Source organism: Corylus avellana, chromosome 10 (assembly GCF_965113065.1).
Source record: "Corylus avellana chromosome 10, dhCorAvel1.hap1.2, whole genome shotgun sequence".
Lineage (NCBI taxonomy): Eukaryota > Viridiplantae > Streptophyta > Magnoliopsida > Fagales > Betulaceae > Corylus > Corylus avellana.
Window position 1 is genome coordinate 2,461,476 of NC_142499.1, and position 71,423 is coordinate 2,532,898.

At 34.3% G+C, this 71,423-nt stretch overlaps 7 protein-coding genes across 9 annotated transcripts; 4 read left to right on the forward strand and 3 right to left on the reverse strand.

Moving 5' to 3' along the window:
* The first annotated feature begins 13,762 nt into the window (after positions 1-13,762).
* LOC148583242 (protein GL2-INTERACTING REPRESSOR 1-like) lies at positions 13,763-14,852 on the forward strand. Its single transcript, XM_088511258.1, has 2 exons — positions 13,763-14,012; positions 14,113-14,852. Exon 2 carries the CDS (start codon positions 14,136-14,138, stop codon positions 14,472-14,474), a length of 339 nt encoding a protein of 112 aa, XP_088367384.1. The 5' UTR covers positions 13,763-14,012; positions 14,113-14,135; the 3' UTR covers positions 14,475-14,852.
* A 5,449-nt stretch (positions 14,853-20,301) lies between these two features.
* On the reverse strand, positions 20,302-23,979 carry LOC132161880 (uncharacterized). 3 transcript variants are annotated; one of them, XM_059572094.2, is made up of 3 exons: positions 23,718-23,979; positions 23,450-23,608; positions 20,302-22,759 (listed from the first exon to the last, which is right to left on the reverse strand). In XM_059572094.2, the coding sequence occupies exon 3, from the start codon at positions 22,757-22,759 to the stop codon at positions 20,696-20,698; it is 2,064 nt and encodes a 687-aa protein (XP_059428077.2). In that variant the 5' UTR covers positions 23,450-23,608; positions 23,718-23,979; the 3' UTR covers positions 20,302-20,695. The 3 variants fall into 3 exon arrangements, with proteins under 3 accessions (XP_059428077.2, XP_059428078.2, XP_059428076.2); XM_059572095.2 differs by having other exon boundaries at positions 23,450-23,492; positions 23,667-23,979; XM_059572093.2 differs by lacking the exon at positions 23,450-23,608 and having other exon boundaries at positions 23,667-23,979.
* Positions 23,980-27,485: 3,506 nt separating this feature from the next.
* LOC132191927 (ubiquitin-conjugating enzyme E2 variant 1D) lies at positions 27,486-31,490 on the forward strand. Its single transcript, XM_059607061.2, has 4 exons — positions 27,486-27,688; positions 29,727-29,866; positions 30,546-30,671; positions 31,101-31,490. Exons 1-4 carry the CDS (start codon positions 27,655-27,657, stop codon positions 31,239-31,241), a joined length of 441 nt encoding a protein of 146 aa, XP_059463044.1. The 5' UTR covers positions 27,486-27,654; the 3' UTR covers positions 31,242-31,490.
* A 1,150-nt stretch (positions 31,491-32,640) lies between these two features.
* Positions 32,641-33,845, forward strand: LOC132191811 (putative CCR4-associated factor 1 homolog 11). Its single transcript, XM_059606914.2, has one exon. The coding sequence runs from the start codon at positions 32,902-32,904 to the stop codon at positions 33,763-33,765; it is 864 nt and encodes a 287-aa protein (XP_059462897.2). The 5' UTR covers positions 32,641-32,901; the 3' UTR covers positions 33,766-33,845.
* A 10,789-nt stretch (positions 33,846-44,634) lies between these two features.
* Positions 44,635-45,655, forward strand: LOC132161613 (transcription repressor OFP13). The gene has a single exon (XM_059571772.2). The coding sequence runs from the start codon at positions 44,742-44,744 to the stop codon at positions 45,555-45,557; it is 816 nt and encodes a 271-aa protein (XP_059427755.2). The 5' UTR covers positions 44,635-44,741; the 3' UTR covers positions 45,558-45,655.
* An 8,618-nt stretch (positions 45,656-54,273) lies between these two features.
* On the reverse strand, positions 54,274-55,467 carry LOC132161751 (Ovate family protein). Its single transcript, XM_059571933.2, has one exon. The coding sequence runs from the start codon at positions 55,354-55,356 to the stop codon at positions 54,790-54,792; it is 567 nt and encodes a 188-aa protein (XP_059427916.1). The 5' UTR covers positions 55,357-55,467; the 3' UTR covers positions 54,274-54,789.
* A 2,956-nt stretch (positions 55,468-58,423) lies between these two features.
* Positions 58,424-66,597, reverse strand: LOC132191540 (alpha/beta-Hydrolases superfamily protein). The gene is made up of 14 exons (XM_059606618.2): positions 66,539-66,597; positions 66,307-66,411; positions 66,138-66,211; positions 65,980-66,051; positions 65,857-65,885; positions 64,151-64,201; positions 63,698-63,748; positions 62,570-62,629; positions 62,376-62,458; positions 61,910-62,057; positions 61,525-61,575; positions 60,802-60,906; positions 59,912-60,056; positions 58,424-59,198 (listed from the first exon to the last, which is right to left on the reverse strand). The coding sequence occupies exons 1-13, from the start codon at positions 66,595-66,597 to the stop codon at positions 59,913-59,915; spliced, it is 1,032 nt and encodes a 343-aa protein (XP_059462601.2). The 3' UTR covers positions 58,424-59,198; position 59,912.
* Positions 66,598-71,423: the final 4,826 nt, after the last annotated feature.

Sequence of the window (71,423 nt, forward strand, 5' to 3'; positions counted from 1 at the left end):
TTTGTTAAATGTAGGTTATTTATTTTGTTAAATGTTTATTTTGATATGTATTTTTTTTCTTTCTAAATGTTCAGAATTTATAAATTTTATTTGTATTAAGATATAATAGGTATCACACCATGTGTTCTCGATCTCTTTCCCTGGTCGATAGATATTAAGGATCGATTTTAATCATTGTTAATTTGCAATTAGTTTATTTGATGAAATATGTGTTTTTTTTTTTTAAAATGTTTGGGTTATGAAATTTGCATTTGAAGGGGGTGTGTTCAGAGAGAATGATAAATGATGTAGCAAAGAAGTAAATAGTCTACTTATTTTTATTTTTTATTTTTTTGGGTTATGTGCTTTTGATTCCATTTTTTTGTCTCTATTTTTTGTTTAAATTTTTATAATATTTTTTACTTTTATTGTAAAAGTAGTTTTTCTTAACGTTATTTATACGAACGATTGTTGAAAAAAAAAATCTAATTGACAGGACTGCTTTCTATACCTATGAAAGAAAAGTATATGGAAAAAGTTGGTTATATTTTATTGTATTAGTATTAATTTTGATTCGGCTTTGGAAATTGTGTTTGCAATTCAAGAAAAAATGGTAAATAATGTAGCAGAGAATGCTAAATGTACATTTATTTGTCTTTTTTTTAAAAAAAAAAAAAATTATGTAGTTTTGTGCTTCATATTCTATTTTTGGTCTTTAATTGTTGTTATAATTTTTATAAAGAAAAATGATAGAATTTATTATATTTTTAACTATCTTTTAACCATCTCCATAGTGAATGGATGAATCCATCATTGAATTTGTGTAGAGTTTACATTAGTCTACAAATTTAATGATTGATATATTAAATTTGTAGGATGAGATAAGAAAAAGATGAAAAAAATATGGTTGGAAGAAAAAAAGCTCTATTTGATTGGACTTCTTCCTATACCTTATGAATTTCATTGGTTATGTTTTTGTTTATGCTTTTGAGTAAATTAAGAAGAAAGAGAAATGATATAATTCATTTATTTTTTAACCATGATTTAATGAAAGGTTTTTTTTTTTTTTTTTTTGGATAGCCAATTAGTTAATTGAATGAGAAGGAAATTAGTTAGTGTAATTTCTCAAACTTCTCTCTTTGAAAGTATTTTAAATAAAGTTATTTTGGAAATGCAAAGATAAGGGCATGGAAAAATGACTTGAGCATTTGTGTTGTTGTAAATGGTCTCTCAATGCTTTTTTTTTTTTTTTTTTAAACCTTTATAGAAGTTTTTTTTCATATTTTATATTTTTTTTTTGCTTCATGCTTGAAACTTTTTTTTTTTTTTTCTTCTATCATTTATACATCCACTAATTATTATTATTATTATTATTTTCCGTCTTGTCATTTTTAAAAACAACCCGTGCATTGCACGGGGTACAAGCTCGTTATATATAATATAGTTATATTCAACCATCAAGAACAAAAGTAGTGATTACAAAGTCAAATTCAGTTCATTCATTTACGGAATCGATGATCGATCTTCTTCCTTTATGATCTTCATCTTAAATCGTGGCATATCTTGTCCATGTTTCACCCATGATGCATTATTTATTTATTTATTCTTTGTTTAAATTGGAAAATGTCAACCAAATTATCTTTTATATGCATCCCAATCCAATGTACATGAATTATTACGATCATCATCCCGTTTATTCCTCCTTAAGGCAGGGACGTGGAATCGCCACGATCATTAATGTACCAACAGTGATTATGTAAAGGATTGATACTTGAGATGTTTTTTATTTATTTATTTATTTTAATAATACTATTTAGTAGATTGTGGTCCAGGCCTTTGGGTTTGGTTCAGGCCTGGACCAAACCCAAAAATTAATGATATAGTTAGTAAATATCATTAATTTTTTTATTTTTTTTTTTGGACAATAATACAATCATTATTATAGTTATAGAGGGTGCATATTAATATGAAGAGTAATTCTATACCTAGGACTTTTATTCTTTTTTTTTTATCCCCAAAGGTAACATGACATTTAAAATTATTATTAAATTTGAAATTAATTACTATTGATTAAATAGTAATTTTAAACGTCACATTACCTTTGGAGGATAAAAGTCTTACTTATTGTGTTTTTTTTTTTTTTTTTTTTTTTTGAACTTATAGCATTATTCTAATATGCAGGACAACTTATTTTTACCATGTACTTTGTATTTTGCATATGATTTTTCTCTTTTGGTTTCCCAAGCAATGGCCTTGAGATTAAAATTATAAATAACTTTAATTATAGTTCATGACTGGTGTACTATATAATAAGCTCTTAAAAATCAAGCATTTCTAGTCTACTATCGATTAAAAAGATGTGGTGTCTACTACATCCTAGTCACTGTCACCTGACATCATTTATTCTCAGTGACTCAAGAATTTGTGCCAAACAGAGTTGAGATGTTTTTTTTTTAAGCTCAAAACTATTCTTATTAAAAATAAAGTTTAAAAAAAGTTGAGATGCCTTCAAATTTGAGCTCTTCTCGCTCAACCCAGCCAAAAAAACAAAGTTTAAACTGAAAAATGACAAGTTTGGTAGTACTTTTTACTTTTTACTTTCTACTTTCTACTCGGAATCTCAGACCACTCTGCGGTTGCTCTTCATCTTTGTCTTACTCTCCCATCGTACGTAAGGTTAATAATCATTTTATTACGTGGAGGCAGTGGAGCCATGTCGGATTTCCTTGCAATGGACTAGCTTCGAGTGTGACTGGGTGCAGTGTAAATGCCTAGATGGACTGGTCATTGCCTAGTCATATTGTGGGTGTAGGCTAGCCTTCTTAATCATTGCTGCATTTGTTCCATTTCATTTAATGCTCCTGATGTTTTTTTTTCAGAGGGGTAAAATTGTTATTTTAAATTTTTAAATAATTTTTTTCATCTAAAATATATTAATTATATATTATCCATTTCAAATAAAATAAAGATGATCATTTTTTCACTAAACTGGTCATTAAGAAAAGTGTCAATATAATGGCAAATGATAATAGCACACTGATATTACAGTGTCAATTAGCTGCACTTAGTTTAATTATATGTATCATAATGTATTGACATTTTTATACATAAATTAAGGTGCTATTGAGATAAATTATTTTTATACATAAAAGTGCTACCAAGAGACATCAAAATAAATGGTCTAAACAACAAAATTTAAAGTGAAATTGCATCAATGCCCAGTTTCTCAATGACAAGTTGCCTTTTGTTATAATTTTTTTCTGTCTTAATCTGATTAGAACAGCATTGACATTTTATATAAGGTTTTGTTTGTACTTTGGGATTTTGCCAAGTGTCAACAAGTTTCAGTAAATTATTGACAATTTCAAGTGCATTATTTTAGACACTTTGTAAATTTTTTTTTTTTTTTACTAGTACCTACAATGTTAACTTACTATATATCAATTATAAACATATATTTATGAAGTATAATAGATATACTTTTTATGATACTGTTATAATTTTATTTTGATTTGTGTTTACCATAATTTTATATATTATAATAAAAATATATTATATAAAGAGAACAAAACAAGGAAAATAAAATCTTGTCATTACATTTTTTTTTTCCGCCCCTACCAATACATATTCTTGACTCAACCATTAATTATATATTATAGTAAAAAGTTGTATATCAACTTGAAAATCTCTTGAAGTAGTTGATTTATCATTTCCTATGTTTTGTTATTAGTTGGTTTGCATGAGAGAATGGTAACGTTTTCCAATAGCAAGAGATTTACTTAATTAGCCTTATCACTAGAAGATGAAGTAGGAATAGGGATTATTATCATCTTTTTTTAAAATACAGGATTTATTATTATTTATGCTAGTATAAAATTTTGAGATAAATTTAAATTTTGAGAAACCCAATTATATTGTGCCACATCAATTTGTAATTTTTTTTTTTTTTTTGTAAATTTGTTTATATTCTTATTGTAAATTTATTTAAATGACGAAATTTATTTTGTACTCGTGCTGCATTTATGCATGGTTAAAGTGCGTATAAATGTAAAATCAGAGTCCTTTGGTTGTACATATTTGTAATTAATTCCGTGTTACAAAAATTGGCTGAGGCTTACAGCTCAACGTGAAGAGCAAAATACACAAATACTTTTCTGCACTTAACTTCTATTCATTTCTCTTTTTGTTTTTTAATAAAAACAGTCAATTGAAAAGCAAAGAAGATACTGAGGGAGTGATGAAGCCACCCTTGGTTTGAAAATTATCGGTATGGCTATTGAAGTTGGTTCAATCAGCCCCTAATGGGGAGTGGTTCTAGTCAGCCCCATTTGGTTATTTGGAGGTCGCTGGCTCTACCACTCCCTTCAAGTTTTTGGTTTTTTTTTTTTTTTTTTTTTTTTTAATATACCATACTTATTCATTGATAAAATTTGCGAGCCTAAAGCTTTTACAAACAGAGCAAAAAGCTCTGAAGTAAATCATAGCCGAAACTAAAGATACAGTCATCAACAACAGACCAAATCAACCAAAACACAGCATCCGCTAACCTATGACTAAATATCAGGTTTAAAACTCAGATCTGCATCAAACAGACACCATCTAATGCATAGGTTGCGCTTATTCCTCGGCCTTGAGAGCAAAACTCCCAAGCCGATACTCATCTTCCTCGACTCGAAAGCCAGGATAAAGTTCACATCCACAACCCAAGGGTTTGGGCCAGTAATAACGGGCAGCAACCGGACGCAACAAAGCAAGAGGAGAGAGCCTTATTACAAGCATAAATAAACTCATACAGGAAAATAAAAGGAACAATAAAATTAATGCAAGAAAAGAAATTACAGCAAAGTAAATCAAATACAGGGGAACTCAAAGGAAATACAAAACAGAAAAACAACAATACAGGGAAATAAACGCGAAAAACACTCAAAGCGGGTCACGGCAGCCAAAGGAGGCCGATCGCGAGCTGGCTGGAAACCGCCGTGGAAGGTGGCACAAAAAGCTTGGAGCGGGAGGGGCGCGTGAAAAGATCCGACAGCGAGCGGTGAGCAGCGAAGCGGGCGCGGAGGAGATCGGCGGCACACACAAACAAACAGGGAGGGGGAGAGTTTGAGTGAAAACCCCCAAAAACAGTATCCACCGAGAGAGAATACAAGCACAACATAATAGAAAACACCAAAGACAGAAACAAGCCTAAAACAAAAACCGAGAAGCAAAGAAGGGAGGAGGGATGCAGGTAACGGGCATCCCTCCTCCCCTGAGGCGGCGACGCTCTGGAGGGGGGCTTAGAATTTCACAAGGCTTAGAAGTTTTTGTTTTTATTTTTAGGGAACTTCCACTTGTTTTGACATTATCCCCCAAAATTTAAAAACTCCCAATTAAATGCATCGAACTTTGAATTTCTTTTATTTACGTCCCCATTTCGTTCGGATTTTCCGTTAAATCTTGTTAAAATTCTCAACATACCCCTCTTTTTTATAAAAAAAATTGCAAATATTTTTAAAAAAAACGCATGAAGATTTATAATTTTTATTTTATTTTTTATAATAAAAAATGGCTATTTTGAAAATTTTGACAAAATTTAACGAAAAATCCTAACGAAATGGGATAATTGAAAGAAATTAAAAGTTCGATACTTTTAATTGAGATTTTTTGAATTTTGAGGAATAATTTTAAAATGCGTAAAAGTTCAGAGAAATTTTATGAATTTTTCCCTATTTTTTTAATTGTGGGCGACACATTTTGCAATATAATTAGTGTTGATGTAGCATTTGATGGTTTCTAAAAAAAAAAAAAAAAATACATATGAATAGAAGTTGAATGCATGAACCCATTTTTATTTTTTATTTACTACAAAGAGTTCTCAGGAAATTTTTATACTACAAATAGCTAATTGCAAAATATATGCACTTACAAGAACTGTTCGTCTGCATTATCCCTTATTAAAAAGCCATGAATGATAAACCTTTACAAGTGATATGTGATCTAACCTTGTGTTTTGAAGATTTTTGATTAGTCTCTTATTTTTTTCTTTCATTCAAATTAAGAACCCTTTTTCTTATTAAATTAAAAAAAAAAATTAAAAAATTGCGATCCAACAATTTCTTTTAGGTTAACTTTAGGCTTTCCACATGTCTTACTGCATTGATTTGAAGACACAAAAGAATCTTTTTAATTTTCCCATTCAAAAACCACCAAACTCCTCTGGCATGTGATCTATCATCTATACACCTAGTTGTGTTATAAATGTAAAATTAATTGGATCGGCCACCCCATGTGTTAAATTAATTATTATTATTATTATTATTTAATTTGGCCTCTAAGGGTGGCCAGACCAACTCCAAGGGTAATGGGGTGGCTTCGGCCTCCCCAAGGGCCAGACTGGCAGTCTGGGGTGGTCGAAGCCACCCCCAGCCCCAACTGGGGTGGCCGGCCACCCCTTAGGATTTTTTTTTCTTTTTTAATTATTTTTTAAAATATATATATATATATATATATATATATATATATATATATATATTTTTTTTTTTTTTTTTGTATTACTAGACATGTGTCTCATTTATGGCCTTAGAATCTCTCTCTAGAAAGATCCTGACCATTAACTGGATATAAATAGATTAGAGAGGATCTTGTTCCTATACTAAGGAGGTGTTTGTTAAACAACACAAACATCCCCACACAACGTTCACTTTTTTTTAAAAAATAAAAATAAAATAATAATTGGTATAGAAAAAGTGAAATATATATTTTTTTTTTTTGAAAAGTGAAAATATTTTATTTTGCAGTAATTTTTTTATTTGTATAGTCGTAAAAAGTAAATGATATGATATAAAAGTGATAATGTTTTTATGTTAATTTTTTTGAGAAATGAAATGAATAGTATTTAGAGGTTGGGTTGTTGTTTACCAACAACACCTACGAGTTGCTACTTGCTAGGAATGATGATGGATGATGAAAATTTTTCAATCCCCAAGTTTAAGGTTTGGCTTTCTCAAAATTATAATATATCCCCTCTGCTTGACTTTCCTATTTCCGTCAATTTGAAAGTTTATCCTTAAGTTCTAGGTAATATAACCCCTCCTCTGCTTGAATTACAATAAATCTCCTGTAACTATGAGTGGCTCCATCCAAAAGCAATGAACATACAATTGTAAAAAGATTCTAATCTTAAATTCTCCGCCATGAACTTTTAAGGTTTAGCGACGCGTTTAGGTTGAGCCCAAACATAGTACAATTATAAGTATCACGGAGGCAACCACTCTCCAATATTTTGAATCCAATAAGAACTTTTAATGTCATGATTAAAAATGTACCTAGCATATATATATATATATATGTCATTTGTGCCTCGTCCTCAATTTCCAGGAACATGATGTGTACGAATAAAGGAAATCCGACACTCAAACGGACCGACCAGCACCTAGAGAAAGGACCCGCCTATAAAGTCATAAACCTGATTTTGACTTGTAAAACACATGACATTGCTGACCTAAGAGTGACGCAATAATCGATGCCTCTACAATTGCGGTCCAGAGTAATTGGATGCTCCCCACACGCAGGCGATTGAGTAATTGATGTTCTCCTTTCTTCTGATTTTTCTACGATTTGCTATTTACATTGTCAAATTTTCTGACGGAAAATACGAGAGAGATTTATGAACTTTTGAGATCTGGTCAAGCAAGTTTTTAACATTTATTGTTTGAATTGATTATAATCCGACAGCGAAATTGTTAGAAATCTAAATCTTATTTACATTATATAAGAAAATCTCAATCTCATTCACATTGTATAAGAAAGTTTGAGAAATGTTTTCCCCTAGTAAGATCCAGAAAAACATGAGTTCTCTTGATTTTACGATGATATTCTTTCTTTCTTTTCTTTTTTTAGAATATCAAAAGGAAACGAATCATTTCTCTAAAATTAAAGGATTAAATGTTGGAGATACCAAAAAGAAAAGATGTTCAATAAATTAGTTTTAGCATTTTCTTTGCAAAGCAACCAGTTGGAATACCCTACAAGAGTTGAAAAGTACGGCTTTTGCACTATTAAATTACTAAGAACAGGTTTGTGATTGCGTTAAAAAATTGTATTTTTAAAACTAAAAATAACTTACAAAAAAGATGATTCATTTTAAGTTTTTTTTTTTTTTTTTTTTTTTTCAAAAGTAGTGTTTGACAAATTTTTAGAGTAAAAAAGTCACAAAATTACTTTTACAGTTTTTTTTTTTTTTTTTAATTTATTTATCATACTAGCTTTTTGTTTGAACAGTTTTATATACTAAAAATAAAAAGCTCCTTCACGCAATTACAAAGAGACTCAAACTCGTGTCTCTCTACTTACAAAGGTTGCTAGCCGATTTATTATTAAAAAAAAAAAAAAAAAGCAAGAAAGGTTGCTACCTACCAACATATTCTATCCTTGTTCTTGGTTAATTTGAGCTCTCAACCTATCTTAAACCCACAGTCCTAACACTATGGAACTATATTTTTCTTTCAAAGTTGGTTGAATTAAGTTTTTTTAAGCTAGTTTATTAAATTGATATGTGTTCTTTAAAAAAAAAATACATGTCAATTTAATAGACACATATTGTGAGTGCACTTGTGAGTGTTGTGTCACACATTAAGAAAATATAAAAGAAAAGAGTGCTTAATATATCTAAGTAGACCTTAGCCTATTAACTTAGGCTTTTTAGCTAGAGTTGTGTTCAACTATGTATATTAATGTGCTCTTGGTAAAAAAAACTCTATAACCGCTTAATCTCTCAACAAATGGTATCAAAGCCATGGTTACCTTCTTAAGACGGATGTCTGAACGCGTCAGGTTTAGAGTTGTGTCTCCACCCGCAACTCTTGACGTGAAACACTCTTAGAAATGTAAAAAGACTCACAAGCGAGGGGGGAGTTGGGTCAATGTGAAGAGACTCACAAGCGAGGAGGTGATTGTTGTGAGTGCACTTGTGGGTATTGTGTCACACATTAAGAAAATATAAAATAAAAGAATGCTTAATATACCTAAGTGGACCTTAGCCTATTAGCTTAGGCTTTTGGGCTAGAGTTATGTTCAACTTTGTATATTAATGTGCTCTTGGTAAAAAAACTCCATAACCGCTTAATCTTCCAACAATCATGTTATATAAATTTTTTCTATTCTGAGAGCTTGTTTTAGATTGCGTTTGAGGGACCTAAAAGTGCTTTTAACACTCAAAAAACCCGTTTTAAGAAAAAAATATTCGTTTGGTAAAAAAATTAAAAGCGCTTTTAAGGGTCCGAAAAGTCTAAAAATTGCCAAAACACAGTTCAAGCAAAAGGAAACTTTTGCCAAAAAACTCTTTTTGACTTAAAAGCTCTATTTCTCAAACAGACTATTAAAAAAAAAAAAACTCTCTCTCCATAGATCTCCAACATATTGTAAGTAGGTTAAAAAATTAAAAATCAAATTAAAAAAAGAAAAAAGAAAAAGGAGGAGTGAGGAGGGGACTTGAATCCAATTAATAGTTTCCGTCTCCAAGTACATCCAAATTAGTTGCAATTTTGAAGCCAAAATTTAAGACCATAATTTGAATTGAATACACGTTATTTTTTCTCACCAGCCTCTGACCAAGAGGCCTCTTATTGTGTATATACGTGCACGTACGGCCTCCACCTTTCCTGCCTACCTTCAAATTCAATGTTCAAACATTGCGCCACAAGAAAACCTGCAATCTTTTATTAGCATTTTTTAGGATTTTAAAGTAATAGTAGATTCTTAAATTAAGTAATTTTGGTCGGTTTTAGACATTGAAATGTTTAAAAAATGCCACATATTTAAAATATGGTATGTTTCAGTTGAAAGTTGAGTATATTTTCATTACATTCTTACTCTTTATGTTGTAAAAAAGCTTTCAACAAAAAATTGTCTTTTGATTTTATGAAGGAAAAAAAAGAAAAAAAACCGTCTCTACAAAAATGAAGAGGAAGCCTTTTGGTAGGAAAACTCTTTTTGGTTACCTTGATGACATGCCACTTTTTTTTTTTTTTTTCAAGCGTTTCGATGCTTGAAAACGGCTTAAATTACGTAATTTGAGAATCTACAATTTTAAAGAAATTGTAAGGAATCCTCATCCCTCATTTTTTATCCCTTTTTTTTTAATTATTGTATTGGTTTTTTTTTTTTTTTTTTTTTAAGTTCAATAATCTCAATATATAATTTGAATGAAAGTCGTCACATATTGTTATGGAATAGAGATGGGTGATATAAATACGTAGTTATCCAAGCCTGACTAAAATAAGAAGTAAAATAATGAAGGGGCTCTGCCTAATTTTCTCCTCTGGTGGCGCTCATAAAAGCCCCAAGTTTAATACCCATTAACTAAAAGCAGCTTACTATTTATTATAATAACCAAATGACCTGTTCTTCATTAATTCAAATCTATCTTTAAGTGGCACCAGACGTTTTGCTCATAATGCTTGTTTCAAAGTGATTTTACCAGACTAATTAACCTACAAATCTTTATATGATAATTAGAGGTTAATGCATGGTTGCATAAACAAGAAGAAAAGAAAAGAAAGAAAAAGAAATGCTGCATTTGACAAAATGGAAATGTTATGTGTTCTTCTAATGTTTTTCTGGTGTTCTCCCAATTATGATGTGGCTTTTAAAATTACTAATAGATAAAAAATCAATAATGATAATCTCAAATTCAACGATAATTTAAAAAGTCACATTACAGTTGAGAGAACACCAAGAGAACACTAGAAGAAGATCTAGTATTTATCTGGACAAAAATATTATTTCATTACCAAAGGGCTTCCAGATGAATCTACTAATTGAAATATTTTGATTAGGATATCCAAGGAGTGTTAGACTAGATTTGGTTTCCATAAATACCAAATTCCAAACCAATTATCCAAGCCAACGGCCAACGGGGATGATCATAAAGTTAGAACAAAATTGAAAAGGACAGCCGAGCTTGCACTAGCTAGTTTTTTTTTTCCTTGACTTTCAAAAATAAAAAGAACGGGATAGAAGGGGGGAGGGACAATTTTTTACACGACTCGTAAACTTGAAACAAATTCAACATAAAATAATGGGTATTTGTAAAATAATTAACAGGTTAAAGTTGAATAGTTTGATTCGTTTAATTAAATGAGTTGAGTTGTTATCCTATATAATCTTATATCAATATCACGACACAACTTAAATAAGGTTAATAGTATTTTACATGACCGTAAACTTAAATACAAATCAAAGTTAGGTTTGACCTTTCACTCATACACACGTTCAAATAGTTCAAGTCAAGACCATTGAACAAGGTGAACTCAAATACTTGCAATATTTATGGCCTGTTGAGTTGTTTGATTTGTCTAAGAAAAATAGACCCACCGTTATGCTACAGGAATATTACATTTTTACTATAAGTTTTTATAAATTGACATGGTAATTTATGTAATATCTAAAAAATTAAATTAATTTGTCAAATTTTGATGTTTAATTTTTTGAAAAATGTTTGATTTCGTCATCTTATATATAGGTCTCACAAATTTAACAATGAATTTTTTTTAAAAAAAAAACAAAACAAAAAATATATAAGAAAATAACACAAAACGCATATCTTTCAAATTTTTGTAAAGCATTTATGATTATTATTATTATTATTTGGATATGCTATTTGGAAAGAGAAATTTTACTAGGGTAAACTAAGTTGAGAAGAAAAAAAAAAAAAAACAAACAAAAAGTTAATTAGCAATTTTATTCTCAACTTTAACGTACGTACTTGTTATCTGTTCTTGTAATATTCAGAAAACTCGTATGCCGTATCATGAACAGTCGCAGTTAGCACAGACGACACGTAGGAATTAATAAGTCAAGTGTTCAACAATGACTGAATTAATTTCATTTGCGTATAAAAGCATCATAACCAGAAAACGACCCTGCAAATGGGATTATACCAAACTCGATCGTAGAATTCAAGGGTTGACCGCTTCTCCCCTCAACCCAACCCAACCCAATAAAATCATCTCAATTTTAAATAAAATAATTAAATTTATAAAATTAGTTAGGATTTAAATTTAGTGTATTTAATGATATATATATAAAATTAATATTAACTTGTTTTTAAAATTCAAATCATAAAATACATATTATTAATTTCGATCATTTTTCAAAATAATGAATTGACTTTTTTTTTTTTTTCTAAGAACAAATGAGGTGTTAATCTTATTAAAAACTCTAAACAAAAATCACATATTTTAATAGACTGAATTATTTATTTATTGCCCAACTAGAACCAGTTTAGGTGGCTAGTATTATATATGGTTAATTTTACATGCAAATAAATAGGATTTAAATATAATGTGGAGAAGTTTTGATTGGACGCAACCTATTTTACTTTTGCTTTTATCATAAATTAATGCGTCCATTACTTGGCTCTCTGTTCACAATTCAAAAGCCAGATGGGGAGGTCAGGTGACTTGAATTGTAGTCTCTCATTTCAACCTAACAAAGCTTTAATTAATTCAAATGGGGGTAGAAATAAATTCTTTTAATTTAATATATTAAATTAATATTTGTTATTAAAAAATAAAACGATATTATTAAATTTTAATCCAATAATAAATTAAAAGCCATCTAAAAAAAGTATGAAATTAAATGTGGGAAGGGAGGTTAATTGTTAGAAGTACCTGAAAGGCTAAAATAATAAAACCATTTTGGTTGCAAGGTACAAGAAGCCATTCATTCTCATATAATATGAAAGAAACCCAAAGCCTACAGGTCCTAATCCGACCAGAAACGAAGAGGTTCGAGTTTTAAGTTTTAACGGTTGAGTTGTTTGAAGTACAAGGGAGTGAATAAATTTGATATATCCTAACACATAGTGTACGATGGATATCACCATTAAAGTAAACCAATAAATCAGTAAATGGCTCAGAAAAATAAATAAATGGAATATATATATATACAATATGTGTTAGGTCAAAAATTTGAAAGCAAATTAATAAATATATAGGAATGATTTATTATTCACAATGAAAATAATAAATTCTGACAACAGTGGGGGAGGTGAATAATATATAAAGAACAACCCGGATCCGAAAATAATATTAGTTTAAAGACAGAGGCTCTTTCCCTCCAAAGAATCATTAAGCCATATATGTTGTTTTAAGGATAATATTCCCTCGGCCAGAAAAACAAAAAGAAAGAAACTCGATCTATCTGGCAATTCTATTTCTCCCTCTGGAAATTAAAATATTTAATTTGTTTTGTTGGGTTTTTCTATGTAATTTCAGGGTATTCACTAAATAAATTAAATAAAACCTAGAAAAATTGGATTAATTAGAAGTAGCTGATGGACTTCATTTTCCATTGAATTTTGGTGGATATAGAATTTTGTTGATGAGGTGGGATATATTTATTTAGCAGATAGAATTCAATTTCCATGGCGTTTTGGTATTTTGTAATCGTCCATTGAATTTGTAGGTGGGGTTGGGATTTTAAATAAGGGTTTAGCTTTAAAAGCCATTGGTTATTACCTGTGCGCCATAACCATTGCTCTCTCTCTCTCTCTCTCTCTCTCTCTCACACAAGTCTTAAAACACCGACTACCCTAAGCAATGAATGAAGGAAAGCTTTGCTGCATTTTGTAATTGCAATATTTACTGCAATTTCCCTCTTCCTGCATGCTTCTTGGGATTTTTTCCAGCCATTAATACATTTCCTGGCCTAAATTTACACTCTTCTTCTACCCAACACTTCAATTCAATTCCATCACTCTCATTCTCTCTCCTCTCTCTCTACCTATACCCTCCACCTCTCTCCCACAATTAAATTAAGCTTTAAAGATAACCCATCGCTCTCCCCCTTCATTTCCCTTATATATAAGGACCCCTGGAGCTCCATACCACCTACACAGACCATGTTCATGGTGCCGGAGCTAGCTCTGTTTCATATCTAGCCGCTTTCCGGTCACTCTTATTCCTCTCTCTCTCTTTCTCTATATATCAATCTATCCTCTGACTCCCTTCACTGAAATTGGCAGAGCCCTTAGTTTGTTTCTTAAGGTATGCTATGTGGCCTCCTTTTGTAACATCAACACCTTGTAGAATTCAATTACATAGAATTCAGTTTTTTGTTTTTTTCTCATGATGTTTCTTTTGGCAGGGTGCAAAAAGTAAACGGCAAAGATGAGTCGCCGGAGTGGAAGCGGCCCAAAGCTGGAATTGAAGTTGAACCTTTCGCCGCCGAGGGCAAACCCGCGAGTGGAGTCGCCAAGCCGCTCGGCCACGGTGTCGCCAACATCCCCACAAAGCTCGTGCGTGTCATCGGAGATCAACCAGGACGATCCTCTCCGATACCCCAACAGCCCTGAGGCGACGTCCATGGTGCTTGTGGGGTGTCCGCGCTGCCTCATGTACGTCATGCTCTCAGAGGACGACCCCAAATGCCCCAAATGCAAGAGCACTGTTTTGCTTGACTTTCTTCATGACACCGCTACTCCCGCCACCAAGACAAGGAAGAGTTAGAGTAGGCCCTTTTTATAAACTTCTGCTGCTGTGCTGGTGACTAGGACTTTTAGCCTTTCTATTTTTATCCTTCTTGTTTCTCTTTTTTCTTTCGGGGCGGGCAGGCAGCGTTATTTTCGGTCCATTTTTAGCACCCAAAAAAAAAAAAAAAAAAAAATAGGGTGGGGAGATGGACATGGACATGGACATGGCTCTGGCTCAAAAGTGGAGCGCCAATAGCACTACCTTTTTTTGCTAGTCATAGATAAATAGGATAATGGGCAATCTGGGCATAGTAGTAGGGGCATGAATCATGATAGGGTTGTGTCTTTTTCTCTCTGGGTTTAACTGTAACTGCCCAAATTTTTCTTTATCAAAATAGTAGGTAATATTTTCTTTTGCCTTTTTCATTTCCCCATTTCTCCCCCACCCTATATTATATACCTTTGTGCTATGTTTTTTTGTCACACAATCGACAAAATGCTACATCAAAACTTGCTGGCCAGTTAAAGTTAAAGTGAAAGTGAAAGTGAAAGTGAAAGATCTTCAAGTCTGCCTGAGAAACAGACGGGTAATTAAACTCTGTGCCACGCAGTAGATTTCCTGGCACCTCAAAGGTTCAAAGTAGTTACAACCATGACTTTGGGGCCCACCGAGTCATGATTGGCTCCAACCCAGATACTTAGGGCAGTTGCCCTCTGGGGTCATCTGTTGGCCCAATCAAATTGCCCAATTATCGGCCCAAGCGAAGATCCAACGGCACATATCAACAGCGATTTGATATAAAGATGATTTTGTTAGATTGTTATTGACATGATTTGGTCTTCCTCAGAAAGACAAAGTCTTGCTTAAAACTGCTTTCTTATTTTGTTTTTTGTTTTTGACATGTCTACACAAGGAAAGGGGGAAAGGGAAAGAGAATTCAAACTAGTGACGTCCGTTTCGTAAGTCGTAGTTCTTATTTTGTTGGTTGGTCAAATCAAAGATGCAGGCAAAATTTTGCCCAAACTCAACGGTCTCGGCAGCTAATAAACTTCTACATATAAACATGAAAACATTAAAAACATAAATATGTGGGTCAAAAAAGTGAATGTTGTAGATTGGTGAAAGCAACTTATGAAGGAAGAAGAGAAGGGCAAGTAGGTAAATTAAGTTAAAAGGGGAGAGAGAGTTGGGTTGGGGTAGTTCGAGCATTGAAAAAAAAGGGAGAGGGGGGGAGGGAGGGTTCTATATTAGATTGAAAGACCATTAAAAACACATAAATGCATGAGTAATTGAGTCGGTTGAGAATAATGAGGATACAACGTCAGATGATAAATACAAATTTAATTCCACCTTCCTCCCCTCTTTTTGATCATCTCTTCCTTCATTCCTTGGCTGCCTTCCTTTACACTAAATGCTATATTTTCTGTTGGGCATCCTCTTACTCTCTTCCATGTTCTCCCCATTCAATACAGCTTCACTCTTTAGTACTTTCTGTTTTTCCAACGCCCCTTCCCTTAACCCAAACACATGCACCTCTCTCTCTCTCTCAGCTGTATGCAATTAATATATTTGTTCACATTAAAAAGCCTAGGAAATCTAAACGGTGGCCTTAGCCAACTCTATATGTTTTTTTTTTTTTTTTTTTGGTATAGCTTATTAGACTGTTCTATAAATGCTTTCGTCTATCACTGAAACATGCTTAACAAATATCAAGGAAAATAATAGTGAGAGACAGATGTTTCGGGCTTTGAGTTAAGCAGAGTGATCAAACAATAGAACGAGCTAACTAATAGAGATCCCTAATAATTTTGTTGTTTAAATTACTAGCAATTTGGACAATAAATGTGAGAGAGCTCTTATAAGGCCACTTACCTAAACAAGTCTTTGGCAACAAACCAAACTGGTTAGATAAGTAAGCCTCATATGAACTTTCTCACATTTACTGAGAACCACCATTGGCCACTTCTCGTATAATTAATGATAGTCCTCATCTGCAGTAAAAAACTTGGGGAGCAACTTTCAGTTTTTGAGGCTAAAAGTCAGGTGGCCAATGAACTTTTCATTATAGGTTCTTACATACAGTCCATGATGTTAGGATATAAGTGCTGAAGGATAAGGTATTGGAAACTAATATTACGTTCTTCTAAAGCAATGAGCAGAAGGCATACCTTATATGAAACCTTGAACTGACCTTTAAGTTGAATGCTTAACTGACCAACAGAAGCATGGAAACTTAAACAACTACGGTGCAACAGCAACACCAACAAGAAAATGACCTGTAACTATAGATCAATGGAAGTTTTGAGGGTTGAGAATAAAAATCTTATCAGGTGGTTGTTAGCATTCTCATTACATAAAAATAAAATTAATAAATAATGAGAAATCATCCTTCAGCATACCTGCAAGGGTGCAACTGGAAACAAGTCTCACCTTATTCTCATTAATTTGAGTAAATGAACAGATAGCAAGAAGACAAAAACAAACATCATTTGCTGCTTGAGGATATCACAACAAAAGACATATCAACAAATGAACAGCCGAAATTTCAAAGACTTGCATTATAAGGGAGCTTCTCCATTAATTGCATAGGGTTAAATGACATAAATCCTGCATGTGATGACATGAACAGTACATGACAACTCCCGTTTTGACTCCAAGCACCTACTCTAGGGATCAATATTTCACTCAGGTTGATTTATACCAAAAAAAAAAAAAAACCATGGGGGAAGGGAGAAAAAAGAGGAAGATTTTGTAAGCAAATTTACTGTCAGTGATTTTGCACCCCAATTTTCGGCATCCATGTTATGCTAAATACTAAACTATCGAACAATGATAGAACTTCTAAACCTTCATTATTGTGAAAGAATCCGACACAAACAGCCAAACAAAAGAAACCCTTTTGATCATTTTTCCAATCTTAAGGCTGCAAATATTCAAACAAAAAATGTTTCTCAACTTTCTCACAAAACTTGCTTGCTGCGGATGCAACAGTCCTAATTGGAAAGCTCTAAGAAGAGATTAAGAATTCATTCTTCAAAATAAAGGAGACCTAAAGATTAATATAGAATAATAACACTCAAGTTTTTTTTTTTTTTTTTTTTTTTTTCTTCCTTCCTTGTTTTGGGGATTCAGGGAAGAAAAGGGGGGGGGGGGGGAGTGGTTTACAAATACTACCTGTTATTACTAAAAGGGTTTTACAAAATTCCATCCCTTCAGTCACAGAACAGTTCACATACTTCAACCAATATACTATAACAAAACAAGTACAATTGAAATTGATCCATGCTCATCTTAAGATTATACAAAACCAAGGCACACAGACCATGTGAAGCTGGCAAAACTATAGGTAGTGGGTCAACATTTGAGAAAAATGTTTATTTTGAAAAACCGAAACAGATGTAGTGCCCTACTTGGAAAAAAAAAATGTCAGCCGAGTGGCCACACAGTCACCCCTCCTCTATTTTTTTAAATATTTAAAAAATATTTTATATAATAAGTTAACTCTTAACTCTACAAAAGTTATGCACTTGTTTTGCCAAAATATTCCAACAAGAAGAGAAGATGACATATTATAAAAGTGTTTTGTGTTTTGAGTTGTTTGTTAATGTATTTGTTTTGAGAACAAAAAATAAAAGACATAATACAAAAATGCAAAACAAACATGGCCTATGTCTGTGTGTGCATGTGTCAGTTGATTGACTATTCAATCCACTGGACCAGGGTTCTTATTGCCCTTTATTTGTGCTTAGTTATCTTTTTTTCAGATTTGAAGATGTAGATTGAGACTGAAAGTAATAAACCAATCTCATTGAAAGTGTAAAGCGCCCCTAAATTGAGGCTGAAAGGTTGAGTTGAAGTAATCCAAGTGCAGCTCATAATTTTGCTTCCAAGTATAAAACTACTTATTTGACCAGACTACAACTGTTTCTGCTCAAGATTCTGTCTCTGGGTTCCAACCAGAATTATCAGATATGAGAGGCCACTGACCACATGATCAACTCTCTTCTTTCGAAGATGATGAGCACAGATCCTAAGAACAGCCCAAGTGGAAAGTTAGAGACTCAAGTCCAATGTGCATCTAGTTGCATAGCAGATGCCCATGTTTACCATGCATATTTGGATTCAAATAGCAAAAGATGCAACGCAGGAAAAATTAAATCTAAAAGTAAAAGTACTAGTTGCGTAGCATTTGCATCCAATGAAAATTATCCAACTCACAGAATAACGAGAATCACAGCATCTCTTCCACAAATTTAATAAACAATATTTAAGGGCATCATTTGCGCACGACACGCTTACTAGGAAATGTAAAAACTCAATAGAATATATCCTAAGGGATGCTAAAGTAATGCCAACTGTCACCGTTGATGCAAATATAAACAACATAAATGTTACATACGATGACTTTGGGATGTGACAAATCCCTTTCGAGCCACAGCATCTGGCACCACATGTCCATGTTGAAAGACAACAGTCTTGTCAATCACGTCACCCAAATCTAATAGATTTCCAAGACACATACAATCACGTCACCCAAATCTAGATTTTGGGAGTTGCAGTGTCTGACACCATATGTCCGTGTTGAAGACAACAATCAGGTTAATCACTACCAAAAGAGAGAAAGTATAAGGCAAGCATATGCAAGCCTTTAATCTATGTTCCAGAACTAGACCCTACTATCTAGATGAAAATAAATATAATAATAAAGAAAAAATAGACATCTATGATGGATTAGCTTCATCATTGACGAAAAAATTGAGGTCTCCAAACCCAATCCCCACTGCGTGTCATGCACCGATTAATTGTGATGTAATTGCTATTCTATTACATGCTATACTTGAAATAGCTTATGCCAAATATTGAGTTGTCATGTACGATCAATCTCCAAACCAAAGTACATGATAACTCCAAGTTGTCTTTGGATACATAATTAGTGCATTCACCAATCAATTGTGACAAAGGTCCCTCTTTGTCCCTCTCTTTCTCCTCTCTCTCTTTCTCACAATAGAAAGATATTGACTTCAAGCCCACAATAAATTACTAGAATTACGTTTTTGGATGTATATACCCCTAATGAGTTTCATGCTTCAGTAAACAAAAATTCCACACCAGAGCATTCTTGTACACACACATACATCGAATGAGATAATAGATGTTATAACATGCTGATTGGCACAAATACATTTGTATGACAGGAGTGTCACTCCTAAGGATCTCATGCCATTCTTGCATTAGAGTAGGCAAGATTTTTAATTCTATACAAAGAGCAACGGGGAAAGCTAAAGGGTAATGCCAATCACTCATAATTTCTAACAGTCATAGAAACAGAAAATCAAGTCTTGCTTACTATAAACGGAGGAAAACCAGCATTTCCTACAAATTTGTAAATGTTGAGACAAATTCATCAATCACAATAGCAGAGAAACATGCAAATATTGTTAAATGTATGACACACAAATGCAGCATGACACCTCAGAAGCACATCATGACATACTATATCAGAAATGGATGCAACTGCAAGACCTTTATCCATAAATATATTGTTTCACCAAGAAGTTCCACAAAGCATAAATAGGTTCAAAGTCAACAGTTTTAATCTATGAAAAATGCTATCAACCACTAAGGTACATGTTCTTGCAGCCAAATTACTCACAGCAAACAAATAATATGCAATGAGATCCAACCACCAAACACGTCTTTCTTTTTATTTGGGGGGGGGGGGGTGGGGTGGGGTGGGGTTTGGGGTTGTTTACACCAAAATGCAGGCATATCTTGGAACTTTTTTATTTTTGGAAAAAATATCAAATGCATAAACGACATTAACAAGACTGAAAGTACTGCTAATACATGCATATTGTATGTATGCGGTAAAAGAACAAGAGTGCATAATAACATTTACATGAACTGCTATGAAGCTTTGCTCAAAGCCTCAAAAAATCAGGACTAAAAAATTTCCCAATTTTTTGTCACTCCACAATTTTGTACAACTACTCAAAATCCAACATACAACCAGCATGATACACATCATTTGAAGAAGAAAACTACATCAAATTAATATGATTTCGAACATCAATATAGGACGCTACAACTATAATCATATGGAACATGTTCTGCAAATTTACCTCTTTAAAACTTCTACTTGAGATATCTGCTAGAAATATTGCATGTGAAACCGAAAATACTAGTATTAAAATGAAGATAGATCTCGGGGTCTATGAGGACAAAAAATATGTCAGCACATCTACAGACAAAACCTTTCAAGAGTTTTCTTTATCCATTTCTCCCCATCCACTACTGCTCCTGATATACTTATCGACCATACCAAACTCTTCATTCTGAACAACCCGCCTGTCATAGTTCTCAAGGGAAATAGGGCCCTTTTTCTGCCTCCTGTAGTAGATGATCTCCCAAGGCCATAAGCGAGCAGAACCAAAGTATGCCTCAACAGATAGATGTCTTTCATTTTCTTCTGAGAGTTCAAGGCCATAATGCTTCAGAACCCTGTACATCTCTTCTAAGGACATGCTTGTTGAATGGCCAGTCTGGGAATTGGCAAGTGCCTCTGAATCTGGCTTCTTGATTGATGCCTGCATATGTTCGATCTCCAATGTGCCAGAATTTTGAAATTCCATCATCTCTCCGAACATCTCAGAAGATGAATTCCCAGCAGTAAGAGTGCCTTTCTCTGACAGGAGTGTGCTTGGATTTTCTACTTCATATAATGACCCAGATGCAATATGGTTGCCATTGTCCTCCCTCACCGGAGGCTGGTCCTTTTCCATGTCATCTTCAACTTTAGAGGATGACAGTACATATTCATTATTGACAACCATCATTGTATTTTCAAGTTTAGCCTTCTCCAACCTTTTATCACTGTCTACTGGCTCTACCTGTTCAACTAGAATGTCCTTGGATTCAGGAGCAGTAGCATTATACAAGGAGCCTTTTAGATTCAACTGCACCTTATTTGGAGAGGATGGTAAAGGCCGACCAAGTGATACAGACACAGACAAAGACGCGGGTGAGCTCAACCTTGACCTAGACTTATAACTTCTGGACCCAGAATAGTGTGATTTTGAACTGGACCTTAAATTAGAAGACAAGGAATGTGCTCTGGAAAATGGGGATCTCGATCTACTGGACTTTGGCACAGTCTTTGAGGATTGGAAAGTAGGGCGTGACCTGCATGCAGCATTATCAGAATGGTCTGGCGATGCAGTTGACTTCCTCGCTTTCTTTGTGGTACTGCGTGTAGGACTTCCTATTTCCCGCCTCTTCTTTCCTCCATAGTCCTTTCTCCTGTCCCTATCAGTTTCCTGTGTTATACTATTTATCACCCTCCGATGGTTTCTAGAACCAGATGCCCACCTATCATCTCTGTGTTGCCTTACAGACATAGTATCCCTGTGTGACCGCAGTTTTCCCCAGGATTTGGATCCAAATCTACTGACCTCTCCTTTGCCTCTACCATTTTTATCAATATCATAGTCCTGCCTAAGATCAAACTTAGTGGATGTTCTCTGCGAAGCATGTTTTCTGGGACAATTACGGTTTTTGTGGCCAGAAGCCCCGCAACTGAAGCAAGTTTGCAGAGGTTTAGAATCATTAGAACAGTTCAGAGCTGCAGCGTCAATCTGCTCTCTCCCTAGATTCTCTTGAGAACTTGTGGCAGGAGAACGACCTGTATAGCCCATCCTTTGGTTTTCATTTTCACCTTTTTCATCGTAACTCTTGTAAGGTTCATAACGGTCAAATTCTATTCCATTTTCAACCCCCTTATCATATGAGCGCTCAAGAACTTGCCCAACCCATCTATCGTTGTCCAAGTTGGCTACAACACTGCGACCTTCATCATGCAAACCTTGAAGTTCTTCCTCAACATTATCTTTTAGGTTGTCTTGATGGTAGCCTGGCTCATCATCAAGCATGTCAGCAGAATTAGGCCTTCTACCATCACTATCTGGTTGTTTAATACCCATTCCGTAATCCCTCCAACCATTTGAACCCATTTTTCTACTAGCATAATCTCCTCCTCTCACAGCATTCCTTCCATGCAGCGGCTCATAGGATCTAGCACCTCTTGCAAATTTTCGAAAAGGTTGGGGCTGTTTATTAGACCATGTAAGAGTCAATGGCTCTCCACAGATGTTCCTGCCCTGTAGTGCTCTCAAAGCTTTCTCTGCATCCTGAGGGTAGTCAAATACTACGAACCCATATCCATCTTTTTTAAGCTGTACATTACAGTGCCCAAACCTTCTGAAAAAATATTCAAGTTCATCTCTTCGAGTTCGAGCTGATAGATTACCAATATACAAAGACATCTGGCCAAAAAGAAAATGTCACTTTTCCACAGGAAAGAGAAACCAATCATGCTCACCCATTAATAACTTTTTTAAAAAAAAAAAAAAAAGAAAAAACAATGTTTTTGGTATAAGGATAGAACTTCTTCATGGCACAATAAACTTGATAGTTGATTGCTGACAAATTCCACATTCCTCCAAAAGGAGGAGGTGGCCTTCTTCATTTTTCTTTTCTTAGAAGCCAGTTTCAAGTATATATAACATGTTAGCTATTCACCTACATTCATTTCATATTACTCTCAAACTTTAATCATACAACACACGAACATCAATCATAATACATCCTCAACCAAACACTAGTATAGCCTATTGGTTGATTTTATTTTCTGCCAAGAAACGTGAACCCATAACCTCAAATAAAACTTAGTTTGCAATAAACACCAAAGCACATTAATCGGTTGCTTATTTCTATGGGTATGCAAACCAATAAAGCTGTGTTGTATTGGCATAGTGGTCCAGAAAGCTTCACGTACATACAATTCACACAAGACGAAACCTGATTCCCGAGCACAATCAAATCAAGGCATTCAAGATTGGGGGAGCAAGGTGCACAAAACAATACAGAAACAATAAAAACACTGAGCTGTCATCACAGTCACTAAGCAACAAACATTAGAGCAAAAGAATTAAAAACCCATTTTCTATTCTCACCGTTTCCTTGGATTTCTAAGCAACGAAACAGATTTAAAATGTCCTGCACACAGATGAATTCCGTCAAACACCTTGCGTGCAAAAAGTAATAACCAGAACAATCACCGAACGGACACAAACTGTGCACTGACTTTAGCTTCGTTGCTCTAACCTAAAACCCTAATGGAACACAAAAACATGGAATTTATATTAGGGTTCTTGAGAAATGCAATAATACCGAGTTATAGAGCTCTGCAAAAGATTTGTTCTCAAGCTTCTGAGGTCTCACCCCGGTGCGCTTCTTTACTCACTTCTTTCTGGACCCTCCGGCTTTCCTCCTTGACTCGACCCGTAAGCGTTGGTCATGAAGATTGAAGAGCGGAGAGATGATCCAGTGGTGTTCGGACCACAGGTATCAACAAATAGAAACACAGTCTTGCGTTGATTTTGGCCGAGATCGCCGTATCATTTTTCCCTGACTCTGGGCCTGAGCGCACCTGATTTTACATCATGAAGTAATCTTAGTGGTGAAGCTAGTTTGGGACGTGGCAGACGCTGGCTGGCTTGACTGGCTTGGATAGTGGAAACGACCTGCGGAGGATATACTGAAGCTTTACCCAATTGGTCACCATCGCTTACGGTGCTCCAACTTTTAAAGGAAAAACAAGAAAATATAGTGGATGCCCCTTCACAAGATTCTAAAGCATTACATCATTGTCTAACTTTGGTATTCTTTTTTTAATTTAAAAAATATAGTGATATCTATTTGTCTTTGTCTTTGTCTTTGTCTTTTTTTTCTTTTCTTTTTTCTATATAAAAAACATATAGTATGTTTATTAATGTGTGTTGGGAGTTTAAGTAATATAAATTGTAAAATTTGTCTTGAGTATTAATTGTTTGTTGGTGCGTTTTTCAGGTCCAAGAATTTGATATTCAGTGATTTTCAATGAGGTTCCTGCAAAATAAAAACAAGGTCAGAGGATCTTCGGTTAAGGCTAAAGATTTTCCGATGCTTAAATTAACATTTTTATTTGTGGATAAGAAAATATAATAAAAATTAGCTTCTAATTATCCATAAATCAGTGTGTGTTGAGTGAAATATGCAGGAAATAGGTGGGAGAGAGACGTGGTTCTCTGTAGAGTTTTTTGGTGGAGAGGTCTTGTGTTGAGGAAGGGTAGAGCCTCGGGAGAGAGAGAGAGAGCACGTGTGAGGGAGAGAGACTCTTCTCCTTACTTTTTTTATTTAAAAGTGAGATGTATACATGTATCATTATGTGAGTAGATGGTGGCATGTTTGTTAATAAGTGTAAAATAAAATGGGGTCACTAGTAAATATTTTCTTCCCAACATTGTTCATGTAAGAATGGATGCAAGCACAATTGTTCTTGGTTTACACTGTATTTATGATATTGTAATCAGAAAGCAAGTTCTCACTTTTGTTGGTCATTGATCATTAATTTTTATCAATAAGATTTGAAATTTGTTAAAAACAATGTAGAATTTGTTTTTATTAATATTTTGCGTTGCTTGATAATATTTTTGTCATATGAAAAAAAAAAAAAAAAATATATATATATATATATATATCACAAATAGACATGGCTGACGAGAAACTACAATTACAATATTACTGAAATATGCAACAAAAGTTCGTGTCCCAATAATTCATTACAAATATAAGAATATGTGTCGGAACGCATTTCACGTATATGGTTTGAAACACAATCTTTAGCCAAAAAAAAAAAAACAAAAAAAAACAAAACAAAGTTTGAAAATGTCAATAATTTTTAATAACCTTATTGATTTTTTTATAACGTTAAAATTAGTTTTTTTGGAAGGAAAAAAATGTTCGAGTTTCGAGTGGTAGAATTTAGCTAGAAATGAATTTTGTTTGTTTTTATTTTTTATTTTTAATTCAAACATGGAAATGGGAGAAAGGAAAAGTGTAAAGGAGGATCTTTGCCGCTCCTAAAAATGAAAGAGAAAATAAAAGAAGAAGATGTGAGAATGCTTCCAAATACAATGTAGGAATCGGCTCATCTAGCTACAAGTTGTGCACAGACATTAACACATCTAGAATATTTCAAAGCTTTTCGATCTAAAAAGGAGAGCAACTGCAAACTGTATATCAGAAATAATAATTTCAGTGTTCCAATTAACAAAAAGACTTGGATCGTTGCTGTTGGAGTATCTCAAATAACACTTCTTTGAATATCTTTTATGAAGTTTCTCTAGGGTTTGTATGAGTTCCGTTTCCTATTTTGTTTAGTTTTGAGAATATAACTTTTTGAATTTTTAAGATGTTTCATTCAAGTTAAAGCAAGATTCTAAAGTCAGGATGAAACGTGAACTTTAATCAATAAAAAAGTTTTTGGTTCTTTCAATAGAAGGGTTTTGGATTTTGAGTTTAAAAGAGTCTTAAAAAAAAAAAGTAAAAGTTAATGACACTTTTGAGAAAAGATAAAAATCACTTTCACAAAATTTTGAAAGTGTTTTATTAAAAATAAAAATTGATAAATATTTTTATAAATTTAACAAAATATAACAAAAATTGTAGCACAACAATGGTGGTGTCGCCACCACTCTAATGGCCTTAATAGTGGCCGATAGGCTGCCGGAGCTTAGCGAAGGCTACCATGGGCCACTAGATCCAAAACGTAAATATGCTAGACGTGCTTTAGGTTTTGAGAATAATTTTGTAGTTTTGTTTTGAAATATATGTTAGAAATGGGGTCAAGTTGAAAATTAGTTTAGTTAGCTAGTTTTGATAAGAGTTTTCAGTTTGAGAAGTAAATAAGACTTTTATAGTAGTTTACCAAACGGAACCCATATTTTTAAAGCGGTTACTTGCCTAGTGGTCATGTTCTTTCTTCTCCGAGTGTCATATTTTTCATCGGCTATATTCTCCAACAGTCACATTTTTAGTATACATAGGACAATTTCCTCTACAATTTTCGTTCATCTCAATCCAAATTTATCTTTCATTCATTAATTGCTTTCCCTCTATAGATAATTTGTTTGAACTCGATGGCCTTTTATACGACTCTTCCTCCAAGTTATGTGAGAAAATGATAAGAGGCCTTATATTTAAAATCTTTGTAAACTTACCTGATCTATACTATTTTCCCTAAATGTTACCCCTTTGCAATCTGTTTTATCATTATGCATTCATATCCTTTTGTTGTACATTTGGGTATTTATGGACTAAAATGGGAAATTTTGTTTCTTAGTGGGGGAAATTGCTAAATTGGTCAATGTGGTTTGATATTGTAACAAATATATCCTTATAAATATATGCGGTATGCCTCAATAACAAAAATAATAATTCCGTACAAATTTTGATTATTTTTCCCTTAGAGCCCTTATGAAGTCACAATTTTACCCTAAAAAGATAATAATAATAATAATAAATAAAAATTGGGAGGGAAACACCAACATAGGTCATTGGGGGTTGGCCAATTACCCCTTTTGGTAGGGGGTTGACCATCCTAAAGGCATTTGGGATTGATTTACCAATTTTTGAGGCCAATTTATATGGGTGGTTAAGCCATTAAAAGTGGTTCGACCATTCCTAAAATCAACTAATAGAAGTAGCCAAACCAGTCTATAGTTCACAAGGGTAGTATAGTCACACTCAAATGTTTATATTGGGGATGATCCAATAGATTAGTTTAGGAGATAGTCAACCACTCTCATTTGTCACATAGAGGGTGGTCGAGGCTTACTTGAGGATGCTCCACTATCCTATTAAGCCCTTTCAAACAAAGCATTTTGTTTTTAAATAAAAAATAAAAAATATATTCCAAAACATATTAATAATAAAAGAAGCCCATTTTCCATTTTCCATTTTCACTTTTATTTTATTTTTATTTTTCAAAAGCTGTTAAAATTACCATGGGCCAAGTAAAACAATGGGCCAATCAACCCACCCACACACTATAGCAGTGGATAAGTTTTTCAGCAATGGCAAATAAAACACATTCCACTTTATTCCCAAAAAATCCTACCCATCACCCAACTCTCCCTATAACCTATCTATCCCCATAAGTCATTAGTCTCAATTTTTGGCCTCTTTATTCCCCCACCTTTGCCCCAGTCACCTGCCCTTTTCTTCAGATTCTCTCTCTCCCTCTGACTCCTCCCCCTCTCCCTCCCTCTCTATAAACCCCTCTACTTCGATCAGATCCCAGCACACCAACCGGAGATTATCCATCAGCAAGTCATCCATGACGCTTGGCTCAGGAGGATCCAGTGTCGTGGGTGAGCCCCTGGCCCTTTACCTTTTCATCCATAGTCTTCTCTGATCCTGTTATTTTTTTCCATATATCTACAAATCCGCTCCTGGGTTTGATGGATTTTTGTTGCTTATGCATTTTCTGCTAGATAATTTTTGATAGATTTGCTTAGATTAGTCACATGGCTTCGTGGGTTGCTTTTTATGTTTGACTCGTCTCCCTTGCATGATGGTTTTTTTTTTTTTTTTCGAGGAATTGCTACTTTAATGTCTCTTTGTTGTTCTTTTGTTTGGATAGATATTGATTTTTGCGTCAATCTGTTTTTGGGTTGTTTATTTATGTTCAAGTTTGTCTAGATTTCTTGTGCCGTGTTATTGTATTTGTGATTAATTCCGAGCTAGTTCTGAATTATTGTGTAATTGCAACTTTATTTCTTGATTTCATGTTCTGATGTAGGTTTGGTTTTGGCTAATTTGTTGTGGCATCTATTTGGTTTAGGAACGGTGCTTGTTTTGATGTGCTTTGCACGAGTGGAGTTATGGGAAGTGAGCTGAAGTTCTAACATAATCAAACTACGTTATGGGCTTTATTCGTGTTTGCTCCTTTATTGTTTTGTCTCCTATGGACTAAATAATAACTTTGAAGTGTCTATTACCAATCATGCAAGGGTCTACTGGGATTTTTCCTAGTATTTTTTTCCTTTTTTTATGTTTGATGAGCAGTTCAAAGGTTACTAAAACCATATGATCAAAGTTGTTTATGCATGCAAAACTCATGGCATTATCATTTTTACCCCGTTGGATGTTGCACCTATTGCATGAACATGAAGGTTTCTTTGTCCCTGACATTAACTCTGTGGTTCTTTCATATATCTTGTTTTTTCTTTTTCTTGAATTTGGTTGGGAAGCAAATGAAAATTTCTGTGAATTGCTCAGCAATGATCTAATCTCAAGATGAAGATGTATGGTAGCTTGTTGTTTATATGTTAATGCTATATTGAGCTTTTTATCATCGCTGGTAAAATAATAAGAGGCTTAAATATTAGAGGTTCCCTAGGCTGTCTGTTTTGGAGTTTGAGCAGCTACCATGAGGGTAAGCATACTTAACTGCAATAGCCACTGGATGAATTTTGTTCGTCTTTCACAAGACAAGAATTTGTAATTGTTCCTCCTTGATGGGACAATTACAAATTACCTGTGCTTGGTGGAGTCAGTTGTGAAAATTACCTGTGCTTGGTGGAGTCGGTCTCTGTCTCTGTCTCTTTGAATCTTCCCTTTTCCTATTGGATACTGAGTGCATGATCATTTCTCTTAAAGATGGTTTATCTGACCAAAGTCATTTTTAACATAAAAATATTTTACATGTACCATTATTATCAGTATCTGCAGTTTGGTGATTAATGGAATTGCAAGCACGTAGTCAATCAGATACATTGTTCATTAGACAAATCAGTAGCTAAGAAGTCCTTTATGGTATAAAATTTGAAATCCAAGGTTTTTCTGTCCAATATATGAACACTGCAAGTACATTTGTACGTATAGAAGACATGCTGGGGATGGTTTAGTTGAAAGATAGAGATGAACCAATTCAGAATACTCTGAGAACATTGAAAACAAAAGTTTGAAGTTTGCTCATACCTATGAATTCAAATCTACAGAAGCGTGGGAAGCAATCTTATACATAATGCTTGGATGTGTGTTTTTAAAAATGGGCATGGTTTTGGCTCAGACTGCAATATGCCAGAATCCAATACAAATTTAAAAAGAAATATGTAAAGTTACCCTATAGAAAAATAAATATGTTCAAAGAAGCTGTAATTAGTTTGACATTGCAGTCTGAGTTTAGGAGACATTTTCATTGTCATAAGAAAAACCATTGAAGAGTTCAATACTCTGAAATCTGTATTTAAACCACTAATTCTCCAAAGTTGAGTTTGTAGGCCACTAATTATCTGAAGTTGCGGTTGTAGGCCTTTTGATATATAGTCATGTTCGGGTATTCCTAATTTACTAATGTCAACTTTACAACTGTTTTGGCTTTTGATTGTATGAGTTTCCGTGCAGTCCCTCGGAACTTCAGATTGTTGGAGGAACTTGAACGTGGAGAAAAAGGCATTGGAGATGGAACCGTCAGCTATGGAATGGATGATGGAGACGACATCTACATGCGCTCTTGGACCGGAACCATAATTGGGCCTCACAATGTAATTGCCGTTTGTTTCCTCTCCCCTTTGATGTTATATATGTGTGTCTCTGTGTCTGTATCTGTGCCTAAACTATTCCAGCTGATGAAACATTTACAGTTGTTTGAACATGAACACAAGAACATTATCTGAATTATATGGAGATGGAACCTTACGCTTGATGCGCATAAATTAGTCCTTGGTTTTGACCTATAAGAGCAGGGCTGGATAAGAGACCTTGACTAATAAAATCTTATCTGTTTCCTTGCAACTTGAAATGCTTTCTGAAGCAATTGCTTTGGTGGTATCCTGCTGCCTTTATCTTTGTGGAGTCTATAGATTTGAGTTTTTAGCTTCTTTTGGCTGATTAGGTGGCATGTCAAAGCCTAGCTATAGGGTTAGGTCTTTGAGGTGGACGTGAATACACACACATGCTGCAGCACGTCTAAAGTGACTTGGATATCATAAATAGCTATACTTATGCTGAAAGGAAGCTTCTCAGTGAAGATGTTTTGGTTAGAACTCAAAAATTGTTCTTTCTTTAATATTGATGCCTCTACTAGATTTACATACCCATGCATGGTGGACATATGGTCAATCTTAATATTTTAAGACGTACTAAAATTTTGTGTTTGTTTTTAGTGTTTTCCCCTGATATGGGTTTCTTGCTTGTGCAATAACCTCTCTCTTTATTGGCCAGACCGTGCATGAAGGTCGCATCTATCAGTTGAAGTTGTTTTGTGACAAGGATTACCCAGAGAAGCCCCCAAGTGTTCGGTTTCATTCACGGATCAATATGACTTGTGTGAACCATGAAACTGGAGTGGTACGTTATAATTTCATTACATGCTTTAACTGATCTTCCTATGCTGCTGTGCGTTCTATATCTGCTGCAATTAATTATTTCCTTTCCTTGGGAGCTATGTAAACACTACTCACCAACCCACAGGATTGAATTCATGACCTTACCCTCATTTATGGGGACAGAAAAGGCCATTTGGTCTGAAGACTATTGGCATGACTGCAATGTATGATTTTCAGCTCTTAGCTTTTTTGTTTCCACTTTTCATTGGTTGAGAAGTGAAGATAGATCTATATATGGTAGAATAAATGGTGAGAGTCAAGTAGGTATATTTTTCCTATGTTAGTATAATTGGTTCTTGGTCACATGTTCTGTCATTCAATCACCATTCTATTTCTACAAAGAAAACTAGTCTTTATGCAGTTTTATGATAAGATAGTTGAACTGGGACAGGTGGAACCAAAGAAGTTTGGACTTCTTGCGAATTGGCAGCGAGAGTACACCATGGAGGATATACTGACTCAGCTGAAAAAGGAGATGGCGGCCCCACTCAATAGGAAGCTTGTCCAGCCTCCAGAAGGCACCTACTTCTAGCTTTGAAGATGTTATAGATATCATGGATCATATTGCATATGCAATATGCGATATGCAATATATAGTGTGTAATGCTTTGTTGATCCTTTTGAAGTGAGAATGCCCTGGAAAGTTTCTCCTATAGTCTGCAGGGCCTCATTGTTGTTTTGTCATCTTATTTTCTTTAACTCTGTTTAAAGATGCTGTTTGTTAATGGGATTTATATGTGTGTCAAGTATCAAAAGCCCCCCCTCCTCAAGTGTTATCTCAGTTCCTTCCAGCCTCATTATTGTTCTGAACTTGTCATCTTATTTCATCACTGCACTGTTTTTGCTTTTCTCAGTTGCAAGGAAAGGCGAGTGAAAATCACATTACATGAAAATACCGTGAAAATCACTCAACTTATGCTGCAAATTCTACACTCGAATGGCATGAGATGCTTTTAACGCTGGATCCTAAAGCATCCGGGGTCCCCTAATTAATCGAGCTCAGGTTATTACAAACCAACAGAGAAGTTGTTGCTTGGGCTCACGTAAATCATATTCGAATTAAATCTGCTTTTAACAAAAAAATGACGTGAAGCTGAGAGAGAGAGAGAGAGAGAGAGAGAGTTTTATATCCACCCAATTGCGGTGCCGTGCGTGGTTCAATTGTTATAGGATTAAATGGCGAGTAGCGACAGCCACATGAACGAATGGCAGGTTGTTGACTCTGTAGTTGATCGACTACGATGCATATCATAAATTCGAGTAATTTAATCTTCTTTTTATATCATTGCCCTATAAATTCAAAACATGGGTTCCTAACTTCCTATTCCTAACTTCCTAACAACGGACAAACTTGATAGAGACTTTCAACAATTTTGACAGCAAATATGTGAGAATTTTTATAAAATTTATATGTTTGAATAGGTTTTGAACCGTTTATATACTTATTTGGGCCGGTGGGTTCGGAGTTATAAAAGCTCTATCGCATATACCATCACAATTGTTAGTTTGTAAACAGTAAATTACTAATAATCCAAACATGGAACTTGTAAAAAAAAAAAAAAAAAACAAAGAGGAATGAACTTGAAAGCGACAGGCTAAAAGACAAGCGTGAGTGACCGAACTTGCGTCGTTGCTTGGGGCGGATTTTGCACGTCCCCCCTCTCCCCTTATTCGTTGCACCAAAATCAATGAGTCATTAACAGCTCACAATGACATTGCCCATTTAACTCAATTCACACGGTCTTCACGTTGTTGCCGACTCATCTTGCTTTCATTGCCTTCCTTGTATTTGTGTGAATAGCAGGAAGGTCAAAAGTCATAACTCGCCGACCCAAAGTTGTTGCCCTTTTTGGATTTGGATCGGTCCAAAATTTATTTACATAATTTACATGGAAAACACCCTCCAACAGGAAACTTTTAATTAATTATTGAGACAATAATTACTTTATTAAAATGTCAAGCAATTATATTTTTTTAACGAACCGTCTTTGAAGCAAATATGGAATCTTTCTCTGCGTTTTCTTTCCCCTATAAAAGTACTAATTGTTCCTATTTTTTGTCCTCCATCAAACCCTAGTCGCAGCGTCGTGAGAACTACAATTAATCCAAGAAAACTCTTCCTTCTTCTTATTATTCTTCTTCGTCTTGGGTTTGAGATTCAGTTTTAGCAAAGACGACGAACCGATCTGATCATGGGATCCGAAACAATCAGTGAATCGGAACCAGGGCATCCGTCTCATCGAGAGGTGGTAATACGATCGGTATGGTCGAAAAACTTGGACTATGAGTTGGCGTTGATCCAATCTGTGATAGATTTGTACCCGTGCATCTCAATGGACACGGAGTTCCCCGGCGTTGTGGTCCGACCGAACGCCGACCACTTTGGCATCCAGCTTCGACAGCCTGACCGGCATTATCTGGTCCTCAAGGCCAATGTGGACCGCCTGAACCTGATCCAGATCGGGCTCACTCTCTCGGACGAGAAGGGGAACCTCCCGGATCTTGGCACCAAAAACCTGTACATATGGGAGTTCAACTTCCGGGACTTCGACGTGGCGCGTGACCCCCACGCGCACGACTCGGTCGAGCTGCTGAGGCGTCAGGGCATCGACTTCGAGAAGAACCGGGAGTTCGGGATCGACTCGGTCCGGTTCTCCGAGATTATGATGTCTTCGGGGCTCGTGTGCAACGACTTGGTGACGTGGGTCACGTTCCACAGCGCGTACGATTTCGGCTACCTTGTGAAGATACTGACTCAGCGGGTCTTGCCGGACGATTTGATCGAGTTTCTGGAGCTTGTGAGGGTGTTCTTCGGGTCTAGGGTTTTCGACGTGAAGCACCTGATGCGGTTCTGCGCGAGCCTCTATGGTGGGTTGGACCGGGTTTCCCAGGAGCTCAGTGTGGTCCGGGTCATCGGAAAGAGCCACCAGGCGGGGTCGGATAGCCTGCTAACACTGCACGCGTTCCAGAAGATCAGCAAGGAGTACTTTGGCAAGAGCAATCCAATTGAAAAGTACGCTGGCGTTTTATATGGATTAGATGTATCTGATATTTGATGGAATCTATTACTTGTAGATTTCTAGTTGAAAATAAAAAGTAAAATCTATGCACATTTCTCTTAATCCATATTCTTTATTTGGCTATCTAATTTTTTTTCTTTTTTCTTTTTCAAATTTTAAGTTAATGAAAAATAGGACTTGAGTCTTGTAGACATCGTTTGGATTTTCAATGGTTCAGCTTTTGCAGTCTCAACATTTAACATTTTTCAATAATTGAAGTATAATCAGATATGAATCATTCAATTAAAAATAATAACTAGGAGTCTAAGAACAAATTCATAAAATCTGTTATTTCAAATTTTAGAAGTCCAAAGCTTCAAAGGTAGAATTTACTTTTAGAGGATATCGTAAGTTGATTGTTGAGCTGACAAAATCTGAACTATTCAATTAAGAATAATAATTCGGATTTAAAGAATCTATCAAAAAATTTAGAAGATCATAATCTGTAAGCTGAGAGAATTGGGATATGGATATTGTGAATGCGAAGCTTGGAAGTCAAAAGAGTTGGGCTTTTGGGAGATGTTTGAGAATGACGAATAAATGGCTTGGATCGAGACTTGAGTGTTTGTACATTGTGAAGACTTCAAGAAACTTGGAGAAAATATTGAAGAATTTTCCTAAAGAGGGGAATTTGAAGCTGGAGATGGGGAGGATAGACCTTGAGTTATGGAACATTTTCTTTACGGAGAAAATGGAAATCTTGCAAAAGACTTTGTTTTCTATGGTTGTGGAATATTCCCCGTTTCCGAGCGTTGACGTGTCACCAAATCAGTTCTAGCATGTGTGGGTCAGCTTCCGATGGTAGGTGGAGTTGGGGTCAATTATGGTTAAGGTATTTGAACAAAAGTCGAAGACAGTGTCAAATAGTATTGTAGAGGCAATTAAGGGTGGTCGAGTAACATTGATTGAGAGCATGCTTTTCAACCTGGGGGGAGGCCCCACCCACACTTCTCTGATCCAGTGCAGCCCAGCCGAAGGAAAGGAGATCACTGAAGATGAGAAGAAGAAGAAGAAAGAACGTACTGTTTACTACATTTGGTTGACCAGGCTTAGGCTCCTACTCCCTTTTCTAGCCCTCTTGTAGAGGAATTTCTTGTACAAGGTTGTTTGGATAACGAGTCTAAATCCCATCTAGTTAATTGGAAGAAGGATTGCACTTCTCTTCATCTTAGAGGGTCGGGGATCAAGAGTTTGGTTACTTTCAATCAAGCTCTATTGGGCAAGTGTATATGGAGGTTTGCTGTGGACAAAGAGGCTTTTTGGTGTCAACCTGTCAAGTAGTGGATAAAAAGTATGATAGTTTGGCGGGGGGTTGGTGTATGAACGTTGTTGTTGGGCCTTATGAGGTGAGTCTTTGGAAATATATTAGGAGGGGTTGGGATGCCTTCTCTAGTTTTGTTACGGTGATGGTTCTCGAACCAGGTTTTGGCATGACGTTTAGTGTGGAGATCATTTTTTGAAGGATACTTTTCCAAAGGTATTTTTCCTTGCAAGGAATAGGGATGCTCCGGTGGTTGTACTATGATTGCTACATTGGGACTTTAATTTTATCAGATTTGTGCATGATTGAGAGGTGGATTCTATTTCCTCTTCTTTTAATGTTTTGTATTCCATTAGGGTGGGTCCAGGAGGCGAGGAGAAGTTATGTTGGATTCATTCGAAAAGACAATCTTTTGAGGTAAAAACTTTTTACAAAGTTCTCATTCCCAATGTTGACTCCATGTTCCCTTGAAAGAGCATTTGGAGGATTAAGGCTCCTTTTGAGGATGGTTTTTTTTCCTGTCACTTGGACATCTTCCTTAGTAAACTTATCATTTTGGATAATCTCTTTGTGTTGTATGTGTAAAAAGGGTGCGGAAATTTTGGGTCATCTCTTTCATTGTACTGTCATGAGAGATTTGTGGAATATGGTCTTTAAGATGTTTGGAGGAGAGTAGCTTATGCCTAAACATGTAGTGGATCTTCTGGCTTGTTGGAAAGGAAGGGTCAACTGGAATGCGGTTGTGAATTTCTTATAAGTTGTCATGGATAATAATTTGACTGTGGCAGAGGATTTCAAGGGTGTATAAGATCTTTAGATTGATTTTCTCTTTGCATTAATATGGTTTACATTTTCTGGGGTTGATGTTGCTTTATGATTAGAAACTTTGGTTAATGAAGTAAGTTTTAACCACAGATTGTTTGAAATATTCCTTTTGGAAGGATTGAAGAACTTATGTGGATCAAAACTGAAAATATTCAAACTATAATTAAGATTCTTGTCTAAATAGATGAAGAGAAAAGGTTATTAAGCTCCCCTTTGCAGATATTCATTGTTTAGGATTGATAAGTTCTTATTGTCTATTATATTTAGTTTATGGTTTCAATAATTACTGCCAAGTGCCATTTTTAAAAAGGGGGAGGGGAGATTACTGACTAATTTGTTCAGGAATGAACCCTTCCATAATAAGTGTGGTGTGCCTGTAATAATAAAAGCGATCAAATAGATTTTTGAGCATTCCACTTCCATGTCCCAGAGGTTTTTCTGAAAGGACACTAAAGTAAGTCACTACCTTATGTGGATATCTGGAAACACTTCTTGTGTCGCAATTTTGTATAAATTCTGGAAGACGAAGCCAAGAGGAACTCTACCACAGTGCACATTGTCCCAACATTTGGCCCTACATTATTTCACTGGCCAAATTCCTCTCATAAGAAAATTTGAATTTGGAGATGCCTCTCAGAGTCTATTGTAATTTGATTGTGAGCCTTTCAAATTCTGAAATCATTAGTATTTTGGAAGAGAAGGAAGAATCAGATAAAAGTGACAAAAAGGGACATCGGAATTTGATATGTAAGAAAACTAAATATGCAAATCAATCCTAAGGGGCTTAGTTTGTAGCTAATCTGAAATTTTGGCTGAAGAAAAAGTTTATTGCATCCAATTGAAAACCACAAGGAATCAACTCTTTTCATGGTTGAAAGTTCATTAGATGTATCGTTTGCAAGAATTCCCAGCATGAATGCCTCTTCACTTGACCAGCTTCAAACTTCAATTTTTTTTTTTTTTTTTTCTTTTACCAATTCTTTATCCTAATGCAAGTCTTGTCCCAAGGAAATAAATGCAGGATACAATGGGGGTAGCTATAGCCCTACAGCTTTCCCCCTTCCCCACCAAAACCCCAAATAAAGAAGCAGCAGCTGATGAAGGCTGGATTTTATCATGGGTCCTTGTAGTCTGTCACAGAGGTTTTCCTTCTGTGGTGGGTTTGAATAATATCTTGATGGTTGTTGATCTTATTGAAAAGGGTGGTTTAGCATTAACCACTTTATCGTTTCTCTTCAGGGATGACTGTGTGCCTTACATTTTTTTTAAAGATGGGAATCTTATTGTGATGAACAAAGAATATAATTTATATAATTTGATTTCCATGGCTTATGGCATCTCTGGGATCTATGCAAGTTGGGTGTTTTTCCTAAGAGATGGTCCTTATGCAAGTTGCGGGATCTATGCTCAGGCAACTGTTGCTTTCTTCTTTTGCTTCAAATGGAGCACATAAGGGCCATTCTCGAGTTGCCACCTGTGAACCGTTTATCATGATCTATGTAGCACATACAGACTGCATGATGATTGGCTTCAGGAAAATCAGGTGATGCCTCCACAATGGTTATTACTATACAGGAAAATCAGGTGATGGCAGTATGACAAGTTGGCCTTACTAAGGCATGTGGGTGGTTTTAGACAGGTAAGTAATGAACATTTAACTCTGGTAACTGGCAAATACGCTTTCTACGATGGTATGAGAAGCTTAAACATTTTTTTATAGCTGTCATCTGGTAGAAAAAGTCATATTTTTGCATATGCAGCCTGGTAAAAAAGTCATATTTTTGCATATGCAGCCTGTGAGTCTTCGACACATATTGCTGAAGAAAGGGAACCATCACTTACTGAGCAATTATTTATGTAACACTTATTCTAAGATTATAAATTTCATATGGAGATATTTTAATAATTGTATTCATCACTTACTGGCATTAACAGTAGTTTTGCATGGCTTATGTAGATAGAAGGCAGGTCCATTGGCTGATTTGGCTCCTTATATGGTTTTGTGACATGCCAATACTTATTGTAGGGGCAAGTTAGCTGTAGAGATCACTTTGAAGTGCTTCACATTATTTTGGATTCATATAAACTTAGATAGTTGGCACAAATTCTTGACTTTGTTTTAGTTCTTGTTGTGATACCATGATTGAATCAAGATTTGCTCTAAATCAGAGTCTTAACTTTTTAGTGTTGTAAGTATCCTTAGTTCACTGTCTTTTGGTTTTGTCAAGAGTTTCTCATCTTATCATGGTTCTTGTAAATTCCTAGGCAGAGAAAGGATTTAGGGGACTGTAATTTGTTAGCACTTGAGAAACTTTTCGCAATGTTTGTCTATTATCGGTCAAGATCATAGTTTGTAGGTGGGCTGTGCTATTTGTCATATCCCCATACCACTGAGCTTATGTGGCAGTGTCAATTTTCCCTACCACTTCAGCCATTTTTTTTTAAAAAAAAATTGAAAATAGACACTGCCACTTCAGCTCAATAGAAAGGGAGTGGGATACGGGTGTGTCAAATAGAATTTCTCTTTGTAAAATACAAAATTGTCGATAGCAGCTCTGCATTTACCTTCTCTAAGATATCAAGAAATAGGAAAAAGAAACTGCAATCAGCCCTTAAACAAGTAACAAAATTGTTCCAATACTCCATTTTTATTTAGAGAGAAAAAAAGGTTCTTATACTGGAGACTTGGTCATTTTGGTTAAATATCCTTTTGGACTGTCATTTGCGAGAATAGATTTTTCATATGTACTTATTTTAATGGTGTCATGAAATCATGAAATGCTTTTATATGTTAGGCACCCTCTTTTTCGTTTAACTCAAGGAGAGGTATGGGATTCGGTCACAAGTAGTATTTTGCTTGGGTTTGCAGTGTTTAGGCAAATATGTAAGCCTATTTCATTAATTAACACGTGTAGATTTCGCCATTCACTATTTTTAAGTATATTAATGGTGCCAAAGTAGGCAATATCTGCAAGATTAATTTAAATATATTTAACTAGGTGTAAAAAATTTTGAAACTTTTGCCATGTGTAACATAAAATGGGCGGCCAATAGTTAAGCGTATAAATTTAAAGTCAAACATGAAATGCCTTTATGTTTATAAAGAAGAGTTGTTACGTGTATCCAACTGAAAATATATCACAATTTCCAGGAAGCTTTTGTCATCAACAGTGACGTTCTTTGATCATTTATGAAGTTAAGAAGCTAACAAAGGCTCCAAAAAGTAAAAATTCATGTTCTTTACTTTCTTTAGTTCAGACGCATCTTCTTAACTTATTGTATGTGAAACTACTTTAAGAAGTTGCTTTGGAAAAGTATAGGCCTTGATTTTGGTTATGACATGGTGCTATTGTAGATGAAGTGAGATGAAACTTTACATGTGATAATCCTTATAACGAGTAATTTCTTTTCATACAATATTAGTTACTTCAGAGCTGCTGTTTTTGTGAGCAGAAAGTAGCTGAAACAATACTCTCTAGTCATAATAAATAATCTCTAAGATCCCCTAATCACGATGAATACTCTCTGATCATACTTATTAAAAGAAAATTTATAACTTTTCTTCTTGACTTAAATAAGTGACAAATGTATAGTGGGTGTGACATGCTTTGGTTTACACATCTGTGTGTCAACATTTACATAGGATCTTTAATACCTGCCTTGAACCTCTATGTTGTTAAGTAGAATTGGACATGATAGACATGGATACATTTGGTCTAGTTTTTTGTACATCTATGAGTGATTGATGACTTTGTCTCTGGTTGCTTGGCCAAATGGGGTAGAAGGGGCTGGAGTCTCTAACCTGTGTAATCAAAGTTAAATTTCTATATGCTGCTTTAGTTTATGTGAGATTCTAACCTTTGCATTGGATATTGGGGTACCTTGTTGTGGGTGCTTGGGTTGGCAAATAACTAGGCTGCTTTCCTTTCTAAAAGAGGAAATTTCATCTTGCAGACATTATGGGACTCCCCAGCCCATCTTCATGGTTTAGGTCATTCTAATTACACATCGGATGGCTATATTTTTATTCTTTTACCAATCACTGTTTTGTGACTGGCTCTAATGCTTGTGTTTTATATTTGCTGTCTGAAACAAACAGCCCTTTCTACATTCGTTTTGGCTGCAAACTGGAGCCTGCAGAATTATGATGTGTTTTGGGATTTTTTATTTTATTTTATTTTTTAATTTTGTTTTTGGTTTAAAATAATGGTCTTATGTGACAAAGTGTGTTTTTAGGGTGTTATATGTTTTGAATTGTTTGTTAATGTTGTTGTTCTTAGTACAGAAAGCAAAAGGCAGGAATCATAATTTTAAGAAACAACCAAATCTGGGTGTGAGACCTTTTCTTTCCTTTCTTTTTCTTTAAAAAAGAAGAAGAAATGGTGGTTTCAGAGTCTTCCTTGCACATTTTATGTGGATTATGTTATGCAGAAGTTTGGTGTCTGCTGTCAATCATTTGGTGGATTATGTTATCAGAGGCTCATGCCCATGATTTTGAATTTGCAGTTAAAAATATGTATAGACCTCTTTTTTTTCTTTTTTTTCTTTTTCCAATTCTTTTAGGCAATTATTTATTTGTGGCTTTGATCGAATTAATGACAATCCATATTCGAGAGATATGTGTTTGCTTTTAACGTCAAATTCCTTAGAGCACTGAAGCCTGTTGCTTTTCAACACGCACATACTAACCTTTTTAGAGCACTGGAACCGGTTAACTCTTGACATATCAAAACACACAAAACAAAAATCAAGATTTAATTGATGAAATTAGAAGGAAAGATGTCAAATTGGCAATGACCACATACTTGAAAAGAAATTTAAATTCTAACAAAAAAAACTACCTAAAGATTTCAAAGCTTAAATCCCCAAGATCATAAGTATACTTGAAGAGTAATTCTATTTAACTACTCCATTCCCCTCCTGTCTCCCCAAATCTAATAGGTAACAAAAGGGATTTTTTTCTCAACATGAAATAACCTTTCCTCTAACACATGGTATGCATAACCTTTTTTTTTTTCTTTTCTTTTTTCCTAAGCAAGATTGCATAGCATTAGTAAAAAAGGAAAGGTACACATGGAGGGAGTGCAGACCCTAACAAATACCACAAAACAATCAAAACAGTACCATAAAAAACATAAAGGAAAAAAAATATATATATATATATATAGAAATGTGTAAAATATATGGTATGATTCAATGGTTTCTTTGCATTAGGCCAAAAAAAAGAGGCTTTTAAAGCGGCAGCTTCTGAGATAGTCCAGAAGATTGATTGCTTGAAGATACTATTGTGACGACTTAATAGCTACAGTAAAAAAGATTGCATTGAAATCAGTTGGACCGAAATTGCTTAAGAGGAGCTCCACTTCCGCGTTCAGTGAAGAGATGCTATGCTATTGACGTTTAGGAGACATTGGGTTTGGATTTAACAGTTCCTATTTCCAGAAAGGGGCACCATCTATGGAGAGGCTAATGGGAAGGCAAAGGAGAGAGAAGATGTAGAGAAGGGTCGAGAAACCTGAAACAAAGAAAAGCGTTGCGCATGCTGTACATATTACATGAGACCAAGAGAAGCTATAAAGGGTTGTTTAAGCAATTCCAACAACTTGTGGATGTATCACTTAATTATGCTACATTTTTTCTCATCATGGAATCGTATAATGAATAATACTCAATTAAAAAACTATGTGTTGAGTCATGAGTGTCTACTCTTTTTGATATAGTAGATCTAATCATTTGGTTGAGCAATTAATCCCCCATGAGCTACTCGTGAAAATCAATGAAAAAAAACAAAGATAAAGATATATTATTTATATTAATTTAGCTCTCTTTATTCTAAACAAGACAAAATGAATATCTCTTGGTGGTATAGTTCTAGGGCACGAATCAAATAATTGAGTTTCATAGATTCTCAATGTCCAAACCCCAGAGATTCATATTCATTTCCAGACAAATAACAACAGTAAGGGAATCAAATAATGTTTCAAATGGCAATTAAATCCTCCTAGGGTAATCTAAAAAAAAAATGGTCCCCCAGAAAACACGAATAATGGATAGGGTAGCCCACCTCCACAGAAAATTTACACCCCCACAGAAGATGCCCTACACAGGACCCCTTCAAATAAAGAAAGAGACCAGGAAAAGAAAAATGGAAATCTTGGCTCATAAATTTTCAGCTTGTTAGTCCCTTTTGTGCTGGTTGTGTATTTTGACCAGATATTGGTATCCATAAACAATGCCATCACCACCAAATTATACTGTTTGCGATGGTGGGGCATAAACACCCTACTCTGCTTTGTTGTGTAGCCCTCTGGTTGTGAATGCAACTGAATCTTGTTCCTAAAATTGTTGAAGTTCATCTTGTTATAAGGCTGAAATTTCTATCTTACAAGTTTGTATGTATGTCATATGCCTAAGGGACCACCTACAAATCATGAACAATATGGTCCCTTAAATTTTTTGGAGCCAAATTTCGAGCAATATGCATATTCCCCATATTGCTAACAATCTTGACAACAAAATTGCTGAGAATCTCTATCCGAATTTGTCATATATTAGTTAAGATTTTACTTTTTCTATTGTTCTTTTTCTATTGTTCTTTTTCTTAATCTTCACTGTTTCTTTGGAAACTTGTCTAGATTTAAGCTTATAGGGGTATTCTTACTTCAAATGGTTTTATCCATCATAGAGCGACGCGGCCTTCATTGGCTAGTAACTTTTACCTTTCTGATCTCCTTCTAGTTCACTGAGGTGTTAGTGATCTGTTTTAATTTGGTTTTTTAGTTTAGCCTTTATTTGCTTTCTATTTTTAATTTTCGTTGTAATTTCTTTTGAATGAATGAAAGTACTTAAACAATAAAAATAAATAAAAAACTAAGATTTCGCTTGCATCAAGTTCCAACCATCCGTTGGGATTGAAACATGCATTTCATAGCAAAACAAAAGGGACACGTATCCTAATCTCAACGGATCCTGTTACGAGTCTCATTGTAATCCATATAGGCCTCCCTGATTCCTGAATGAATGACATGATCATTTGATTACAACCCTAGGATTAACTGAAAGTTGCATTGGAGGTCAGTGTTCAAAAGACAAGATTGAACTGATGGAGCTAGGGTGACCTAGTATTAATGGAGGTTTTGGAAACAAGGAACAAGCCATTGAAGGTGAGGATGAGTTCTCTCTCTTCCTCATGCTACAGAATATCCCTCCAACCCATGAATTGGAGATGAAATAAATGAGTCTTACAGGTGTCTCAATCTTCACTCTGGCATGCATTGGTAGGCACGTGACAGAGAGTTAACGTCTTATAAAGATACTTCCATAAGATTTTCATCCCACTGTGCCCCCATTGGCCATATGTTTATCATCATCTTTTTTTGAATTTCACTTCTTCCCCCTCCAAATTTGCTGTCTTCATCAAGTGAATTCATTTTGCTTTGACTGCCAGAAGAGCCATCAGTCTCTACCTTTATTTAGCTATAAAAGATTATGGTTGAACAGCATTAAATTTGAAGATCAACACGTCAAAAGTTTTAGAGCCGATGAAATGCAGAAAGTTAGGCCATTAAACATGTTACACGTTAAACTGATCCAATCTAATGCCCGTACCCCAAATTGTGCCCGGCCCCACCAAAATCATAATCCAATTATATATACAATTTTTTTTTTTTTCTATTTTATTATATATACAATTTGAATTGGGCTTAATGGCAATACAATTAAAACCGGCTGTTCATTATTCTGATATACTACTAAGCAGTAAGTATATTGTACCCCCACCTTAAGTTGACATTTCCTATTAACTTACTGCTTAACATGTCTATCAAAATATAAATCAATTTTGATGGAAATCTGCAAGCTTCTCTATAAATTTAAAATAAAATTTTCTTAAGTTGGATAGATGTATTTAGAAAATTATTACCCACGGACGACTGGCTAGTAAATGGATGGTCTAGCATCTAAACAAACACATACGTACTTTCTCAGATCAACACATGTCAATTTTATATATTGCATTAGAAGAAATTTCAACCGCTTAATTTAAAAGAGAAATTTGTACTTCTTAAATTGCTAGCTAGCTTAAAACTCTTATGAAGTTTTATCTATATAATTTATTTTTTTGATTGCTCTGCTAATAGCATTTACAATAAAAACTATATAGTTTTCCTACAAACTCGATTAGATTGATATATATGTTCTTAGAGACTTAGAGTATACAATTTTTTCATATGATTAATAGGGCAAGTGATTTTCGCAAATGTTTTTACAAATGTACATAAACATTGTGTTATAAAATTAAACTAATGTCAATTTATCTGGATTGAAGAGTTTGGACCAAAAAAAAAAAAAAGGTTTTGTCCTAGCCACCCTTGGTTCTTATTTTTAAAAATAATGTTCTGTTTATATATATATATATATATATATATATATAGTGTAGTGTACTCACTTACTTATCCTTAATTAAAAACGGTTTGTTTTGATGTTTTCAAGAGAACATCAAGAAATATATTTTCTCAAACTATTTTTCGTTTTCAATTTTTTTTAAAAAATAAACATGAACATCATGTTTATAAAAACAGAATCACATGTTGTCTAAAATTTCCGATTCTTGAAAGGACATCATATTAATTGGTAACATACTAATTAAAAAAAAAAGAAAAAGAAAAAAAAACACTTAAAACAAAGCACTCTAAGTCTATATATTATTGAATGGGCTCAGCAGTCAGCTGAGCTGATGGAGGCCATTTACTTCCACGGCTAATAATTTAATACACACACAGAAAAAGACCCCTCCAGCCCTCCCCCTTTTCCTTTCCTTTATTCCAACTCCCCCCACTTGCGAGTTGCCAATCTCTCTCTCTCTCAACCCTCTCTGACTCTCCCATTAATGCCACATAAACATCTCACATCTCAAACCTCCAAAGCTCATCGCAGACAAGAAAAACCAGAGATGGGAAAGAAAATGAAACTCCCCTTCATTTTCAAAAACACAGAGGCAAGCTCTTCTTCGTGGCCTTGGCCTTCTTGTAAGCAACCCAGAACCCTCTCCTTCCGGACCCCCAGCGACATTTACAAGACCATCAACTCCATCTACTTGGATCCCGCCGTTAATGATCACGTGGTGGAGACGACGACCGAGTCGTTTTTCACCAACTCGTCCGAGTCGGCCAGCTTCTCGACAACCTCGGAATACTCCCGCGTGGATCCGGTGGAGACGTTGATTCGTGGGCTGCGGTCGGAGACAGAGAGGCTGTTTTTCAAGCCGGGAGAGACGAGCTCGATATTGGAAGAGGCGAAGGAAGGTGGGTTTCCTTTCAAGGAGAGCGTGGTTTTGTCAATGGAGTCCCAAGACCCTTACGTGGATTTCCGCAAGTCCATGGAGGAGATGGTGGAGGCTCATGGAGTGAAAGACTGGGATGCTTTTGAAGAGCTTTTGTGCTGGTATTTGAGGGTAAATGGAAAGAGCAATCATGGGTATATTGTTGGAGCTTTCGTTGATTTGTTAGTTGCTCTTGCATTTGCTTCTTCTTCTTCTTCTTCTTCTTCTTCTCATTCTCCTTCTTCTCCATTATCTTTGTATACTTGTTCATTTTCTTCTTCTACTCCTTGCATATCCTTAATAGAAGATGATGAGGAAGATGGCGATCCTCGTTGTTTATCTTCATTATCAGAAGGTGACGAGGAGATCGAAGAAAATGTTTGATTTAATGGAAATATATGTATACGCCGGTAGTTTTGGTAAATTATAGTGGAGCTTTTCTTTTTTCTTTTTTCATATTGAAGCAATTATTATTATTATTATTATTATCTCTGTGTACATAGTATACACGTGTGGAGAGAATGCAGGTGGTGTATAATGAGGGCAACGGGCGATTGCGTAGAACTGTAAAAGAGAAAGGTAATGAGACATGGGAATTCCAACTACTATTTTGGGAAATCTTTTTCAGAGCAAGTAATCCATATCATTGCATATATAAGACAAATTATAAGAATTTCTTGATATAAAAATACATTTGAAAATGAGATTGCTTAAACGGCATTCCTTCCGTTATAAATAACATCATCATGTACATGGGTTCCAGTAGAGACGAAGATAGAATTTTAATTGTGTTGGAGTAATATCTATAAATATTGGATATGTTCCACACGGCACTTGTATTGTAACTGGGATCAATCAGGGCCGTTCAATTTAAACAAGTTAGTCATTATCATATGATAGGTACAATTCCAGGGCAGAGTTTTTGGCGTGGTCCAACACTCATATTCTTGCAGCCTGCATGTGGCAGGCTGCAACATTATCACCCCCAGAAATTGAGAAAAATATTTTTATCTTCGCGTTGAAAAATATTGTCTCTATTTACGTAACGATAACATGAACAATTAATATTAACATGCAGTAGAAATCCGTTTGCTTTTTTGACAGTCAAATCGATGCAAGTTTTAGCTGGAATAATATTGCAAACCCTCACCTGTCATTCAGCTAATTTCTGATTGGCTACAAGATTTTCACAGAAAACAATTTCAAAGTTTCCTTTTTCTTTTTTTTTTTTTTCTTTTTTCACGTAGGGCACCTTATATCACCTCAATGCAAGAAAGAAAACAACAAGAGGATCTAGGACATATATTCTTAGTGTGGGTGAGGTGAGGGTGAGGTGAGGAGAGAATGTCACAACCTAGAAATCTAGTGGATGGTGCGGATGTAATATTGTTGAAAGACAAAACTGATGATGTTTGACCTTCAACCAGATTGCTGCCACAATATAAAATATCTTCCCCTGATGATCATTAATTTGTACATTTTTTTTTTCTTTCTTTCTTTGGTTGAAATGGATGTGACTGCATATGTCTTTGATGACTGCTAATTAATTAGTAAGATTTAGACACACCTTAGAGTGACAATTTTGATCAGTTTCAAACTTGTCAAATGACAAAATATACATCATAGGGTACTAGGTTTATTTTATTTAGGGGCTGACTATGCAGAAGTGATAAAATTAGAGAACGAACGTTACTCTTCGCATCGATAATTCATCAGACTCATTTTACATTAGTTAATGTGTCGCGTTTTTTAGTGCCTTCAAGCATATGCATGTTAGTTTTTTTTTTTTTTTAATGAAAAATTACTTAAAACACACAAATTAAGGAAAGAATAATTAATTAATTTTTGAAAATGTTACTTGCATATATACCTCTTATATATATATATCAACTTTTTTATTATTATTTAATATCTCTCTTTTTTTTTTTTAAAGAGAAAAAAGAAAGTCAAAAAGGGTGAGCATTAATTCAGCATCGTGTACACAATTAGATTTATAAAATAAAGTTTTAATAATGAAATAATTTATCTCCATTTTACATTTTACTTAAAATAATGAGGATGCTATTCCCATATAACACCTACCCGATTGATGAGACTCCAAACAAAAGTTAATTCCCCCGTGAAAGACACTCAAAGCGATGTGTATCTCTTCGATGAACAGAGTGGGGAAGCCACATGGCCCATAAAAGCCTCCAAATTAACATGTTTATATGCCTTTTAAAATTCAGTAAATACCAATTAATGTGTCCTTCCAATAAATTAAACATATTATGTAACCTTACGAAAATATGTGTGTGTATATATATATATATATATATAGAATAGAATGATCCTCCCAGTCCTTGTGAAATTACTGAATTACTGATTTATGCATGCATTTAAATCCCTTGTCAATTCTAGTAAGACTTTTAGTACTTCTATTTAATTTATCCCATTTAAAACTGACTGAAATCCATTATTGGATAGACTTAGTACTGTCAAATTAAATTCCATTTAATGAATTTTAATATCTTTCTAGGATTCCTTCATATACTCTTTAAAAAAATCCAGTGATTTTAATTTAATTGATCATTAGATAAAAGTATGTTTGGATCAAAAGATTAAGAAAATATTTATTCATATACTTCTATAAAATGTTGACTAACTAAATTCCAAATAAGTATACAAAAGAAATGAAATAACCATAATATTTTTCATGAAACAATAACATGCATCATATATGATCTGTGTTTATAGTGTGGATCAAGTCCTTTCTATTTTATTTGAAATGAAAATAAACTATTTAAAAAATTTTACAGTTTTAATAATGTATATACTCACATGATGAATATATTGCTACATTATTTAAATTTTAAATGACATATCACCATGTGCATGCACAATATATATCATTAGATGAAATAAAACAAAATTTGAATTGTTAGATGCCCAATGGATTAGAATTAATTGTAATTTGAGTTATGCATGATCAATAAGGTATTGTCTTACATGCATATTCTGATTTTCTATATTTTCTAGGTAAGATATATAATAAAATTCTTAATCTTCTATTAATCTTATTCTACTGGATTGATTGATCGGATTAATATCAATATATTAAGAAGTCAATATAGGTTAATTAGTAGGCTCAAAATTTGAAGTTGAACAACCTCCTCTCACGATGAACGGTTGCATCAATTACCATAACATGAAGCAAATTGTTTAAACAATATGATATAATTTAGAACAAAGTAATTGTCAAAGCTCCACGTTCAAGACTTGTTTTCAGCATAGATGCCTCTTCAATCTCTGAGCCCAGATTCTTCCCTGCAGCGGCGAAGCTTCTAAACCTTGTGCCACAGATTTTTTTATACTCCACCTCACATTAACCAATGGATTGATTTTGCTTATTTTTATGTGATTAGTTGAATAGATTATCAACCAATAATTTTGTGTATTAATGGAACTCCCATTTCGAGGTGTCATTTTTTATTTATTTATTTATTTATTATCACCATCAATGCTTCTGGTTACTTTTACTATATTGTGACACAAGTGAATTGAAATCCTCTAAAATTTCTTTTAAATTTGAAATTCTTAAATTTATAAATCTCAACCGTTTATCTCATCTAAACTAACGTTTAAAATAAGTCATGTTTCAGCATTTAATGAGGAAACATGTCTTATTAAATTCTTTGTCATTAAATTTTCTCATTAAATGCTGAAACATAGCTTATTTTAGACGCTTAAATGAGATGCGATTTATGAATTTGAGAATCCCAAATTTAAAGAAAATTCTAAAGAATCTCAATCCGACGTAATCGCCCTAAAAAGTGGTAGAATTAAAACTCCATTTATGCTTCCAAAAAACAAAAAAAAAAAAAAACACAAACTTTTAAGGCCAAACTGCATTTTAGCCCTTCAAGTTTAGATTAATTGTCAATTTAATCGCTTTAGTTCCAATTTAATCGCTGTAGATGAAGGTTAAAATGACATCATATATAATAAAAAATGAAATAAATTTCATAAATATAAAAAATAGAAAGCAAAGAAAAGAAAAACTTGCAAACAAAACTCACCATAAAGTCCTACTAAACACTTATTGGAATTGAAGATCTGAAGAAAAATGGTCATTGATCTACTGTCTGCTATCATGGTAAGTGGAAGTCAACAAGATTGACGGTTATGATATATCATATATTGTAGTCAGTGTTTTCTAGTTCACTCTATTTCAATGGAAGAGCCGCATCTGATCATTTTATATTTCCAGACAAACAAACAAACACTCTGCAGGCGTTTACTTGTCAAAATGAAGTTTGTAGGAAACCAATACGAGTACGTATTTCATAGATGACATTGAATGTAAGCATGGTAATTAGTGAGATAATGACTTAACAATGAGACCCACATTTTCCTAGAAAATTAATTTCCAGGAAAGTAATGGCCAAACAGTATAGAAGTTGGTGTTGTCCCATTGCAACTTGTAGCCTTGTGTGGCTCCGCATTAAATGCCTCTGTATTGGCTAAACGTATGCGCCCATCCCCCAATACACTCTTGTTTTTTCGACCCATCTGTCCTTAGAGATTTTTACCGATCTTCTTGTTCAAATTCCAGAGTTTTTATTTCAAAGAAGTTTTGGCCAGCCACCCACTTGTTTGATGGATAAGTTTTATATGAACTTTTTCACATTTTCTTAGGATAAATGCTTATAGAGAATACAAATCTATCGTTGCGAGTCTCTGGTGTTCAAAGTTAAGATAAAATTTTATAAATTTTATAGTATTTATGATGTCGGGTCATTTAAATAATATAATACCGTGTGCACTGTTTGGGCTAAAACATAAGTTAAAATTGAATAATATTATATACTTGACAAGTATTTACTTTTCGTTTATCAAAATTGATGTGTCGTGGTCTATCATAACATTTGGTGAATGAAAATTCATTTTTTGGGTTAGGCACACCACGTCAACTTTTAAGTAAATGAAAAGCGTATGCTTGTCCGGTTCATAGGATTATCCGTTAAAATTACCTATTGTTACATTAATTTATTAAAAAATAAAAAAGAAAAAAAAAATAAAAAGAAAAAAAAAAGAAAGAAAGAAATAAACTACAGAATTAGAGACAGAAAGTAGGACAACATTCTCCCTCCAAAACTTGATGCATTGAATGCTGCTATAAATATGCAACGGTCGAGTCGAGATGGCATGTCATGAAAACTTTGTCTTCGATCTTTTGAATTGAAGCGGCAAGTTCCAGAACTTTTTCATTTTTTTTTTTTTTTTTTTTAACTTGTCTACACAAGAAAAATGAGGGATTCGAACTAATGACTTTCGCTTTATGAAGCATAATCCACAGCTGACTGACCTACCCCATCGGGACAGAACTTTTTCATTTTTAAAGTTTAGTTTTTAATCCATTCTATTAATTGTAAATAAGAGTTGTATTTATTTTTTTTAGGTATGTTATGTAGATTGATAATTATCTCAGTGGAGGGAGCATCAATTTCAACATTATAAATTATTTGATAAATTGAGAGGTTTAATGGTAGATAGGAATCAGACATGATGTCGTTTTGTGGTTGACGACATATATAAAAATATGCCGTTAAATTGAATAAGGAGTTGCGATAGGTTTTATTTTTATTTTTTTTACATGTCCACACAAGGGAAGGAAAATGAAGAATTTGAACTAGTGACCTCCGCTTCATTAGGCGTGGTTCACAGTCGATTGAACTATTCCTTAAAAAGAAACTGCAGTGGTTAAAAGCCTATCCAGATCAGTTTGTAACTTTAGACATGGGCCTGGTGCTGAATCAGTCAGGAGGATGTAGCCCATCAAGCCTAAAACACTGCTGCAGAACAAAGAAGGGATGCCATCTTGCCCAAAAAAAAAAAAAAAAAAGGAAGGGATGTGTATTCAAGATTGTCTTGAAGATCAAGAGAACATGATTATGATGTTTTTTTTTTTTTTTTTTTTAATCTCAAGTTTAGAAAGTAAAACCTTTTTTATTTCCAAAATTACATTTTGTATTGTAATTGTCGAGAACTAATTAAGCCAAAATTTGCACAACTACTTCCGCCGCTAAAGGTACCTTCAAACACCGATAAAAAAAAAAAAAAAAAAAAAAAAAAAACTTTAGAGGCATGTTGGGGTGAATTGGCGGGAGATATTTGAGATGGGTTGATAAGCTAAGCTCACCTAGGCCCAAGCTAGTCATCTTTTGGGACGGCCTTCTTGTCCAAGCTCAATGGCTGAAACCGAGTGTATCAAGAACCATCTATAGACAATAAAATACTACAAGAAGTTTGGTCACTAGCTACGACTCAAAAGTTAGCCAACAAGATTAACGAGTGCGAAAAGTGCCATTACTCATTTGAATAAAATGATTGTTTTGTACTATTTCAATATCTATTACTTTTAAAATACCAAAAAAAATAAAGTAAATATTGAGATGATAATTAAATATTAATAATTGACTGAATTGAAAGTAATAAATGGTAACATTGCAAATTAGCAACCATTTAATTTAAAAAATATAGTTGGGATTTAAGGAATTTAACTTGATAAAATAACTTAGGAATTCTAAGAGATCTTACCAATGTCAAACTGGGACAGATCCTCAACAATATTGCTTATTAGATTGTCTGTAATTTGGACAATCAGCAAATATAAGAGAAATAATATGAGGTTTATCCGCCTAAATAAATTTTGGATTGTTCGGCCATATACCTAAGCAGGATTTGCCTTATAGAAGAATAATTAAATTGTTTACACAGATAAAACCCAAAGGTCTATATTATACTCTTATTGTTTGATATTGTTTACGATACAAAATACTATATTTATAGAGCTTATATAGATCTTGGTCTGGCTGCTAAACTAATAAAATCCTGGTCTGAGCCTGGAGGACCCCATATCCTGGGGTTTAAAGCCTTAAACTGAAAGCTTTGCTGGGTCCCTAGGTTGCAAGAATCACTGTGTTGGAACCCAGCGTTCGTTAAAGAAACTCTCAACACCTATCTATGTTTCAAAAAGCAAACATCTTTCATGGGGAGGCTGCTTCAGAGGCATGTCATTGAGGGACAAGATTGAAGCAATGGGATTTCTTGCCCTCATTGTGGATAGACGACTTGTCTGATTTTAGCTTGTATTTTGTTTCCCTCCTCATGTGTTATTGTCACTGTCTTTCTTTTCTTTTTTTCCTTCTCAAAGTCTCATACTTGCTATTTCAAATCAACATGTTTTGCTTTATTGGGCAAGAAAACAAAGATTACTCCAGGCCCCTCGCATCTGGAAATTTCCATTCACTGAATTTTACCACTTTAAAGTTCGATATTTTGAATCTAGAATCTTCCCATCTTCGTCAAAGCAAGTGAGTCTTATCCTATTGAAATATTGAGCTGCTGCGGCAGTATCTAATAATTTTTAAATTCATCATTGTTATAAATAGAAAAAGAAAAATTAAAAAAAAGTTACGGGTATGGTCATATTAGCTCAATGCGATAAAAGTAGAATGTGATATAATAAGTAGCATTTCTTACCTAATAATACTTTCACAAATTCAAGATACTCTATATAAATTATGGAGTCAAAGTTCAAATTCAAGACTTTAGTGTATTGAGTCATCACGTATACTAAAAACTGAAGCATATAAACATAATAAATTTAATCATTTAATTAATACTTTAATAATAACATATTTTCATTTCACTTTCACTTTCACTCTGGTTTCTTTTTGTTTTCTCTCCAGGGATGATTGGGTTTGATCTTATAGAAAGTGGGGCAAGAATTTGGATTAGGATATCCAATAAATCTGAGAGTTTTTTGAGACCCATTTGTCCGAACACGTAGGCAAGGACAGAGCTAGCTTTGAGTTTGGGGGCACCAATGACCAAAAGTTTTTTTGGGAGGGACTAATTGACAAAAAATACCTTAAATTATTATTTTTTACCCTAAATTATTTATTATTATTATTATTATTTTGCCTTAACAGTTTTTTTCCTTTGTAATTTGGGAGGAGACCAGGGCCACCACTGGTCCCCCCTAAATCCGTCCCTACATTAAGGCAAATAAACCACCATTTATTGTGAATCTCATGAAAAATGCTAAACATTTCAAATTTTCTTTTTAAAAGTTGGTTCTCAAATAATGTGTCACCATTCCAGTTGATAATACACTTTTCAAAATAATAAATCACATAAGATGATGACATATCATTTAAAAATCAACTTTTAAAAATAAAATTTAAAATATGTAGTACTTCTCGAATCTCATATCAACTTTTTTATATTTACCGACTAAATTTCTCTCACGTCTGATTGGACTATACTCATTCATTTTGATAACTCCTTTATAGACTTCACTTTTATGCAGGCCCCTGTCTATGTGATAAGCCTGAATACCAACTTAGACTTTGAGTTTAAGACAACAGGATCATGTTATTTATCTTTTCTGCTGGCCTACTAAAAAGAAGAAAGATGTCTCCCACTACCGTCGAAAAGGCAACAAGGTTGTAGATAAAGATGGCCATTGGTGTGTTTCACTTGTGAAACTCAGATTTTTGATTTGACAAGTTGACAAAGATACACAGTCTATTGGCTTGCTTGCTGGTACATCTGAAAAATATCCGGCATGAGGACACATCTCTGCAATCACCTGTAAAGTGAAAAGCATTTATTTGTTGCCCTTTGAAAGAAATGAAAAACATTTTGTTGTATTTCCAAGCAAGGATTAAAGGAGACTGAGTTGGTCATAATTGCTGCCTGGCTTGTATTCGGTCACAATCTTTATAACAAGAGTAATGGTTGCTTCTTGTTTTCGATGAAGGGCCCCTCTGTTTTCCACTATGGTTTATTACAAGAGTAATGGTTGCTTCTTGTTTTCCCTGCTCCATATATATATATATATATATATATGACTATTGACTACCCTTGTTGACCTCATTCAAAATTTTAAATTAATCAATAATCACAAGAATTTTCCCCTATTTTTTTTATTATATGAATCAAAATCCTTTATTATTATTTTTGTAAAAAATTATGAAATAGCAACTTGCAAGGTGTAATGGCAGAGTGAGGAGCAAAGGGTTAATGAGAGCATTGGAAAATGCACAAGTCAGACAGAAAATTTCTTCTATTCTCTGGTTTAAACAACTGTCCCACACCACTTACATCAATCTAATTATTATACTTCAATTCCCAATGCCTATCTTTTCCCACCACTGATTCTCCTCTCACCTCTTGAAACCTGGTGAAGAGTTTTGATTCTCCTCTCACCTCTTAGAGACCCCATTGAAGTTAGAATTAGGCTCCATAACAGTGGATGCTCTGCAATGCCAATTTGGTTCAATGACCAAAAAAATTTGCAATGGGGAGCACCCAAAAAAGACATCAAGACAACAAGCAAATTCTACTTAAAAAGAAAATACTAAACAGAAGAGAAAAAAGAAAAAAAAAGAAAAAAAAGAAGAAGGAGAAGTTCTGCAATTTCTGCCATTTATTAGACTCCCATGACCATCCTTCTGGTTTTTATACATTCTGCAAATACATGATACATCCACATTACAAGAGATTGCATCATCCATTAGCCATAGAAGTCACGTGACTTGTAATAGCACGTGCATATAGCCTAGAGCTAGAAGTCACGTGACTTGAACCCAAAATTTAGCTTAGGCGAGCTGGACCTCACAGAAAACACCCCGTTCCATATCTCAGTGAAAGCTCTGACAATGATTCCATGGTGGTAGGGTGAGTTGAGTTGCAGAAAACAGTTAAGAAGCTCCCGGAGATCGTCCTTGGAGTATATCTCATTCTCCAATATCATCTGGAGCATTGACTGCCGGAAATCCAAATAGGGGTCGTCGGAATCTTTCTCCACCGCAATACTCTCTCCGTCCATCCTCCCGAAGCCTCTCACAACAGCCCTCGAGCCCCCCTTCATATCGCTCTCGGTGTCTGAATATCCCGAATATTCAATGCATGGAGAGAACGTGTTGGCGGTGGTGGTGCTTGTGCTGGTGGTGGTGGTGTTCTCTTTCTCCCATAAGCTTGAAGAAGAGAGGGAGCGTTTGTGCCTTTGGCTTGTGGGGCTTTTCAGCTTTGCTTTTGGATTGAATATGTTGAAGAGCTTTGGTTTTCTGCAGCTGCAGCCTATGTCGACTGAAACTGCGCTCCGAATGATCTTTCTTCTGCTTGTCGCCATTGCAGAGAGATAGAAAGAGAAACACAGGTTTTTACACAGAGTGTGTGGGATGAGGCAGTGGAAGGGGTTCTATAAATTGTCTGCATGTGACCTCGGAAGGGCCCCAAAACGATTCGATAACGGGGCTGTTAGATTTTGCTAATGACAGCGCGATCACAACCACAGATGTACATCAGAAATGTATTTAGGTTATATGGTTGATTGGCTGTCATATGTTAGTGTGAGATTCAGAGTGGTGGTGGTGGTCTTTCCTAATTAAATAAACCTTACGGTATTTGGTTCTAAGTTAAATCATAAGTTTGTCATATGTGATTAAGAAGACGTAAGAAATAATATAGATTATAGAATTAGGTAACTGGCGTGACAGTGAGAAGAATGATTTGGGGATCCAAAATTAAAAAAATAATAATAATAATAATAATTAAAGCCACACTTATCTGATGCCAAAAGGTTAGATCCTTTTCTATGGACTTGCATCATACATAACTCTTAAAAATATAAAAATAATTTTAGAAATTTATTTGAAACTTATAGCATTAATTACTAAATAATTAAATTTATCTTTTAAATTTTGTTATTTAATTATCTTCTTTTTTTACATGTCCGTATAAGAGATGAAAAGAAGATTTAAATTAATAACTTTCACTTCATTAGGCGTGGTTACAGCTAATTGAGCTACCTCTTGAGAACATTATTAAAAGTATTAAGAGTCTTCATTATTCAAACTAGTTTTCTTTAATTTTTTTTTCATTATTAAAAGTATGCTGCTTATAATTTTAAGAAGATAATAATAAAAATTGTAGTAGTTCAAACGTTTTTTTTATTTTTTATTTTTATAATATGAAAATTCTATGTGCCTATATTCAAGTTCATTATACAAAGAAAACTCTCGCTTACCGCTTTTTTCTTTTCTTTTTATTATTATTATTATTTATTCAACTCTGGTTTACCGCTTGAATAACCATAGGGTTAGCTTAAGTACTTGTGACATGCGTGGATAGGACTCATCTTAGGTGAAGATGATAGGTGGACGTCCCAGATCACTGCTTCAATAAGAAATACTATTTTTTAGCGGGCAGTTCAATAACTTTGAAATCTTATTCAAAAAAATAAAAAATAAAAAATAAAAACCCTTTGAAAATCATCCAAAGAGAGGAGCTATCTGAGTCATTGGCAAATGTTTTGTCAATTACACCTTTGATGTACCGAATGAACAGAAGCTCGGAATTCTACACAATTTTAAAATTTTAAAATTCTAAGAAGAGGTGTATTTTTAAAAATACACAATTTTAAATAATAAATCATCATTTTAAAGGTTAAATTGTAATTTTATCAAATATTTAAAGAGAAACTTCACTTTGGCCGCCTGAACTTCCACCCGATTTTACCAACTCCATGAACTTTTAAATATCTCATTTTTGACCCTTGAACTTTCAATTACTCTCAATTAGAACCCTTCCGTTAATTTTAGCCGTTAAAAATACAAAAAAGACCAAAATGTCCTTAATTTTTATTTTTTTTTAAATAAAAAAACTTTTGGAAGTTAAAATTTTATATAAAAGTTAGGGGTATAAACGTCATATAACGTTTAAAATCTGACGGAGAGTCCACATTTAAAGTAATTAAAAGTTCAGGAGTCCAAAATGAGATATTTGAAAGTTCATGGGAGTTTATAAAATTGATTAGAAGTTTAGAGGATCAAAGTGAAATTTTTCCAATATTTAACTACATTTTTAAACATTGTATTTTTCGATTGCAAGTTTTGAAATTACAAACAAAAACTACCGACTAGACATTATGACAACAATTGCTATCTTAGTTTGTGCACAACGTGGACCATGGGCTTTATATTATATGAAATGAGTTTATCCTTGATGTCTCCTTTCCCCAAAATTTAAGGCCAGCAAAATGTACGCTTCTCTATCTTAAGAGTCTGATTAGAACTGTGTTTGAGAATTAGAGCTTTTAAGTCGAAAAATGTTTTTTGTCAAAAGTTTCATTTTTAAGCTTTTGCTAAAAGTGTGTTTTGGCAATTTTTAAGTTATTTGAACAATTAAAAGCGCTTTTAATTTTTTTTACCAAACGAATACTTCTTCAAACATGTTTTTTGAGTATTAAACGCACTTTTATACTTCTCAAATGCACTCTCAAACAAGCTCTAAGTCTTAATTCGGGTGGCTAAGGAGTGTGGTGGAGTTTGATCATTCCCACAAAGAATAGAAAATTCAGTCACCTTATGATGAGCTCTACGCAACCAAATTATTTCTATGGAACAAGTTAGGGTCCTAATCATTCCTTTATTGTCATTGGTTACCACATTTTGTAGTTGTAAATTATGAACAAACTTTATTTTCAAACTGAATTCTTCTACAGTTTTTTTTTTTTTTTTTTTTTTTTGACATGTCCGCACAAGAGAGAGGAGAAATTCTTCTATAGTTAGAGCATCTGATTCTCACATTTTTTTTTTACATTTTTAATAAAATTAATAAAGTATATGACATCTGCCATTAATGCATATAATTCTCATATGCATGTAAAAGTCACTTGTTCTGATGACAAATGTAAACTTAATAAACTAAGATCTAACCTAATTTAGCAGAAAACCTTACCGGTGAATTATGGAGTCAAACAAAAATAAAAGGGGAAGGAAAAAGCATGAAACAAAACTTATTAATAATTTATTTATCTTGCCCGCTAGGTGCTACTGTGCCCATTTCTTAATTGGTCAAGGCTTCCATGACTTGTATAACTCCTCTTCTTGGAGAGCAAAGAACAAGCCCTTTTTTTTTTTTCTTTAAAAAAGTTGAACGTGTTCGAATAGTAATTTGGAATTTGCATTAAGATAAAACTGAATCTAACACTAGAGCATCCATAATGCTTTATACATTTTTAATTTTTATGTGAAATGACTAACTAAACCTCTAAAAAACATTTACATCTGGTTCTCCAAACCATATGAATGCATAAACTTTTTTATGATTTTCTCTCTCCCTCTCTTTCTTTCTTTATTCATTTCTCTCCATCTTTCTCTTTCTATGATGTAGAATACATTTGAAAAGTCATTAACTAAAATAGAATAAAATAGCTTTTCTTAACTATTTTTGATAGAAATGTTGAGAATCCATTGTGAATGTTCATCTCTGCAAGTTACATGAGGAAAAAAGTAGCACCCACATTCCAAGTAAACATATCATATTGATAATGTTCATGCCTTTAATATTCCATTTAGGCATTATGTCGTCCGTGATGTTGGTCTTGTAGTAGGAAACTTACGTTATATTAGTATAATATAAGATGGAGCCGTTAACTAAGATTGCTGGTCACGGGGCAATTCAAACAAAGGAAGCCAATCTTCTGTCGATGATCTCGTAGGTATGCAGGCAGTTTTGGATTTTCCTGTCTAAAGTATATAATACAATGAGTAGAATGGTTCTGTATGAGGGCATCAACATTATTGCTGATCTCATCAATAAAAACAACAATTAATAATAATAATACTGACAAAGAAATACACTGATATGATTGTCTGCCACCAGTACAACGAACTCAACACTCAACAATCTATTTCTCTTTTCAAACCCGGCCAAGAAAAAAGCTGTTTTATGGACCAAAAATAAAACGGCATTATCTGCAATAGGATAAATGATGAGCTATGACTCCATAATGCATATATTGAAAAAGAGTTGCATAGATACGAAACAAGATCGTCATCAGTACCAACAGCAGTATACACGTAACAGAGGGCATGGTGTTTGACCATACATGACAGATGGCTGCAGACGGACAATGATTTCTCTATTCTACGGGCTGTGAAATTAATGTTTCTGCCATGAGCAGCTCAGCTACACGAAATAAATGTTTCTGGGCATGAATAGCTCATTTACATCCATTAATTCAATCACAATTAGGAAACCCAGTTAAAGTCAACAGGGTTTAGGGCTAGGGTGGGTTGGGAAGCATTAATAAAAAAAACATATGACATTTGCTTCTCAGATGTTGTAAAACACAGGATACTTTTAGAGACCGGATTAAAAGAATTCATCTAATCCAGTTTATAAGAAATTTATGTCCGTTGGAAAAGTTCTTAGTTTCATAATATGACAATAAACTCATGGTTACAATTTAACTTTCAGTCCGGTTTTTGAATTGATTCCACGGCACTAAGATCCTTGTTCTGATTGGCCCAAAAAGGGGAAACAAAAGGAAAATGAAAAGGCTGTACTTGGACCTTAGATGTTGCCTTGCTAGCTAGACATATGAAACAGATGTAGCTATTTTTACAGAAAGCATGCTTGTGGAGACTTTGTTTGTGTTCAGTAAATGGTAGTAAATGTCACTGCTTTACCAACTATTCAAAAGTAAATTTAGGTTATCTTTTAAAGATGGTTAAGAAAATAAATAAAGTTGTTACAATGCTACAAAAATAAATTTTAAATCATACCAATTGCTATTTAAACACAATGGGATAGTCAATACCATTTATTGTACAATCCTCCTCCCTATATAATGAGCAGAACAACCACAATATAAAAAGGAAGCAAGAAAGGAATCTGACCTTACTGCCTTGAACTCAATAATCGATTATCGATCAAGCTTGCTATATGCTTCGCAACACATGATGAACCAGCCTCGGTGCAAGCGAAAGCATGACTATGGACCCTTTCAATTGATAGAGCAATGCCTGGGACATGCTCGGAAATCTGTGAGTGCAAAAGATAGGAGTAAGATAACCACAGACAGTCAAATTGAAGAATACCAAAGCTAAGGGGAAAAAGTAGAGGAATATATATATAATCTCTAAACAAGCTAAACATCATCAAACAGATTGACAATGATCATACTTGTCACTAAAGCAGTTATAATCATCACCACAAGTATTGCTGTGGAATTCTACATTAACATCATTTCACTCTTTCCAGATGCGTAATATCAGCTGCAATTAATCATAATCAACCATCCTATTTTATTAAGGATTCCCATCATATTTTGTGTCTACTTGAGAGCACCATCGCATAACTACTCAAGCATTCATTTGTCTGACACAAATAGCCATCGCTATTCTCAGATGGAAATTATTGTCATGTACAGCTTATCACCATTAACCTCATGAATCTATGTCATTGAGGTAATAATAAACAGCAAACAAAGAACACAGTAGCTTTATTCCTTGAGTTTCTAAGAAACTAGAATGCGCCACTTGTTTAATTATCATATACACTCATACAAACTTGAGGGGTATGAGGAAGAAAAGATGGGGAGGCGGGAGGCCACATATAGAGGGCCATGGTTGAGCATACATTCCAAGATACAAACTCAAACATGTGGTTGTCCCATGCACACAATGCACATACTTAAACAAAATATCCCTTCTGAGGTTTTCAGAAAAAGAAAAAACCCCTACAACATGCATACACATAAACAAACACATAAGCATCCTTCACACACCTCTTCAAACATTTGAAGTGGACCCCAGTGATCATCAACACCAAACAAAAATGCAAGTTTCTCCTGCTTTTCTCTTACAAATGCCCAATCCGGTGTTTCTGTAAGCTACCATAAAATGCATTTAGTCAGCACAAATTTGTGAATATAGTTTAGTACTCTCATATGAAGAATGCTGCAATCAAAGTCTTTTATTGGAGTAAGAAGCAATATATGCATCTTCATTAATTGAATTTCTTGTAAGAAACAAATTACAAAAATTATAACACAGGTAATATAGTCCACCACCATCAGGGAAACATAAACACTCAAATGCAAATACAGCCAATTTAAGTAATAGGAAAGGAAATTCATATTCTTCCTTCTTTCGAGTCTTAAAACATATATGTTCTGAAATTGGGCAACCAAGTATGGAAGAGGTTATTAACTACTTAAAGGGTGCACTTGCTACATAGAGAAACATAATTCTCAAAGTGTATATACTGTTTTTGCAAGGGTAACGAAATTTTGAAGTATACCTGAAACAGAAGTTAAAACTGCTCTTATATAATTACTACCAGAATAGGCGAATTAGCAGATTTTGGGGAAAAGGGTGACAAATTTAATGGAAGAAAAGTAGAAATGAATTCCTTACATTAAAATGTTTGACTGCTGTAATTGTGACCTGTGAGAAGAATTATGACAAATTTCCACAATATATATTTTCTTGAAAAGAAAATCTGTTACCTTTTTGAACTCTGTCATTGCCATAAAGAGTACATTCCGCATAGTATGATACTGCAAATAAAAGAGCTTGGAAGTTAATTAAGAGATTTAAGTCGCATACACACCCAGAGACAAATAAAACCTAAGCTTTAATCTCAACTAATTGAGTCACCCACTGTGATGCACACATGAAAAACATATCCAGACAACTTATTATTTCTAAAGGAGCCTAAGTCATTTCCCAGAAATGCTAGTAGAATGTCCACTTAACAGGACACCATCAGTACTGAAATAGATCAACTATAAGAAATACTGAACGCTCAAATTGGTTTTTAATATTTTCTGGAAATTTCATTTGCAAACTATGAAGCCAACTGGCATGCTTCTATCACGTATAAAAATTCACCTGCACCAAGTGTGAGCAAGCAGCCTCAACTGCCACAGTTGACCATGACTTCCCGAGAGAGTTAGTCAAAATAAACCTCAAAGCCCTGATTGGTAAAAATCCCAATGATGCCACAATGAGACTAAGTGCAGCGCTTAAACTTTGTGACCTGAAACCAGAACAAGTATCATTAATCCATAAAAGTGCTTTCATGTTAGGCTGTCAAAGGTTTAACAGAACCAATTGATATGCATTACAAACAAGCAGAGGCCAAAATTCATACTCATTAGGTCATTACGCAGTGTGTTTTTATGACCCAACTGATAAACATGTATCATATACCCTTGGCCCTAGTCCAAATACTTTCAGGCTGCACTGGGCTGCCTGGTTGGCCACCAGTCCATTAACACCCCTAGCGTCCTCACACGTAGAATGTAAAGTAAGGGGATGGGGAATGATGTTACTAATAACAAAGAAAGAATTTTACGCTATGATCTTCCCAATAATAGACTGCTCCCTGGATTGTGGGTTTAGTGCCAAAAAGGGGTATAGTCCAATGCAATATGCCACCTATAAAACCAGTCAAAATGTCAACAAAAAGGCTCCTTGAAGTGAGAAGAACATGAGGAGGTAGCATGATGATACCAAACAAATCAAGTTTCAAACTTAAGTTGTCATCACCTTCTCTGAGGACCTCCTAAACATATCAAGAGCAATATATGAACCAATAGAGTGCCCAACCTTCACAGAGAAATTAAATGTCAGCCACTAAGAATTTCAGGGCAGAAACCAGAAATCAACTTCCACTATATTACGTTCTTTCATGGGATCACAGCAAATAGTACAAACGATTTAATGACTTTGCTCTAATCCAAAGGAGCTAATTAAAGGATTACAGCAATAAAAGAGAGCACTGACTGAAAACAACCAATGGGCACAAAGCAACATATCTAAGCAAATAACTATAGTTCAAAACTGGAATTTATGACTATTTCCCACTACCCAATCACCCAACAAAGACATGCAATAATATTGTTATTTAAAAGCATTTTTTATCAATGTCTAAAACTCTTCTTTAACAAGAGAAATGCAGTATGAAGAACAGAATAATGAGAAACTCATTGAAAATTTGGAAACACAGTACATGTTAAATCAATTAAGAAATAATAATTCCTAGCCTATGAAAACTTTAGAGATAAATCTCCCGCACAGGAGGCTGGGAAGATATTGTTGAAACCACCTTACAGTTGATTGCTTTTTGACTTCCACATTAGCAAAATATCAATTCTCAAATGTGCTTATGCACCCCAAAAGAAAGTTATATATGAATCGAAGATTGACAAGTATACACTAATCCATTTGAATGGCAGACTGGCATGCATACACAACTGTGGCTAGAGGCTAGACAACAGTTTCGAAAAGTGTCAAACTTCCAGTTTTCTGAAACAGCTTCAGATATAAGCATCCAAGTGTTTTGTACTCAATTTTCCTTCTTCTTTTTTTTCCTCTTCTTTTTTCCCCTAGTGCTCTACCACTTACTAAAGGAGAACATGGATGCCAATTTTGTACCTGATGGGCTAAAGTAAGAATTCTGTCCGGTTATTAAGAACCAAGAAGTTAATCCTATGGCACTGGTCATCAGCATTCAAACTAGAATTCATAGTTGATAAAAACCAACACTTCAATCTATGATTTTAACGTGATAGTGAATGAAAATTTCATTTTTATGCCTTTTCCACAACAAGGAACTTCCAGAAGGCCAGCATCATAGTGAAAGAATAAAACATTGCAACTATAAAATGAAATTACCAGTAATATAGGAACTTCAGTATTTTCTAGTTCCTGCTTGATGAAATCCATCTGCAAAAGCATGAGATTGTAAGCAAATTGTAGTTAGATGCAATAACTAAAAACTTCTTACCAGTTAATAAAGGGAAAATAAAGATCGAATCTGGAAGTCAAAGTTGGAGTCCTATAAGAAAAAAAAAATCTTGGCAGTACAAGAGACCCATTTGACTTGATTAAATTTCCTGGAGAAAATTCAGTAACTTGGAACATGTCTAAATTATCTTACCAAAAGAGTGCATTGTTAAAACTCACACAGATCAATTAACAAGTTTCCAAGGATTTCATAAGAGCAATGACTTCAATCTGATTACTTCTGTATGGTACCCAATTCACTTTGTTTGTAAATTCACAATCCTGACAGAACACGGTTTCCAGGTGAACAATATGCTCAAACAAAGTGAGTAAGAAAGTTACCTTATGATCAATTTGTTCTTCTAATGAGAATAACCTTCCACGCTCCCAGTTCTAGCAAGAAGAGAATTTCATATCATAATCATGCCCATTCTAAGAGTTAGTGAATATGTGCGTGAGTGTGTGTGTGTGTGTAAAAACAAAGGAAAAGAAGGCAAAAAGGAAAAGAAGGGGAAGAACTTAGAGATACTCACACAGAAAGGAGGACATCCATTTCCAAGCATCATTTACCACACATATAATATAAGTAGGAGTCAAAGAAAGAAACTTCCATGATTAACTGGTTCCTTTGGCTCAATCTTTCTAAGAAACTTAATGTTAAAGAGAATTTAGTACTACAGTCTTTATTGGCTTTTACATTCAAAAGCATATAGAAACATATGTGGTTGGCTATGGTCTCAACAAATCAAAATCGTGAGGGAGACAAGCTAGGCCACAGCTTGACTCCAATGTTTGCCACCCATAGCAAGAAGTTCAAAGATAGTTTAGCTCCCAAACTCCAAAGGCCATCTATTGCTTTAGATTCCTAGAGAATATTCAGAACAAAGCTAAACATAACCATAGAAACCAACTTCTTAATATTATTGTATGTGTGTGTGTGTGAGAGAGAGAAAGAGGGAGAGAGAGAATTCATTTCAAGAATAATATATTCTTTGAAATTTTAATTATCATGTCAATACTTCCTATGCATTCCATGAGATAAAGGAGTGCTTATTTCTAGGCACAGAGGCATTTCTACTCAATCATGTGACTGGTATCAATTCTACACTCACAAGCTTCCAGGATGGCTATCAAAAAACTGTAGTTCAGAAGGTTAACCACTACCTTGAGACATTACTTAATTCCTAACTCCATGGACACCACCCGTTACTGTATGCTTTAAGCCCTTACGCTATGATATCTGATATCAAGAATGGTGATAAATGATGTATTCTTTACTATCTTTAGAGAACAGTGTATCACTGTATTAACAAAACCATGAGTAGAATAGAAAAAAAAAATTAAAAATAAATAAATGAAACCATGAGTCGCATCAACAAAAGAAAGACAGAACAATGCAAGACATAAGGAGATCAGCATAAGAATACGAAATTTTGCATATTTATAGGAGAAATGAAGAATTTTAACATTCTAATTGTAACAATTTCTAAAAGCAGTAAGGTGTGGAATCTATTATTAAATATTAAGTTGATAGATTAAGTTGAGCACCAAACACCGCTAAGAGTCAAGTGAATGGCACAATACGCTTCCACTTCCCTGCATGAACTATATCCTCCAGTCTTCTCAATTATAGAACCAAACGAATATTAGTCATATACTGCTGAACACCAATATTCCACAATTAGCTCAATTAGCATATTCGGGGTCAGTTACACAGATTAGCATCATATCTCGTAATTCATATTCATAATGTACCTGCTAAATGATATATGACCAGTTTTCTCATCACCAAACAAAGAGCACATTGCTGGTTGAATTAGGGAAGACCTTTACAAAATATTCAGGCACTAGTCAAGCTTCACTTTTCAAAATTTGTGTTCATTACGGACGTTTACACTACATGAGCCTCCTTTCTCGAGGCTGGGATCCAATAAACAGAATGGTGTAGTTCTAAATACAGCACAATGAAGGGTTCAGAAACAATAACAATTATGCAAAGAATCAAAACTGCCAATTGCTTAATTTTATATTAGCCAAGTGTAAAGTACCTTTTTCGTGTGTGATATGTGCCCGATAGCTGGTGATTATCACAAAAATGTGCAATCAATTAGCTCATAGATCACAGCTCAAAGGTAGAAAATTAACATGAACAAGAAGCAGCCATGTCATGCCTGTTACAGATGCATTTCCTCCGAGAAAATCGTACAGTGATTCCACGAAATCCTTATAAAATGTAACAACACCTACATTAAAAAATCCTTCTCAAAATTAATTCAACAACAACCACAAAGAAAATACGTACAACACACAAAAATGAAACCAAACTTGCCTGGATTTCCAGGGATGAACAAAACATTCATTTTAGGATCATCGGCACGAATCTCCAGCAATTCAGTCGTGTAACTAACCAAAAATGATAGTAGAAAAGACTAAGCAAAACATCATTAAATTTTTTTTACCATTAACCTGCATAGACAGCAACGGAAGCTGATATATACCTTGACACAGTGCATAATCGAAAACCAGCACGCCTCTTAGTTCTCGAAGAATCTAATTCGTCTCTTGCCATATCTTTGCTTGCGCACTTTGATCTATAGCTCCTCCTGAAGCATTACATGCTAAGCAAATTATACATACGCATCGACATGAGAAATTTGCAAGGAGCAGGCTAACATTACTAATTTGCTTTGGATTTATGAAAATTTGAAGTACACAGAATACAGAGACTACCTGGCGTGGAAGGAGAGTGAAGAGAGACACACGGGTCGAGCAGTGGGCCGAAGTAGCATTTCTCTTTATCTCTTCCCCCCTTCTTTTTTTCTTTTCTTTTTCCTTTTTTTTTTTTTTTTTTTTTTTTTATAACTGAAATAGGATATTATAAATTAAGTGGGCCGAAGAGCAGACCACTTCAATGAGCGGGCCTGCTTGATTGCTAGTTGCACAATCCACTGGGCCCATCAACTCCAACAGTAACTTTCTGTTTTTTACTTTCTCGTGTTTTCTTTCCTTATTTATTTTCTAGAAACAACTAAGCCTATTCCCTCCAACGGACATCTGTTATTATTTTTTTTGTCTTCAAATGATAGCTTAATCCGGTGTGGACCACGCCTCATGAAGCGGAAGTCATTAGTTCAAATCTCTCCCTCTCTTTCCTTGTGTAGACATGTCAAAAAAAAAAAACACATTTATTTTATTTTTTTTAATCTTTTTTATCTCACACATGATCATTTTAGTAATGTGTCGAGTTTTTATCCAAGTTAATAGAAAATGCTAATAACAGGGACAAATTGAAAGTGTCGAAGACTTTGAGATAAGTAATTACCCCCTATATATTTTTCTTGAAAATAATTTGCGATACTTTCTGTTGCGTTGCGGGACAAAAGGTTGAGCTTTTTAAGATTCAGAGACCAATAATAATTTGGGAATCAAAATTTCAGAATTTTTGTTTTTGTAGGAATATATGCCGAACCTTCTATTAGATAATTGTGTGGATTGATGTGGATGTATAATATGTATTACCAAATTTTGTATATATTGCAAATCATAAGACTTTGTCATTGTGGGCTAGAGTCGTGTGGACTATCCAGGTCAATCGGTCCCCCAATCTGTATAGCTCATTGAAAGACCCCTATGTTTTGTAGCCTTATGGGGGAATCAACAACAACGTAGACTTCGCACCCCACTTGCGACATATACTTATTCAAGAATCAAAATCAATAATGCTGCCTGTAATACTAAAATGCATGTTGAAGGAAATTGAAAATCAAGGAAACAGGTGTGAACGTGTGGATGGTGGGTTTATTTGTGCATGTTTGGAATTGTCGTAGGTAAGTGCTGATGGAATTTGCCCGGACCGTCCAATTATTGGTTTATAACTCTACTTTAATTATAATTACATTATTATTATATGACTAATATATGAGGATGGTGCAAAAGGCTAGGAACTAACTAATCAAATATTGGATAAACCCAAATCCATGAAGCTAACTGCCCCAACCAAAATAAAATCAAGGATTAGGTCACTTTTTTTTTGTGATGTTATGAAGAAGACAAGAAAAGTATAATGGACCATATACTTGGTTGGTTTAAAGGTTGACCTAACCTGCCGAACACTGTTTGACATGTCAAATTAATATGTTACCGTGTTTTTTTGAGAAGTGACTTGACCAACTTTTCAGTAAATAGATTTTTCTCACCTTTTGCTTTCGATTCCTTAAAGGAATTTGCTTGGTAAGTGGTAACCACGAAATGAGAGGCAAGACTGGAGAGAGTCTTCTAGAAGTTTGAATGCGACGAAATTGGAAAAAGATGGAAAAAAAACAAATGAGAGAGACAGAGAAATATACAATTAAAGATGAAACCAAATGAGACTGACAATTAAAGAAGTAGTTGGTCTCTTTGAAAGTTCTACGAAAATGCCTCGTTACATTAATTGGTTCATATCATATGACTCACGCCAAGATTGGTGCACAGCAATGAAGTGGATGGGACCTAGCCATGCCTAGAGTTAAACTAACCCAACTAAAACGCCACATGCATTTAGTGACAGATTGAATATTATGCCAATCTATATGGTTGTTGGACACACACAACACCTTGGCAATGTGTGGACAGGAGGATAAACTTGTCTCCAATCAATCAATATATATATATATATATAAAATCATCAATTGGGCTATTAGTTGGTTAAAGTTGGTCTAACATGACACTCCTATTTGGCACATAATTAAGAGCATTCAAATTACTTTATACATATTTTATCCAATTTTTTTTTTTCTTTATTTTAGATTGGAGATAGTTAACCGGATGTGGACAATTTTTTGGGGGAGTTGTATCTCAATTTTACATAGCAATCTATTTTAGCCAACCCCGATATGCAAATGGTCTTAAACAAATGCCAATAGGCCATAAAAACAAAAGAATAATGATAAAATAATCTCAATTGGGATTGCAATTTAACAAACATAATTAAGTCGGAGATTCAAACGGCTTAAACATACTAACAAAACACTTCAAAACTATTTTCACTTTTATATCACTTAAATACTAATGCCTTCAAATATCGGGCTTCTACCTAGTAATTAATTCAGCTTTCGATTTTAATAATTGAAATGTTTAGAACTATAAACCAACAATACTCTTCATTGTTTATACAAAGTGTATATTAATTAAGAATTTGTTCATGAAGGCATGATCGGTGCCACTTTTGTTTGGGTGAGGCAAATGATGCAATCCTTAATTTATCCTTAGTTTATCCATCATTCAATCCAAAGGAAATATAAGAAGAACACATATCAATTTAATAAATTGAATTAATTATAAAATTTTAACTTTATGATTTCGTATGTGAAAGACAAGTTTGAAAAGAAAAACACACGAGAACACACACCAACCACACACGTACACAAATAGTTTACGTGGTTCGGCAATATGCCTACGTCCACGGGGCGTGATCCGGTCTCCTTCTTTACTATTGAGAAATATTGAGTATAATGGTACAAGCCTGAACCGCTCAAGTTTAATATCCCAAACCCAAGCCCTTAACCCCTTGTACACCCCACTCAACTGTCCCTCTCAAATATCCAGTAAAGAAAAACTCTCTACACTTTGTAAATGTCACAAAGTGCTCTCACCAATTTGACTTTTCCGGATCCCCACTTAACCAAAGGACTGCATGTCCTTTTATAGTGGCTAATCACGAAAAATAGGAGAACAATTTTAATCCAATTGTTACTGGGAAAATGAAACTATCATGAATACAAAGTCTTTTCCATGATAAAGATAAGCATTGCAACCCACATGTTTATCCACACACGTTTTCTCCAAAAAATCAAATTCCAAGTTGTTCTTGGACTCTTTTTAAAACTAACCTTATCCTCTTATAGATAAATATGACTTGAGTCCACCAACTTGAATATTGATATTTTTCAGCAGTTATCTTCACACTTGTTGATAATTTGAGCCATTATCAACAATTATGCAAGGACCTTTTATTGGCAATTGATCTATTAATTTGTATTTTCTTTTTCTTTTTTGTTAAGTGGCAATTGATCGATTTGAGTTCACACCATTTTGTTCATGTATGTCTGGGTCAATGGCGAGCTCAGGCAAAGCTGGGTCAACGAAAAGCTAATTGGCAAGTAATACCCCTGTCCACCTCTACATGCTGATAAAATTTGTTTGAGGTCCCACAGAAAAGCATAAAGAAAAAGAACTCAAAGTTGTCTCTACTATACCCAATTTCTCACCATTGACCCCATCTCCAGGTCTTTCATCGTGTGATCAAGTCGTTTATTTATTTATTTTGTCAATTTCTGGGTGTGTGACCAAGTCGCATTAAAATATTAAGTTTAAACCTAATTATGATGGTTAACATCACTGAAATTTCGGAAGATTCGAGGAAATAAACTAAGAAGTCAGAGGTCTTAACTCTTACGCATGCAACTATGCAAGTCATACTAAAATATTGCTATTTTTTATGTTAAAATTCTGAGGTTAGAGCATCTCCCGCAGTTGATGACTATTTTAATAATTTAAAATCAACTTTTTTAGTTTAGCTACTATTTTTTACACAATGAATTCCAGCATATTATCTATTTTACAATTTACTTTATTTAAATATTATTTTTTATCATAGAAAGAGGAGAGAGGAGAGAGGAGAAAGAAAGAATAAAAAATGTTTAGAAGGTGTTACAATTAATTTTCAAATATAAAAGTTCACTGTAGCAAATTTTAAGAACATTGTTATTCTAGAAGGTCTATTGGAGTACCAAAACTGCTAAATTTAACTTAAAAGTTAGTTTAAAAGCCCTGTTGAAAATGTTCCAAGTTCCATGACATAAGTAAAACATGAAACTAATAGGTTTGGTTTAACATGAAATTAATAGGTGTTTGAGTCTTGACCTACAAATAAGGATTTATAGTAATTGTTTGTCTAAATTATTAGTTATTTAGGCTAAAATCGTGCACAAATAAATTTTAAGCTGTTTGACTACTTATTCAAACAGGTAAGTCTCGATAGTTAATTGTTGTAGATTTCAATCCTTGATCTACCCCTTATCATTTGAACAAAAGTTGAAAAACACCGCTTATGAAAAACCATGATTTTAATTTGTGTTTAGTGAAAAAAATTACTAAAAATCCTTGTGTGTTAAAATAGGTTTAAATTCAGGACATTGGCTTTGATAATATATTAGACAATTACTTATTCAAAAAACTTGGCCACTAAGAAAGTGTAAATTTAATAAATATTATTTTTTTAATACAACAAATCAAGATAATCTCCGAGATTAAAAAGATTTGTTGGAGTGATGTAAGGAGGTACGTCGATTAATCAATTTGATAAAACCAATTATTGAATACTACGAGCCATTTGTATGGAATCAAGCTAAAAACAACGTGGAGTTTATGTCAACAGCCGCCTCATAAGAATCACATACGTTAAGTGGACACGCCTATAGGCCTATATCAGTATTACACGTGGGAGAAGTCAAAGCAAAGCTCACATGCCTCTATCAGATTTTACACGTGGAAGAAGTCAAAGCAAGGCTCACACCATCCTAAAAATAGGACGCCCACACCGTATCCCTTAAAGCTGCAGTAAAATGACCAAAAC

Excerpts from the sequence above, each read along its gene's own strand:
- LOC148583242 (XM_088511258.1), top strand. The coding sequence starts at position 14,136 with ATGAGTCGCCGGAGTGGAAGCGGCCCAAAGCTGGAATTGAAGTTGAAC.
- LOC132161880 (XM_059572094.2), bottom strand. The coding sequence starts at position 22,759 with ATGTCTTTGTATATTGGTAATCTATCAGCTCGAACTCGAAGAGATGAA.
- LOC132191927 (XM_059607061.2), top strand. The coding sequence starts at position 27,655 with ATGACGCTTGGCTCAGGAGGATCCAGTGTCGTGG. Across the intron at positions 29,867-30,545 it reads CCATAATTGGGCCTCACAAT|ACCGTGCATGAAGGTCGCAT; the intron begins GTAATTGCCGTT and ends TTTATTGGCCAG. Across the intron at positions 30,672-31,100 it reads TGAACCATGAAACTGGAGTG|GTGGAACCAAAGAAGTTTGG; the intron begins GTACGTTATAAT and ends GAACTGGGACAG.
- LOC132191811 (XM_059606914.2), top strand. The coding sequence starts at position 32,902 with ATGGGATCCGAAACAATCAGTGAATCGGAACCAGGGCATCCGTCTCAT.
- LOC132161613 (XM_059571772.2), top strand. The coding sequence starts at position 44,742 with ATGCCACATAAACATCTCACATCTCAAACCTCCAAAGCTCATCGCAGA.
- LOC132161751 (XM_059571933.2), bottom strand. The coding sequence starts at position 55,356 with ATGGCGACAAGCAGAAGAAAGATCATTCGGAGCGCAGTTTCAGTCGAC.
- LOC132191540 (XM_059606618.2), bottom strand. The coding sequence starts at position 66,597 with ATGCTACTTCGGCCCACTGCTCGACCCGTGTGTCTCTCTTCACTCTCC. Across the intron at positions 66,412-66,538 it reads TCACTCTCCTTCCACGCCAG|GAGGAGCTATAGATCAAAGT; the intron begins GTAGTCTCTGTA and ends GTAATGCTTCAG. Across the intron at positions 62,058-62,375 it reads ATTATTGGGAAGATCATAGC|GTCACAAAGTTTAAGCGCTG; the intron begins GTAAAATTCTTT and ends TTCTGGTTTCAG.